This window comes from Somniosus microcephalus, chromosome 4 (genome assembly GCF_052327205.1).
Source record: "Somniosus microcephalus isolate GS21.2 chromosome 4, FLI_Smic_1.0, whole genome shotgun sequence".
NCBI classification, from domain to species: domain Eukaryota; kingdom Metazoa; phylum Chordata; class Chondrichthyes; order Squaliformes; family Somniosidae; genus Somniosus; species Somniosus microcephalus.
Window position 1 is genome coordinate 84,449,349 of NC_140990.1, and position 71,816 is coordinate 84,521,164.

At 48.7% G+C, this 71,816-nt stretch overlaps 1 protein-coding gene and 3 pseudogenes across 1 annotated transcript; 1 reads left to right on the forward strand and 3 right to left on the reverse strand.

The window, feature by feature from the left end:
- Positions 1 to 1,732: 1,732 nt before the first annotated feature.
- LOC147119398 (uncharacterized) lies at positions 1,733 to 3,771 on the reverse strand (annotated as a pseudogene).
- A 21,509-nt stretch (positions 3,772 to 25,280) lies between these two features.
- On the forward strand, positions 25,281 to 26,834 carry LOC147119399 (uncharacterized; annotated as a pseudogene).
- A 15,375-nt stretch (positions 26,835 to 42,209) lies between these two features.
- LOC147119400 (uncharacterized) lies at positions 42,210 to 43,163 on the reverse strand (annotated as a pseudogene).
- Positions 43,164 to 50,409: 7,246 nt separating this feature from the next.
- LOC147119401 (uncharacterized) lies at positions 50,410 to 55,215 on the reverse strand (the record flags this gene model as incomplete). The annotated part of the gene is made up of 1 exon (XM_085984090.1): positions 50,410 to 55,215. A coding segment is annotated over one exon (957 nt), but the record flags the coding sequence as incomplete, so codon positions are not given.
- Positions 55,216 to 71,816: the final 16,601 nt, after the last annotated feature.

A 71,816-nucleotide genomic window follows, 5' to 3' on the forward strand; every position in this document is an offset into this window, starting at 1 on the left:
TGTTAAACTCTCTGTTTGCTGTGACCAGTTTTCCTTCGGTTAAAAATGGCCTCCTGTAGCCCAGTGACACAAACAGCCCATTAAACTCCACCAATGGCCTTCGTTCTGGTGAGGTCTCCCTTTGTGAAACATCGGCTGTTGTTAAAGCTTTTCATTCTGACACGCTCACACTGAGAAATGAGCTGCAGAACTGCCGACACCGTCAGCTTTAAGGAGACGTTTCCCTTTGGAGATCGGATTGTCCATTGAGTCTGATTAAACTGATGTTAAAGTAACAAGGCTGCTTTGCCTCGTGACAATAACAGATTATCAGAATATTTCCCATAGGTTAAAATCCAATATTGCAGGGGCTCACTGCCCTGGAGCGTTTAAGTGGACCCTGTGATATAATAGAATTTTCTGTCCTGTCAGACGTGGACATCTTGTAGATCCATCTTTTAACAAGTTGTGGGATCTCAGTTCTCAGATGGATTCCACTCAGTTTGTAACAAGTCCTCAATCAGCTTGTCTTATTGTCGAAATATCAAGGACCCGACACACTGCGTGTGTGAGAAACAAACCTCATTTATTTGACATTGATACATATTAAACTCCAGCCCAGTTATAGGGGTTACTAACATCAGCTGAAACAAACCACAACTGTCAGAATGAACATGGTTCAGTCCTGGATGTGATTAACAGCAGAATCCAATCCGTGCAGTCACTTGTGAACTCAGTGGTGTCTCAGCAGGTTGGACGACTGAGTGAATCCCTTCACACACACGGAGCAGGTGAACGGCCTCTCCCCAGTGTCAGTGTGTTGGTGTGTTAGCAGGTTGGATGATAGACTGAATCCCTTCCCACACATGGAGCAGGTGAACGGTCTCTCCCCAGTGTGAACTCGCTGGTGTCTCAGCAGGTTGGATGATAGACTGAATCCCTTCCCACACACGGAGCAGGTGAACGGCCTCTCCCGAGTGTGAATTCACTGGTGTCTCAGCAGGTTGGATGATAGACTGAATCCCTTCCCACACATGGAGCAGGTGAACGGCCTCTCCCCAGTGTGAGTGTGTTAGTCTGTCTGCAGATACTTTGCACTTTCAAGAAGTCAAACAGGCGTTTCACCGCAGACAGGTCGCCATGGCCACACTGATAGGACATTCCGCTGAATCGACTGGTTGGAAACTGTAATCAGATCAGGAGAAACAACAGAGTTTGCCGTTATTAACCACAATATAAGCTTAAACCAGAGTGAGTAATACATTAGATTATAATGTGTGATGAAAGGTTCTGACGGAAGGTCTGTGACCTGAACCGTTAACTCTGTTTCTCTCTCCACAGACGCTGCCTGACCTGCTGAGGATTTCCAGCATTTTCTCTCTTTATTTCAGATTTCCAGCATCCACAGTATTTTGCTTTTGTAATTGGATGGATCTATCGGAGAGCCGCACAGGCACAATGGGCCGAATGGCCTCCTTCTGTGCTGTATCATTCTAGGATTCTGTGAAGTGTCAGTTAATGTAATTTAAGAAGCATCAAAGGGTTTGTGTCAGAATTTAACTGAGTATCGAGCCAACATGTCCAGGTTATGTAAACTGGGCCTGTTCACACTGGAAAGAGAAGGTTGAGAGGTGATAGGATTGCTGTTTTTAGGATTCTAAAGGGATTGGATAATGTAGAGCACGACAAGTTATTTCACCCTGTCCAGAACAGTAGAACCAGAGGACACGGCCTGCGCTTGAAGGGGGTAAATTCATATCCAATCTGTGGAAACAATATTTCAGTGAGCGAGTGGTCAATCTATGGGACAGGCTCCCTAGGGAGATGGTGGAAGCAGTTAGTGTTGATTCATTCAAATATAAATTGGACCGATTTCATTCACAGAATAAGATTTGGGGACACAGTGTGTGAGTAATTTGAGACATGACATGTGGTCAGTGTAGAATGATCGGGAGGAAGAGGTGACTTTGGTCCGATGGCTCCTAAAGCTCTCCACCACTGGGGTTTTCCTCACCTCATACCTGGGTCTGTTGTAGACTCATTGATAGAGATTGATTGCTGTGATTAGTCAACAACTCCATTATCGTTGTATCATGGGACTCCCAGAATGGTAGAAGGCCAATTAGACTGAAATAACCCAGAGTAAGAAAGGAGAAACGGACCAAAAATGGAGCAGTCAGTAACAGGACATCAATTAGTCTCCTCTTATCATGGAGACATCACAGACTCGACACAGAGTGTGTTTGAAACAAAGCTGATTTATTTGACATTTATCCAGAATATTAAACTCCAGCCCAGTTATAGGGTTATGAACATCAGCAGAAACAAACCTCAACTGTCAGAATCAACATGGTTCAGTCCTGGATGTGATTAACAGCAGCAATAACAGCAGAATCCAATCTTTGCAGTCGGTCGTGAACTCGCTGGTGTCTCAGTAAGGAGGATGACTGGGTGAATCCCTTCCCACACACGGAGCAGGTATACGGCCTCTCCCCGGTGTGAACTCGCTGGTGTGTCAGCAGGTTGGATGAATCAGTGAATCCCTTCCCACACATGGAGCAGGTGAATGGCCACTCCCCAGTGTGAACAGGTTGGTGTGCCAGCAGGTTGTAGGAATCCGTGAATCCCTTCCCACACGTAGAGCAGGTGAATGGCCTCTCTCCAGTGTGAACTCGCTGGTGTGTCAGCAGGTAGGATGAATCAGTAAATCTTTTCCCACATACGGAGCAGGTGAACGGCCTCTCCCCAGTGTGAGTGCGTTGATGTTTCAGCAGACCACTTGTGCTTTTAAAGCTCTTCTCACAGTCAGAACATTCAAAAGGTCTCTCTCATCAGTGTGAACATGTCGGTGTTCGGTGAAGTGGGATGACTGAGTGAATCCCTTCCCACACACAGAGCAGGTGAACGATCTCTCCCCGGTGTGAACTCACTGGTGTGTCAGAAGGTCGGATAAATCAGTGAATCCCTTCCCGCACTCAGTGCACATGAACGGCCTCTCCCCAGTGTGAACACGCTGGTGTCTCAACAGGTGGGATGATCGGGTGAATCCCTTCCCACACATGGAGCAGATGAACGGCCTCACCCCAGTGTGGGTGCGTTGGTGTTTCAGCAGGTGCTGTTTGCTTTTAAAGCTCTTCTCACAGTCAGAACATTGAAATGGTCTCTTATCAGAGTGAACAAGTTGGTGTGTCAGAAGGTGGGACAAACAAGTGAATCCCTTTCCACACACGGAGCAGGTGAATGGCCTCTCCCTAGTGTGAGTGCGTAGGTGTGTCAATAAATCCTTTTTACTTTTAAAGCACTTCTCACAGTCAGAACAATTAAAAGGTTTGTTATCAGAGTGAACAAGTTGATGTATCAGAAGGTGGGATGACTGAGTGAATCCATTCCCACACATGGAGCAGGTAAACGGCCTCTCCCCAGTGTGAACTTGTTGGTGTGTCAACAGATCCTTTGTGCTTTTAAAGCTCTTCTCACAGTCAGAACATTTAAAAGGTCTCTTATCAGTGTGAACTCGCTGGTGTGTCAGGAGGGTTGATAAAGCAGTAAATCCCTTCCCACATTCAATGCAGGTGAACGGTCACTCTCCAGTATGAACTCTCTGGTGTGTATAGAGGCTGGATGACTGAGTGAAACCCTTCCCACACACGGTGCATGTAAACGGCCTCTCCCCAGTGTGAGTGCGTCGATGAGTTTCCAGCTCAGATGGGTAATTGAATCCCTTCCCACAGTCCCCACATTTCCACGGTTTCTCCATGGTGCGGGTGTCCTTGTGTCTCTCTAGGTTGGATGATCAGTTGAAGCCTCGTCCACAGACACAACACGTGTACAGTTTCTCCCCGCTGTGAATGGGGTGATATTTGTAGTGTATGTACCTTTAAGAGGAACTATGTTTTTGAAGCCCCTGTATACTGTAGTACCAGTAGTGACCACTCGGGTATATAAGCCTGTGTAGCGTCTTGTGTTGTTAGTTCACCTCCAGACTTTGTTCAGTAAACACTTGTTAAATCAACTCCTGCATTCCATGTCTCCCTTAACACACGGATCTAACAGTGGCGACGAGTTAGAAACGAACTTACCTGCAATTCGGCAGCACCTCAAGGGGATCGATTCCTCAGATGAAGGTCGAAGCCAGAAGAAAAAATAAATGAATAAATAAATAAATAAATAACTCGAAGAAACTCGAAAACGAGGGCCAGGCTTGGTCTCCAGTCTGTGGTTTCCCCAGCTAAACGGGCTGGTGGCAGGTAGTGCACTGATCCTTCCTGGGCTGCGGTGGGCTAGAGCTCGATCGGGTGGCTCTGCAACGGGGCCGGGCAGCGAGTCGGGAAGCAGAAGCAAAGAGAGAGAGAGGGTGGAGCACTCAGGGTGCGGCCGGTGCTGCAAAGCAGGTCGGCGTTCGGACCGAGCAGAGGGAGAGGAAAGTCCCAGCGTGTCCGCTCCATGATGGGAACGGTTCTCCAAGTAACGGAGAAACTATTGAAGCGATATATTAAAAAAAAATAGAAATACCGCGAAAAGCTGCAGGTTGCAACGGGAACCGCGGAGAACAGCGTTGGCAGCAGCGGCAGCGGCGGGAAACGCCATCTTAACTCGGCGGGGAAGAAAGAAAAGCGCGGGAAGCGCCATTTTAGATTTTCAAGAGGCCGAAGACTGGCAATATTACTGCTTTCGATAGTGATATAGAAGATTGGATCACATATGTGGAAAGAGTGGAAGTATATTGCAAGGCGAATGAAGTAGCGGATGATAAAAAGGCATCGGTACTTCTAAATCTGATGGGCGCAAGGACATACGGGCTGTTACGAAACTTGATCACTCCAGCCAAACCGATGGTCAAGAATTTTAAGGAGATTGTTGATACCTTACAGGAGCACTTAAACCCAACACCGCTGCTGATAGCGGAACGATTCAAATTCTTCAGGAGGAATCAGCACAAGAATGAAAGTAACGCTGATTACCTCACCGAATTACGAAAGCTGTCAAAGCACTGCCAATTCGGGGCAGGACTGGCAGATTCTCTATGAGACAAATTCATCTGCGGTCTCCTAAGCGAAGGAACACAGAAAAGACTGCTTTCTGAGAAAGATTTGATACTGGACAAGGCTTTAAGTGTGGCTGTATCATACGAAGCAGCAGCAAGAGGAGCTGCAGAGATACAGCAAAAGCCACAGGACTTCGGCACCCATGAAATGACATGGGGTTTCGAGAGATGTTATCGCTGTGGCAGATCCACCCATGACCAGAAGGACTGCTGGTTCAAGGACAAAGCATGCAGGCAATGCGGAAAGATGGGACACATTACACGTGTATGCAGATCTGGAAAGAAATCCACTGACAGTAAAAAGGTCAATAAGGAAAAGTACAGAAAGGTACAAATGATGACGGACAGTAGCTCTGAAGACCAGAAGAGCGATAGCGACTCCGGAAATAAGAGACTAAGCTGTCTCAAATTACATAATGTAATTGCCAAAGAAGATTACCAGACCATTTGGGTTACCCTCACGATAGCGGGGTCCCCAGTCAAAATGGAGCTAGATACAGGATCAGCTCTGACCGTCATGAGTCGATGGGATTACGAGCAGCTATTTCCGCATATACCTTTGAAAGACACATCCATTGTCTTGAAGACATATACGGGGCAGAAAGTATACCCCAGAGGGAAAATAAGGGTGCCTGTTGTATACAACGGCAAGGAAATACAGAAATTGTATTTATACGTTCTGTAAGATGGTGGTCCGCCATTGTTGGGACGTGAATGGATCAGAAAGATACGTTTAGACTGGCACTCCATTCAGGCACTGACAGTGACCAGTAAGAAAAAAAACGATGATGACGTCATACCTGGACGATTAAAAGAAATCTTGGATAACGCCAAAGAAGTGTTTCAACAGGAACTAGGAACCTTGAAAGGCGCCACCGCCTCAATAAAAGTGGAAGATGCGGCAATTCCCAAGTTTTTTAAGGCAAGGCCGGTGCCATTAGACTGGCGTGCGATGCATCCCCTTACGGCGTGGGAGCGGTATTAACGCATAGATTCCCTGATGGCTCGGAGCGGCCGATAGCTTTTGCGTCACGCCCATTGAACTCAGCTGAGCGTAACTATGCCCAGATCGACAGGGAGGCACTCAGCCTGGTGTGGGGGGTGAAGAAATTCAACCATTACCTACACGGACAAAAGTTTACCTTGTTGACTGACCATCAACCCCTCGTCTCCATATTCAACCCTAAAAAGGGCGTTCCCATTATGACAGTGCAAAGGCTACAGAGGTGGTCCCTTTTCCTAGGGGCACACCAATATGACATCGAGTACAAAGGAACAAAACAGCATGGGAATGCTGACGGGTTATCGCGCCTACCGTTGCCAATGGTGGAAGAGGCTCCTACAGTGGACCCAGTGGAGATATTCCACTCGATCATAGTGGAATGTCTACCGGTGACAAATTCTACCATTGAAAAGGAAACGCGAAATGACCCGACTCTCTCACGAGTCTACGATTTAACGGTGAAGGGATGGCCAGCACATGGTGAACCACTGTTGCCAGCATTCTCGCAAAGAAGAGAACAGCTGTCAGTGTGCCGAGGAACCTTGATGTGTGGATCCAGAGTGGTGATTCCACCCAAACTCAAGGATAGAGTGCTAAAGGAGCTTCACGAGGGGCATCTGGGTGGAGTGAAAAGGAAGAACTTAGCCAGAGCGTTTGTGTGGTGGCCAGGTATCGATGGAGACATCGAAGAAATGACCAAGAGCTGTCTAGGATGCCAGAAGGTCCAAAACGCCCCACCACAAGCCCCTCTACATCCATGGGAGTGGCCCTCATCTCCATGGCAAAGGGTACATATCGACTTTGCTGGTCCATTTATGGACTCAATGTTCTTAATTGCGGTGGATGCACACTCCAAGTGGCCGGAGGTAATAAAGATGTCCTCCACCACCATGGAAAAAACCATCACAGTATTAAGTACCATATTCGCCAGGAATGGGCTGCCTGAATAGATCTGTTCTGATAATGGACCGCAATTTGTATCCGAAGAATTCAGGAAGTTCTTAAAAAACAATGGGGTTAAGCACTACATGTCTGCCCCATACCATCCCGCCATCAATGGATTGGCTGAAAGGTTTGTCCAGACCTTCAAGAAGGCCATAAAGGCCATGGGTAATGAAGACATCAATCTACAACATAAGGTAGATAACTTCTTGTTTGCGTACAGGAATGCAACACATGTGGTTACAAACCAAACCCCCGCCATGATGTTTTTCAATAGAAGACTAAGATGCCGGCTGGATTTGGTCAAGCCAAACGTCAGAAGGGACGTAGAGAACCAGCAATTTCAAAGCATGAATGAAAGGCCAACTAGAACCTTCCAGATAGGTCAACCAGTTTTGGCCCGGGACTACCGTACCGAGAAATGGCAGCATGGAACTATTTGCACATGACTAGGACTGCTGATGTATACCGTGGACATTGGAGAAAGCATAATAAGGCACCATGCTGACCAGATCATAGAGTCATCCGAAAAAGGACAACCTACACCACAACTCTATATGCATAGTGATGAAGCAGAGATACCCATAGTATCTACCTCCGATCCGGTGATACTGGAACCAGATGAACCCGACACTAGCATTGAAGCCGAATCGACCTTGCCAAAAGAACCTACTACACCACCGAAACCTACTACACCACCAAGGCATTATCCGGACCGAGTCAGGAAGCCCCCAGAGAGACTGAATTTGTAATTGATTAACTTCAGCAAATGTGTATATTATTGTTCTTGTAAAAATGTTATTTAATGATTACTTAAAATGTTATGTACTATTTATCTAAAAGGGGAGGAATAGTAGTGTATGTACCTTTAAGAGGAACTATGTTTTTGAAGCCCCTGTATACTGTAGTACCAGTAGTGACCACTCGGGTATATAAGCCTGTGTAGCGTCTTGTGTTGTTAGTTCACCTCCAGACTTTGTTCAGTAAACACTTGTTAAATCAACTCCTGCATTCCGTGTCTCCCTTAACACACGGATCTAACAATATTTTTCAGGCTGTGTAACTGGTTAAAGCTCTTTCCACAGTCAGTGCACTGGAACACTCTCACTCGGGTGTGAGAGTCTTGGTGCCTTTCCAGTCACGCTGATGTTTGAAATCTTTTCCCACAGACAGAACAGACAAACATTTCTCCTTCCACATTCAAAGGCCGATGATATTCAGGACCTGATGAATGGAGTGACACTGTCAGATCTTGATGTGATGTTTGGTTTGAGTTTGCGGTGTGTAAATGCTGCCCTTCTCACAGCCTGTAAAAGGAGTTTACAAAAGCCATCACTGTGAGTCCAGGATAGAAATTGCCGAGATTCTCTCCTCCTGGTTCCTGGTCAAGGGGGCCGCACATGCACCCTGCTGCCCCCTGAGCCTCTCAAGATGGCGGCCGTTACCCCGGGCCTGTCACCGGGAGAAAGCCCCGCAGCTGCTGCCCCGCTCGGGGCAAACGCCCGGCCCGGAGGCTCTTGTTCGGGGCCTGAGGCCCACCCCGAGTGTTTATAAAGCCTCCCCGCCGGTTCTATTGCTCCACTGTGCTCCGCCGCCTCCTCCCCGCTCCGGAATCTTCTCTCCACCTTCCGTTGCCATTACCCGACTGTCGGCACAGCGCACATGCGGGACCCGCCCTGCACCGAGCCCTCCCTGGGCCTGCGCACACCGGGCCCGGCAGCATTGATAGGGCCTATTCTCGTGCGGAGTGTTCTGGGTAACAACAGCTGCCATTTTAGTCAAAGAATGTGGAGGAAAAGTGAGTGGAATAGCTGAGGTCAGAGATACCTTTGGAGGAGGGACTAGAGGAGGATGAGCGGTGTGGCACAGAGCTGGAGAATCTACTAAACGGAGTGGCTTGCTAAACAGAGTGGTAAGGGGAATTTGGTGAGAATGGGAATTGGATGCTGAGAGGGAAGGAGGTGCTCTGTAATTAAAACCAAGGAGCAACAGTAAATAATAAATAATCACACCGGAGGACACAGAAAAAAGTGATGTTATAATCAACACACAGCAGAGCAAATTAACATAAGTATATCAGTAAGAATATCGATATCCCTTTGTGTCTTTAGTCTCTTTAGTAGTTAGTGTTAAGCTTGACTTAGTAAGGATTTATTAGTGCAAGTAAATGTAAGTCAAAGGAAAACGAGGTAATTGATTGAATTCTAACTGCTTTTAAAGATGCTCATAACTGATAAATAGCGAAGTAATTAATCACAGTTCAAGAAATAAACTACAGATAACAAAAAATAAATTCATTCATTAATAAAGACCAGGCAGTGTGTGGGGATTGTAGTATGTGGGAGTTTGTGAACAACGAGACTGTCCCAGACTGCCACATCTGCAGCAAATGTCTTTGCCTCATGACATTCCAGCTCAGAGTCAGTGAGCTGGAGTCCGAGCTAGAGACACTCCGACATATAAGGGAGGAGCAGGAATTACTGGAAAATTTACTTGAGTACAGTCATACACCAGAAGAAAGCACAGGTGCAGGAAGGGGAGAGTGTGACTGTCAGTCAGCCGGGTAAGGGGAATGTAGGAGAAGTAGTGAAGGAAGTCCAGCAGACACTGCTCCTGTCCAACAGATACAAAGTACTCAATACCTGTGAGGATAAGGATAAAGACTGGGAAGGACAGCTAGAATGTTGCCCAAGGCACCGTGGAACAGGAGGCTGTCCAAGGGGTGGAGGAGCAGAGTGGAAACATTGTAGTATAGGGGATTCTATAATTAGAAAGATAGATCGTAGTCTTTACAGTCAGGATTGCGAGTCAGCAGAGAGTGCTGTGAGTTTGGGTAAGTGTGAGAGTTCTTTAATTGTTATTTCTCTTTAAACCATTCTTGATAAGATTACTTAAGCAGTTTAAGTAAAGGGGAAAAGTTAAATATTTGGGATTCTGTTGGTTTAAGAAGAGTAAAACAAGGTTACACTGCAGTAGGAGTAAATTGGCACAGCAGGCAGTGGAAACCAGTTTTCTAACCAATCAGCAGGGGTGACTCATTTGGCTGTAAACAAACAAACAGTATCAAAAGGCCAGTGCTAGTGCGAGCAAGCACTGAGTGCACGTCAGCAGAGAGTGCTGTGAGTTTGGGTAAGTGTGAGTTAGGGTAAGTCAGGTGTTAGGTGCTCTTTTCAAACTTTAACTCTGTGGGTTGTAGTTAATAAGGCCTTTCTGGTGCAGAGTGACTGTTGGTAAACCATTTAACTGGTGTAATTAGAGGGATTGATTTAATTTAAATTCAATTAATTAAAGGGGATACTAGCATCTAAAATCGGGCAGAGGGTGTCCATAACTAACAATAAAAAATGGAATTAATTACATAGAATGGAGCAGGTGATGTGTTACTGTTGCGAGATGTGGGAGCCGTGGACCCCATTGAGGCTCACGGTGATTACGTCTGTGACAAGTGTCTGCTGCTACAGGAAATCCAGCTCCGTGTTGATGAGCTGGAGTCTGAGCTTCAGACACTGCGACACATCAGGGAGCGGGAGAAGTACCTGGTCTCTGTTTCAGGAGGTGGTCACACCTATGAAGTTAATTAATTCAGATGTAGCCCATGGTCAGGGACAGGACGGTGTGACTACGAGTGAGGCAGGTACGGGGATACAGGAGGTAGTGTTGGAGGAGCCGCAGCCCTTGCTCTTGTCCAACAGGTTCGAGGTTCTTACTCCCTGTGGGGACAGGAGCAGGGACTGCAGGGAGGATGAGCAACCTGGCCACAGCACCATGGAACGGGGGGCCATTCAAGAGGGGGGAGTAAATAGAAATGTTGTAGTGGTAGGGGATAGTATTATTAGGGGGATAGATAGAGTTCTCTGCAGCCGAGAGCGAGAGTCCCGAAGGCTGTGTTGCCTACCCGGTGCCAGGGTTAAGGACATCTCCTCTGGGCTGGAAAGAAACTTGCAGTGGGAGGGGGTGGATCCAGTTGTCGTGCTCCATGTTGGTCCAAACGACGTAGATAGGACTAGGAAGCCAGTTCTGTTAAAGGAGTATGAGCAGCTAGGGGTCAAATTAAAAAACAGAACCTCAAGGGTAATAATCTCTGGATTATTATCTGAGCCACGAGCGAATTTGGCTAGGACAAATAAAATTAGAGAGTTAAATGCATGGCTCAAAGACTGGTGTGGGAGAAATGGGTTTTACTTCCTGGGACACTGGCACCAGTACTGGGGCAGGAGGGAGCTGTTCCGTTGGGACGGGCTTCACTTGGCCAGTGCTGGGACGAGAGTCCTGGCGGATCATATAACTAGGGCTGTAGAGAGGGCTTTAAAATAACTAGTGGGGGGGAGGTTCCTAGAGAGCAAATAATAAAAATGACAACAGAGAAGGTCATAGACTTAGGTAGCAGTGGGGAAATTAAAAACCAGAGCGTGTCAGGAAGGGGCAGAAGGTATGGAGTAAAAGGTAAAGTAATAAAAAGGGCAAAAGCAGGAACTAAGTGTCACAAAACATCTTTGAAAGTTCTCTATCTGAATGCACGTAGCATTCGTAACAAAATAGACAAGTTAATGGCACAAATAACTACATATGGGTATGATCTTGTGGCCATTACAGAAACATGGCTGCAGGGTGACAATGCCTGGGAATTAAACATACCAGGTTATTTAACGATCAGGAAGGACAGGCAGGAAGGAAGGGGAGGTGGGGTGGCTATGTTAATAAAGGAAGGAATCACTGTAATACAGAGGAATGATATTGGGTCAAAAGATCAAGATAATGAAACAGTTTGGGTGGAGATAAGGAATAATAAGGGGAAAAAACACTAGTGGGCATAGTCTATAGGCCTCCTAACAGTTGCAACTCTGTTGGATGGAGTATCAATCAGGAAATAGTTGAGGCTTGTAATAAGGGAACATCTATAATTATGGGGGACTTTAACTATCATATTAATTGGACAAATCAAATTGGGCAGGGCTGCCTTGAGGATGAGTTCATTGAGTGTATTAGGGATGGGTTTCTTGAGCAGTATGTAACTGAACTGACCAGGGGGCAAGCAACCTTAGATGTGGTCCTGTGTAATGAGACAGGATTAATTAAAAATGTCCTAGTAAAGGATCCCCTTGGAATGAGTGACCATAACATGGTTGAATTCCATATTCAGTTGGAGGGTGAGAAGGTTGGATCTCAAACAAGCGTGCTAAGCTTGAATAAAGGAGTCTATGAAGGTATGAGAGTGGAATTGAGTAGAGTGGATTGGGAAAATAGATTAAAGGGTAAGATGATACATGATCAGTGGTGTACATTTAAGGAGATATTTTACAACTTCCAAAAAAAATATATTCCACTGAGAAGAAAAGGGTGTAAAAGAAAAGACAGCCATCTGTGGCTAAGTAAAGAAATTAAGGATAGTATTCAACTAAAAACAAGGGCATATAAGGTAGCCAAATCTAGTGGGAGGATAGAGGATTGGGAAAACTTTAAAAGACAGCAAAAAATAACAAAAAGGTTGATTAAGAAAGGGAAGATAGATTATGAAAGTAAATTAGCAAAAAATATAAAAACAGATAGTAAGAGTTTTTATAGTTATATAAAAAGAAAAAGGGTGGCTAAAGTAAATGTTGGTCCCTTAGAGGATGAGACCGGGAAATTAATGGTGGGAAATATGGAGATGGCAAAAACACTGAATGAATATTTTGTATCAGTCTTTAAAGTAGAGGACACTAAGAATATCCCAACACTGGACAAACAGGGGGCTATGGGGGGGGAGGAGCTAAACATGATCAAAATCACTAAGGAAGTGGTACTCGGTAAAATAATGGGACTCAAGGCGGATAAATCACCTGGACCTGATGGCTTACATCCTAGGGTCTTGAGGGAAGTGGCGGAAGGGATTGTGGATGCATTAGTAATAATTTTCCAAATCTCCCTGGGCTCAGCAAAGGTCCCGGCAGACTGGAAAACTGCTAATGTAACACCCTTATTTAAAAAGGGCAGTAGACAGAAGGCTGGAAACTATAGACCGGTTAGCCTAACATCTGTGGTAGGTAAAATTTTGGAGTCCATTATTAAGGAGACAGTAACAGGACATTTGGATAATCATAATTTAATAGGACAAAGTCAGCATGGTTTTATGAAGGGGCAGTCATGTTTGACAAATTTGCTGGAGTTCTTTGAGGAAGTAACATATAGCGTGGATAAAGGGGAACCAGTGGACGTAGTGTATTTAGACTTCCAAAAGGCATTTGACAAGGTGCCACACAAAAGATTATTGCTTAAGATAAAAAAATCACGGGATTGGGGGTAATATTCTGGCATGGATAGAGGATTGGCTATCTAACAGAAGGCAGAGAGTTGGGATAAATGGTTCATTCTCAGAATGGCAATCAGTAACTAGTGGTGTTCCGCAGGGGTCGGTGCTGGGTCCCCAACTCTTTACAATCTATATTAACGATTTGGAGGAGGGGACCGAGTGTAACATATCAAAGTTTGCAGATGATACTAAGATGGGAGGGAAAGTAGTGAGTGAGGAGGACATAAAAAACCTGCAAGGGGACATCGACAGGCTAAGTAAGTGGGCAGAGATTTGGCAGATGGAAGACAATACTGGAAAGTGTGAGGTTATGCACTTTGGCAGGAAAAATCGTAGAGCAAGTTATTATCTTAATGGCAAGAAACTGGAAAGTACTGAAGTACAAAGGGATCTGGGGGTCCTGGTGCACGAAACTCAAAATGTTAGTATGCAGGTGCAGCAAGTGATTAAGAAGGCCAATGGAATGTTGGCTTTCATTGCTAGGGGGATAGAATATAAAAATAGGGAGGTATTGCTTCAGTTGTACAAGGTATTGGTGAGACCACACCTGGAATACTGCATACAGTTTTGGTGTCCATACTGAAGAAAAGACATACTTGCTCTCGAGTCAGTACAAAGAAGGTTCACTCGGTTAATCCCGGGGATGAGGGGATGGACATATGAGGAGAGGTTGAGTAGATTGGGACTCTACTCATTGGAGTTCAGAAGAATGAGAGGCGATCTTATTGAAACATATAAGATTGTGAAGGGGTTGGATCGGGTGGATGCAGGGAGGATGTTCCCGATGATGGGTGAAACTAGAACTAGGGGGCATAGTCTTAGAATAAGGGGCTGCTCTTTCAAAACTGAGATGAGGAGGAACTACTTCACTCAGAGGGTGGTAGGTCCATGGAATATGCTGCCCCAAAAAGCTGTAGAAGCTACATCATTACATAAATTTAAAACAGAAATAGACAGTTTCCTAGAAGTAAAGGGAATTAAGGGTTACAGGGAGCGGGCAGGAATTTGGACATGAGTCTAGGTTCGGATCAGACATGGCCCTGGGGGTAGCGGAGTGGGCCCAGGGGCCGTATAGCCTGATCCTGCTCCTATTTCGTGTGTCTAATTCTGTTAGATTCAGGAGATGGTTCTGTGATAGTAGATTGGCGGTTAGGATCAGATCAGCCATGATCTTATTGAATGGCGGAGCAGGCTCGAGGGGCCGATTGGCCTACTCCTGCTCCTATTTCTTATGTTCTTATGTTCTTATGATTGAGAGTCCCGGAGGGTGTGTTGCTTTTCTGTTGTCAGGGTAAGGGATATCTCAAAATGGCTGGAAAATAATCTGGACATCAAATCCAGGGACCACTTACATTGTGACACCAAATCCAGGGACCCACGTTGAAAGAATTCACGCACAGGCATCTCCCACCCTTTAAAATGAAGTTCGGGACCTGGAACATCAGGACCCTCATGGACCCCAACAGTGACAAACCGGAACATTGCCCGGGAGCTCAGACGTTTCGACATTGACATCGCTGCCCTAAGCGAGACCTGGCGGGCAGGGGAAGGCCAGCTCAAGGAGCAAGGTAGTGGCTACACCTGCTTCTGGAAAGGCAAACCTGAAGAAGAACGCCGCCTCCATGGGGTAGGCTTCGCCATAAAAATGAACTAGTTGGGCGTGTCAGAGACTCCCCTTGTGGTATAAACGTGCGCCTCATGACTCTTCAGCTCACCCTAGCCCGGAAACAGTGCGCTACAGTCATCAGTGCGTATGCCCCAACATTGGAAGCCCCAGACGAGACCAAAGAGGAATTCTACTCCAGCCTCGAACAATCTCTGACCCAAGTCCCAACGGGCGAGAAGCTGATCCTCCTTGGCGACTTTTAACGCCAGAGTTGGAAAGGACACAAACCTCTGGGGAGGTGTGATCAGCAGAGAGTGGGTAGGGAAAGCCAACTCCAACGGTACCCTCCTCCTGTCGAAATGCTTAGAACATGGCCTTGTCATAACCAACACCATGTTCCGTCAGAGAGACAAGTACAAGGCTTCATGGCAGCACCCTCGCTCCAAACACTGGCATCTGCTGGACGATGTCATCATCCGAGCGAGGGACCGGAAGTATGTCCTCATGACCCCCGCCATGACAGGAGCTGATGACTGCTGGACAGACCACCGCCTAATCTCGGAGCAGCGGGCAGCAGCGAGGAGGAGCCCGGCTTAAAAACCGGCGGCAGCTACGAGGCCCGACCACTCGTAGCAGCGGGGAGCAGCGAGGAGGAGCCCGGCTTAAAAACCGGCGGCAGCTACGAGGCCCGACCACTCGGAGCAGCGGGGAGCAGCGAGGAGGAGCCCGGCTTAAAAACCGGCGGCAGCTATGAGGCCCGACCACTCGGAGCAGCGGGGGGCAGCGAGGAGGAGCCCGGCTTAAAAACCGGCGGCAGCTACGAGGCCCGATCACTCGGAGCAGCGGGGAGCAGCGAGGAGGAGCCCGGCTTAAAAACCGGTGGCAGCTACGAGGCCCGACCACTCGGAGCAGCGGGGACCAGCGAGGCATACCAACTCAGCAGCGGGGAGAGAGGTAAAAAGTAATCAGAGTGTGACGTCACCAGGGAGCAGGTAAGTGATTGGTTGGTGAGTATTTCTCTTTTATAAAACTTTAACTCTGTAGTTTATAGTTACTAGGGTTTTTTCTGGTGTAGCAGGGACTGTTGGTAGACTATACAAGCGCCTTAGAGATATCTTTAATTGGTGATAGTAAATTAATTTAAATTAATTAAAGGTTAAGTCATGCCAGGAGAGCCCAGCCCCGTGATATGCTCCTCTTGCTCTATGTGGGAATTCAGGGACACTGCCGGTGCCCCTGATGACCACGTGTGCTGGAAATGCATCCATCTGCAGCTACTAGCAGACCGCATTGAGGCGCTGGAGCTGCGGGTGGATGGGTTGTTGAGCATTCACGATGCTGAGAGGGTCGTGGATAACACGTTTAGTGAGTTGGTCACACCGCAGGTAAGGGCTGCACAGGAAGAAAGGAAATGGGTGACCACCAGGCGGAGCAATAGAAGCAGGCAGGTAGTGCAGGAGACCCCTGTGACCATTCCCCTCTCAAACAGGTATACCGATTTGGATACTGTTGAGGGGGATGACTCACCAGGGGAAGGCAGCAGCAGCCAACTTCCTGGCACTGGGGGTGCTCCTGCTGCCCAGGAAGGGAGGAAAAAGAGTGGGAGAGCAATAGTGGTAGGGGATTCTATAGTAAGGGGAACAGATAGGCGTTTCTGTGGCCATAGACGTGAATCCAGGATGGTTTGTTGCCTCCCTGGTGCCAGGGTCAAGGATGTCACTGAGCGGCTGCAGGGCATTCTGGAGGGGGAGGGCGAACAGCCAGAGGTCGTGGTCCACATTGGTACCAACGACATAGGTAAAAAGAGGGATGAGGTCCTGCAGCAAGAATTTAGGGAGCTAGGTGGAAGATTAAAGAGCAGGAGCTCAAATGTTGTAATCTCTGGATTACTCCCAGTGCCACATGCTAGTGAGTATAGGAATAGGAAGATAGAACAGATGAATGCGTGGCTAAAGGGATGGTGCAGGAGGGAGGGCTTTAGTTTCCTGGATCACTGGGTCTGCTTCTGGGAAAGGTGGGACTTGTACAAGTCGGACGGTTTACACCTGAACCAGAGGGGAACCAATATCCTTGCGGGGAGGTTTGCTAGCACTGCTGGGGGGGGTTTAAACTAACTTGGCAGGGGGATGGGATACAGAGTGGAGCTATAGTAGGGGGTGATTTACAGCCAAATACGGAGGAAAAAACAAGTCAGCTGGGAAGGCAGAGCAAATATATGAAGGCAAAAGGGAATATGGCAGGGCTGGAAGGCATTTATTTTAATGCAAGGAGTCTTGCAAACCAGGTGGATGAACTGAAGTTGTTGTTGAACACATGGGAGTACGATATTGTTGCTATCACGGAGACATGGTTGAGGGAGGGTCAGGACTGGCAGCTCAATATTCCAGGGTATAGAATCTTCAGGCGAGACAGAGGGGGGTGTAAAAGGGGAGGGGGTGTTGCAATATTAATTAAGGAGTCAATTACTGCTGTAAGGAGGGACGATATATTAGCGGGTTCCTCTAATGAGGCCATATGGGTAGAACTTAAAAACAAAAAGGGGGCAAGCACTTTGCTGCGAGTGTACTATAGGCCCCCAAACAGTCAGGGGGAGATAGAGGAACAGATATGTAAGCAAATCTCAGAGAAGTGCGAAAATAATAGGGTAATAATAGTGGGGGATTTCAACTTCCCCAATATTAATTGGGATAGTCAGAGTGTGAAAGGCTTAGAGGGTGCAGAATTCTTAAAGTGCATCCAGGAGAGCTTTGTGAGCCAACATGTAGAAAGTCCTACAAGAGAGGGGGCGGTACTGGACCTAATTCTAGGGAATGTAGCCGGGCAAGTGGTGGAACTGTCAGTAGGAGAGCATTTTGGCGACAGTGACCATAATTCGGTGAGATTTAAGGTGGTCATGGAAAAAGACAAAGACGGCCCGGAAATAAGGGTTCTAAATTGGGGGAAGGCCGATTTTAATATGATAAGGCAGGATCTGGCCAAAGTGGACTGGGAGCAGCTACTTATAGGAAAATCCACATCAAAACAGTGGGAGACTTTCAGAAGGGAAATAGAGAGAGTACAACGCCAACATGTTCCTGTAAAGGTCAAGGGTGGGACCAACAAGCAAAGGGAACCTTGGATGACAAGGGATATACAAAAATGCATTAGGAAAAAAAGGGGGGCTTTTGGCAGTTACAAAAGACTAAAGACGGAGGAAGCCCGAGAGGAGTATAAAAAGTGCAGGGGCATACTTAAAAAAGAAATTAGGAGGGCGAGGAGGGGCCATGAAATAACACTGGCGAGCAAAATAAAGGAAAATCCTAAGATGTTTTATAAGTATATTAAGGGCAAGAGGATAACCAGGGAAAGGGTGGGGCCCATTAGGGATCGAAGTGGCAATCTGTGTGTAGAGCCAAATGATGTAGGCGGGGTTTTAAATGAATTTTTTGCATCTGTGTTAACTATGGAGAAAGACGATGTAGACATAGAAATTGGGCAAGGGGACTGTGACATACTTGAACATATTAGCATCGAGAGGGAGGAGGTACTAGCGGTTTTAGCAGGCCAAAAAGTGGATAAATCCCCAGGCCCGGGCGAGATGTATCCCAGGCTGTTGTGTGAAGCAAAGGAGGAGATTGCAGGGGCTCTGACACAAATTTTCAGAACCTCTCTGGCCACAGGGGATGTACCAGAGGACTGGAGAACAGCTAACGTAGCACCATTATTCAAGAAGGGTAGCAGGGATAAACCAGGGAATTACAGGCCAGTGAGCCTAACATCTGTGGTAGGGAAATTATTGGAAAAAATTCTGAGGGACAAATTTAGTCACCACTTGGAGAGGCAAGGATTAATCGGGGATAGTCAGCATGGCTTTGTCAAGGGTAAATCATGTCTGACCAATCTGATTGAATTTTTCGAGGGGGTGACTAGGTGTGTGGATGAGGGAAATGCTGTGGATGTGGTTTACATGGACTTCAGTAAAGCTTTTGACAAAGTCCCGCATAGGAGACTGGTCAAGAAGGTAAGAGCCCATGGGATCCAGGGTGCCTTGGCGTGTTGGATCCTAAACTGGCTGAGTGGCAGGAGGCAGAGGGTGATGGTCGAAGGTTGCTTTTGTGACTGGAAGCCTGTGTCCAGTGGGGTACCTCAGGGATCGGTGCTGGGTCCCTTGCTGTTTGTGATCTACATAAATGATTTGGATGAGAATGTAAAAGGTATGATCAGTAAGTTCGCAGATGACACGAAAATTGGTGGGGTGGTAAATTGCGAGGAGGAAAGCCTCAGGCTACAGGACGATCTAAATGGGTTGGTCAGATGGGCGGAAAAGTGGCAAATGGAATTTAACCCTGAAAAGTGCGAGGTGATGCATTTTGGACGGACAAATAAGGCAAGGGAATACACAATGAGTGGTAGGACCCTAGGAAGTACAGAGGGTCAGAGGGACCTTGGTGTACAGGTACATAGATCCCTGAAGGCAGCGGAACAGGTAGATAAGGTGGTTAAAAAGGCATATGGGATACTTGCCTTCATTAGCCGAGGCATAGAATATAAGAGCAGGGAGGTTATGATGGAGCTGTACAAAACGCTGGTGAGGCCACGGCTGGAGTACTGTGTGCAGTTCTGGTTGCCTCACTATAGGAAGGATGTGATTGCTTTGGAGAGGGTGCAGAGAAGATTCACCAGGATGTTACCTGGGATGGAGCGCCTCAGGTATGAAGAAAGGCTAAACAGGCTGGGGTTGTTTTCCTTGGAGCAAAGAAGGCTGAGGGGGGACCTGATTGAGGTGTACAAAATGATGAGGGGCATAGATAGGGTAGATAAAGAGGAACTTTTCCCCTTAGTAGGGGGGTCAATAACAAGGGGGCATAGATTCAGGGTAAGGGGCAGGAGATTTAGAGGGGATTTGAGGAGGAACTTTTTCACCCAGAGGGTGGTTGGAATCTGGAACTCACTGCCTGAAAGGGTGGTAGAGGCAGGAACCCTCACAACATTCAAGAAGCATTTGGATGAGCACTTGAAATGCCATTGCATACAAGGCTATGTACCAAATGCTGGAAAATGGGATTGGACTGGACAGGGATTGATGGACGGCGCAGACACGATGGGCCAAAGGGCCTCTTTCTGTGCTGTATAACTCTATGACTCTAATCCGCTCTGTCATCTCCATCAATGTAGCCCCAAAACAGCGGCGGCAACAGAAACAATGCCGCAGGAAAATTAACGCTGGAGCACTCAAAGACCCCGCTAAGAAAGCCCTATTCAGCCTGCGCCTCACAAACAACCTGACGACTCCCAGTGATGCAGAGACACAGAGTGCCCACAGCGCCTGGTCTGCACTCAAGGCCTCCATAATCAGCACCTGTGACGAGACGCTCGGTCACTCGACCAGGAAACACGAAGACTGGTTCGAAGAGAACAACCAGGAGATCCAGGAGCTAATAAGCCGCAAGCGCAAGGCATTCCTGATCGGAAACAGCAACACAACTCAAGAGCAAGAAAGCAGCTCTACAGACGCCTGAAGGCTGAGGTCCAACAAAAAACTTGCGACCTAAAGAACAGATGGTGGGTGGAGAAAGCGCAGGAGATCCAGTAGCTAGCCGACAAACATGACATGCGTGGATTCTTTAGCACAGTCAAGACCATCTACAGCCCAAGCACCCAAGGCCCTGCCCCTCTGCGGGCCAAGAACGGAGAGGTATTCATCAAGGACAGAGAGGCACTCATCAAGGACAGAGAGGCAGTCAGTGACCGCTGGAAGGAGCACTTCGAAGATCTCCTTAACCGCGACTCTGTCTTCGACGCGAGTGTCCTCAACTCCATCCCGCAGCATGCTGCCCGCCACCATCTCAGCACAACCCCAGCCCGGCATGAGGTTGAAAAGGCCATCCGACAACTGAAGAACAACAAGGCCTCGGGAGCAGATGGAATCCCCGCCAAGGCACTAAAGCATGGCGGAGAAGCACAACTGGCACAAATTCATGAACTAATTTCTCTTATCTGGAAGGAGGAGAGCATGCCAGGGGATCTCAGAGACGCCGTAATTGTGACCATCTTCAAGAAAGGTGACAAGTCTGATTGCGGTAACTACAGAGGAGTTTCCCTGCTGTCTGTCACAGGGAAAGTCATCGCAAGAATCCTCCTCAATCGCCTGCTCCCAGTGGCCAAAGAGCTCCTCCTAGAGTCGCAATGTGGATTCCGCCCACTAAGGGGCACAATGGACATGATCTTCACCGCACGTCAATTACAAGAGAAATGCAAGGAACAGCACCAACCGCTGTACATGGCCTTCTTTGATCTCAAAGATAGTAGTGTAGGGGATTCTATAATTAGAAAGATAGATAGTAGTCTTTACAGTCAGGATTGAGAGTCCTGGAGGGTGTGTTGCTTTTCTGTTGTCAGGATAAGGGACATCTCAAAATGGCTGGAAATGAATCTGGACACCAAATCCAGGAACCACTTACACTGTGACACCAAATCCAGGGACCACTTACATTGTGACACCAAACCCAGGGGCCACTTTCACTGAGACTATAAATGGAAATCAGAGAGCCTCAGTATGGGGAATGGTCATGGTGGTGAAAACTGCTCCAGTGAGGGTGAAAGGCGGGTAATAGTTGAAGATATGACGGTGGAATCAAATGGTGACAGGTTATTTTCAGAAGCCGTTTTCAGGCAGGCTGATGACTGGGATGTAACCAGCCCAACACCTGGATCTGCCTGTTCTTGTCTCCAAATCCCAAAGTGTATGTATTTTTCTGTGAGAACTGTAGAGATGTGAAAGAAGGGAAAAATCACACTCCAGCCATAAAGAAGGTTGCTTGAATGAACAATTCATGAGGCTGTTCCGTGACTCGTCTGCTTGAGGTTAATAAACATGAAATGAAAAAAGATGCGTCCAGTGACACCTGTGTTGTTAATAGTGGCTTCTAACCCTAATCACTAATGCCTAAATCTAACCTCCAATTGACTACCCCCAACCACTAGCCCCAATCCTAACCAATAACCACTACCCCCAACCATTGACCCCAATCCTAACCAATAACCACTAACCCCAACCACTAGCCCCAATCCTAACCAATAACCACTACCCCCAACCACTAGCCCCAATCCTATCCAATAACCACTACCCCCAACCATTGACCCCAATCCTAACCAATAACCAAGAGCCACAAACACTAACCCCTAAGCCTACACCCTAACCCCTGCCCCTAACAAAGGATCATTGACAGGGATCAATGGAGCAGCCAAAGACCTGATAATGGAAGTATTTGAAATAATTATCTCGATGAAAGAAATAGTGCAAGGTATGTTAGTAACAAGAGATTAAATCAATGAGACCATCAAGCTCAGAAATTACTATTACAAAGATCAGAACCTTTCAAAGGTTATCACGTGCAGTATGTGTGGAGGAGTTTTACTAACTCGAATCCACAAAGGGTTAAATTATACAGATAATAACAGATTTCAAAACTTATGCAGGTTGTTCTATAAAGCTATGGTTCAAAGGAATTGCAGCTGTGCTAACAAATAAACTGTAACTTAACTTAAAACATTAAAGGAAACTTAATAATTAAATTAACATTTCATTACCTGTGGTGATAAGCACTCCAGTCCCTGCGGAGTGCAGATGAGTTTACTCTTTTGTCAGGACCATAAACAAATAAACTGTAACTTCAAAAACCATTAAATGAAAATTAACAAATTAAATTAAAATTTAGTTGTCCACCCTATGCCTGACACAAAAAGCCTTGTGTCCAATAAGGGGAATAAAGGCCCACAGCCTCCCCTGGCCCCGGGCCCTGAACACCCCACCACCCGGCGCGATTCTCCACCCAATCGGAGCGGAGAAAACTCACTTTGCGTCACCGATCGCGACTCTGGAACCGACACCAAGGCCTTTCCCGGAATGCCCCGCGCCGACTCCGTCCGACAGGTTCCGACTGCGCAGGCGCAGCTCCGAGTGGGGGAGGGGGTTGGTGTCCTCTGGGCATGCGCAGTTGTTACCCTTGGTGACCAGGAGGGGTCGCTGTGCCGGACTCGGCTCAAACCGCCGTCCCGTGTGCGCGGACTCTCGCTGTCCCCAGTAGGAGCAGGAGTGGCCATTCGGCCCCTCAAGCCTGCTCCGCCATTCAATGAGATCATGGCTGATCATCACCTCAACTCCATTCACCAGCCCTATCGCCGTATCCCTTGAAGCCCTTACTGGTCAGGAATCTATCGACTTCTGTTTTGAATATACCCAATGACTGAGCCTCCACAGCCCTCTGGGGTAGAGAATTCCAAAGATTCGCTGCCCTCTGTGTGAAGAAATTTCTTCTCATCTCAGTCCTGAATGGCCAACCCTTTATCCTGAGGCTGTGGCCCCTGGTTCTAGACTCCCCAGCCAAGGGAAACATTCTCCCAGCATCCACCCTATCAAGCACTGTTATCATTTTGTATGCTTCAATGAGATCCCCTCATTCTTCTGAATTCAAGAGAATACAGGCCTAGTTTACTCAATCTCTTCTCATACGACATAGAAACACAGAAGATAGGAGCAGGAGTAGGCCATTCAGCCCCTCGAGCCTGCTCCGCCATTCAATGAGATCATGGCTGATCATCCAAACTCAGTACCCTGTCCCTGCTTTCTCCCCATATCCCTTGATCCCTTTAGCCTTAAGAAATAAATCTAACTCCTTCTTGAATATATTTAATGAATTGGCCTCCACCGCCCTCTGTGGTAGAGAATTCCACAGGTTCACCACTCTCTGGCTCAATAAATTCTTCCTTATCTCTGTCCTAAATGGCTTACCCCTTATCCTTAGACTGTGACCCCTGGTTCTGGACTCCCCGACCATCGGGAACATCCTTCCTGCATCTAGTCTGTCCAGGCCTGACAGAATTTTATAAGTTTCAATGAGATCCCCTCTCATTCTTCTAAACTCCAGTGAGTATAAGTCCAATCGACCCAATCTCTCCTCATACGTCATTCCTGCCATCCCAGGTACCAGTCTGGTGAATCTTCGCTGCACTCCCTCCATGGCAAGAACATCGTTCCTCAGATAAGGCGACCAAAACTGCACACAACACTCAAGGTGTGGTCTCACCAAGCCCTGTTCGACGGCAGCAAGACATCCTTGTTCCTGTACTCGAACCCTCTTGCTACGAAGGCCAACATACCATTTGCCTTCTTAACCGCCTGCTGCACCTGCATGTTTACCTTCAGCGACTGGTCCGCAAGGACACCCAGGTCCCCTTCTCCCAATCTATTGCCGTTCAGATAATAATCTGTCTTCCTGTTTTTGCCACCAAAGTGAATAACCTCGCATTTATCCACATTATACTGCATCTGCCCAATCACCCAACCTGTCCAATTCATACTGGAGTTTCTCGGCATCCTCCTCACAGCACACATGCCCACCCAGCTTTGTGTCGTCTGCATACTTGGAGATATTACATCTAGTTCCCTCGTCTAGATCATTAATATATATTGTGAATAGCTGGGGTCCTAGCACCAATCCCTGCGGTACCCCATTAGTCACTGCCTGCCACTTGGAAAAAGACCCATTTATTCCAACTCTTTGCTTCCTGTCTGCCAACCAGTTCTCTATCCAAGTCAATACCTTGCCCCCAATCCCATGTGCTTTAACTTTACATGCTAATCTCTTATGCGGGACCTTATCGAAAGCCTTCCGAAAGTCCAAATACATCGCATGCACTGGTTCTCCCTTATCTATTCGACCAGTTACATCCTCAAAAAATTCCAGTAGATTAGTCAAGCACGATTTACCTTTTGTAAATCCCTGTTGACTTTGTCCGATCCTGTCACTGTTTTCCAAGTATTCTGCTATTACATCTTTTATAATGGGCTCTAACATTTTCCCCACTACCGATGTCAGGCTTAACGGCCTATAATTCCCCGTTTTCTCTCTACCACTTGACAGTCCCGCCATCCCAGGAATCGATCTCGTGAACCTTTGTTGCACTCCCTCTATGGCAAGTATATCCTTCCTTAGGTAAGGAGACCAAAATTGTACACAGTACTCCAGGTCTTCCAATCGCGGGGTTTTGTGCGCTGAGCATGCGCGTTGCGGACTGATCGGGACGGGCAATTGTGGAGCAGGAGGGAGAGCGTGGGGGCCATGAGCACGTGTGCGGGACTCAGTGTCAACAGAGCGCTTTCTGGAGTGCCAGGGCTTGTGGGTATTGCAGCCGCCATTACTGCTGATCCTTTCAACCAACCTGTGCAGCAGCTGGGGCCTGAAAATCAGCTTCACTGCCCCTAGGTTCGGAAAGGGGAAAATTAAACAATAGTTTGCCTCTGATTCCTTTTCTGAACTCAATTTACAGGGTTATAGAAGTGGAGCAGTTACAGGTGGGAAGCTCAGACCAAACATCACGACAAGATCTGACAGAGTCGCTCGATTCATCAGGACCTGAATATCATCGGCCTTTGCACATGGAAGGAGAAAGCAGCGATCGCAGCGATGACAAACCGCATACGTGTTCGGTATGTGGACACAGATTCAGCTGATCGCCTGACCTGGCAAGACACAATCACCATCACACCAGGGAGAAACCGGGTAAAGGTGGGGACTGCGGGAAGGGCTTCAGTTCCCTGCCTGCATTGGAAGTTCAATGGCACAATCACACCAGGGACAGTCCGTTAACCTGCTCCGTGTGTGGAAAGAGATTTGTTTGTTCATCCCACCTGCAAACACAACAGAGAGTTCACACTGGGGAGAGACTGTTTAACTGTTCTGACTGTGGGAAGAGCTTTAAAAGCCCTGGGGAACTGAAGGGACACCAGCTTGTTCACACAGATCAGAGACCATTTCAATGTTCTGACTGTGGGCAGAGCTTTAAAAAACCCCAGGATCTGAAGGGACACCAGCTTGTTCACACTGATGAGAGACCATTTCAGTGTCCTAACTGTGGGAAAAGCTTTAAAAGCCCCCAGTATCTGAAGCAACACCAGCTTGTTCACACTGGTGAGAGGCCGTTTAACTGTCCTGACTGTGGTAAGAGCTTTAAAAGCTCCGGGGAGCTGAAGGGACACCAGCGAGTTCACACTGGGGAGAGACCCTTTAACTGTTCTGATTGTGGGAAGAGCTTTAAAAGCTCCGGGGAGCTGAAGAGACACCAACACCTACACACTGGGGAGAGGCCGTTCACCTGCTCCATGTGTGGGAAGGGATTCACTCAGTCATCCCACCTGCTGGCACATCAGCGAGTTCACACTGGAGAGACACCATTCACCTGCTCCGTGTGTGGGAAGGGATTCGCTCAGCCCTCCAACCTACTGGTACACCAGCGAGTTCACACTGACGAGAGACCCTTTAAATGTTCTGACTGTGGGAAGAGCTTTAAAAGCTCCGGGGAGCTGAAGGGGCACCAGTGAGTTCACACTGGGGAGAGACCCTTTAAATCTTTTGAGTGTGGGAAGAGTTTTAAAAGCCCCCGGGAGCTCAAGCAACACCAGCGCCTCCACACTGGGGAGAGGATATTCATCTGTTCTGAATGTGGGAAGGGTTTCACTGAATCATCCCACCTGCTGGTACACCAGCGAGTTCACACTGACGAGAGACCCTTTAAATGTTCTGACTGTGGGAAGAGCTTTAAAAGCTCCAGGGAGCTGAAGGGACACCAACACCTACACACTGGGGAGAGGCCGTTCACCTGCTTCATGTGTGGGAAGTGATTCACTCATTCATCCAACCTGCTGGCACATCAGCGAGTTCACACTGGAGAGAAACCGTTCACCTGCTCCGTGTGTGGGAAGGGATTCACTCATTCATACCACCTGCTGCCACATCAGCGAGCTCACACTGGAGCGAGACCATTCACCTGCTCTGTGTGTGGGAAGGGATTCACTCATTCATCCACCCTCCTGTCACACCAACTTGTTCACACTGATGAGAGACCCTTCAAATGTTCTGACTGTGGGAAGAGCTTTAAAAGCTCTAAGAGCCTTAAGGGACACCAGCGTCTTCACACTGATCATCGAATCTAACAGCACAGAAGGAGGTGATTCGGCCCATCGTGTCTGTGCCGGCTCTTTGAAAGAGCTGTCCAATTTAGTCCCAAACCCCAGCTTTATCCCCAGAACTCTGCAAACTAGTCCTCTTCAAGGACATGTCTAATTACCATTTGAAAGTTCCTGTGGAATCTGATTCCAGCATCCTTTCAGATGGTGCGTTCCAGATCTTAACAACCCTCTGTGTGAAAACAATTCTCCTCATTTCCCTCTAGTTCTTTTAGCAACTATTTTAAATCTGTGTCCTTTGGTTACCGACCCACTTGCCAGAGTGAACAGTTTCTCCCTACTTGCTCGATCAAAACCCCTCATCATTTTGAACACCTCTATTAGGTCTCCTCTTAACCTTCTCTGCTCTAAGGGGAACAATCCCAACTTCTCCAATCTTTCCACATAACTGAAGTTCCTCATCCCTGGTACCATCCTGGTCAACCTCCTCTGTACCCTCTCCAAGGCCTTGACATCCTTCCTAAAGTGTGGTGCCCAGAACTGTACACAAGACTCCAGTTGAGGCCAAAACCCTGCAGCTGTACAAAACCCTGGTTAGACCACACCTGGAGCACTGTGAGCAGTTCTGTGCACCACACCTTAGGAAGGATATATTGGCCTTGGAGGGAGTGCAGCGTAGGTTTACCAGAATGATACCCGGACTTCAAGGGTTAAGTTACGGGGAGAGATTACACAAATAAAGGTTGTATTCCCTGGAATTTAGAAGGTTAAGGTGTGATCTGATCATTTTCAGGATATTAAGGGGAACAGATAGGGTAGATAGAGAGAAACTATTTCCGCTGGTTGGGGATTCTAGGACTGGGGGCATAGTCTAAAAATTAGAGCCAGACCTTTCAGGAGTGAAATTAGGAAACACTTCTACACACAAAGGGTGGTAGAAGTTTGGAACTCTCTTCCGCAAACGGCAATTGATGCGAGATCAATTGTTAATTTTAAATCTGAGATTGATAGGTTTTTGTTACCCAAAGGTATTAAGGGATATGGGCCAAAGGTGGGTGTATGGAGTTAGGTCACAGATCAGCCATGATCTCATTGAATGGGGGAACACGCTCGAGGGGCTGAATGGCCTCCTCCTGTCCTATGTTCCTAACTAGTGATTTGTAAAGGTTTAGTGTAACTTCCTTGTTTTTGTATGCAATGGCCCTATTTACAAAGCCAAGTATCCCATACGCTTTCTGAACCGCCTCAACAACTTGCCGTGGCACTTTCAAAGATTTGTGAATATGGACCCCCAGGTCCCTCTGCTCTTGCACCCCCTCAAAGTAGTCCCATTTAGATTATACGGCCTCTCCCTGTTGTTTCTCCCAAAGTGCATCACTTCACACTTATCCTCAGTTAATTTCATCTGCCTTGTGTCTGCTCATTTCACAGTCTGTCTCTGTCCTCCTGAAGTCTGCTACTACTGTGCTCACTATTTACTACGTTGCCAAGTTTTGTATCATCCGTAAACTTTGAAATTGTACACCTATACCCAAGCCCAGGTCAATTATATATAACAAGAAAAGCAATGGTCCTAATCCCAACCCCTGGGGGAACCCACTGCATACTTCCCTCCAGTCAGAAAAACATCCCTCAGCACTGCTCACTGCCTCCTCTCCCTTAGCCAATTATATACCCAAATTACCATCAGCCCTTTAATTCCCTGTGCTTCTATTTTCTGAGTAAGTCTCTTATGTGGTACTTTATCAAATGCCTTTTGAAAGTCCATATATACAGCATCTACTGCACTACCTTCATCAACCCTCTGTTACTTCATCAAAGAACTCAATCAGGTTAGTCAGACACGATTTACCTTTAACAAATCCATACTGGCTGTCCCTTATTAACCCATGCTTCTCCAAGTGAGAATTAATTTTGTCCTTGACAATGGTCTCTAGTCGTTCACCCACCACTGACATTAGACTGATTGGCCTGTAGCTACCAGGTTTACCCTCTCCCCTTTTTTAAACAGGGGTGTAACATTTGCAATCCTCCAGTCTTCTGGCACCACTCCCATATACAGTATCTGAGGGAGATTGAAAGATTGTGGTCAGAGCTTCTGCTATCTCCACCCTAGCTTCCCTCAGCAATCTAGGACACATTACATCTGGACCGGGTGACTTGTTAACTTTGAGTGATGACAACCTATTTAGCACCTCCTTTCTATCTATTTTTATCCAATTTCTCTACTCCCCCTCCTCTACTGCGACATTAACTTCATCCTCTTCTTTTGTGAAGACAGATGCTAAGTACTCATTCAGTACCTCAGCCACGCTCTCTGCCTCCGTATGATGAGCTTCTATTTGGTCCCTAATCGGCCCCACCATTCCTTTAACTCTCCTTTTACTTTTCATACGTTTATAAAAGATTTTTGGGTTCCCTTTTACATTACCCACTAATCTTTTCTTGTACTCTCGCCCCTGTGTCAGCTGTGGCTCAGTGGGTAGAACATGCACCACTGACTCAGAAGGTTGTGGGTTCTAATCCCATTCCAGGGACTTAAGCACATAAATCTAGGCTGCCACTGCAGTGCAGTGCTGAGGGAGTGCGGCACTGTTGGAGGTGCCGTCTTTCTGATAAGATTTTAAACTGAGGCCCCGTCTGCTCTCTCAGGTGGATGTAAAAGATCCCATGGCACTAGTTTGAAAAAGAGTAGGGGAGTTATCCCCGGTGTCCTGGCCAATATTTATCCCTCAACCAACATAACAAAAACAGGTTATCTGGTTATTATCACATTGCTGTTTGTGGGAGCTTGCTGTGCACAATGTGTGCGTTTCCCACATTACAACAGTGACTCCACTTCAAAAGTACTTCATTGGCTGTAAAGAGCTTTGAGATGTCCGGTGGTCGTGAAAGGCGCTATATAAATGCAAGTCTTTCTTTCATATATCCTTTTTCAATTTCTCCCGCACTCTCTGTATTCTCCTGGTTTTTGACTGTATTCTGTATCTGACTTTTGTTGTGAACCTCCTTTTTCTGTTTTATTCTAACCTCTATATCCTTTGTCATCCAGGGAGCTCGAGCTTTGGACGCCCCATCTTTCCTCCTTATGGGAATATGTTTGGTTTGTACCCGGTGTCAAATCTTGTTTTATAATGCTCCCGTGAGGCGCGTTGGACATTTTACTACCTTAAAGATGTTATATAAATACAAGTTGTTGTTATTGTCTGAAACTAACAAATTCCACAGAGGAAAAATAACAGTATTTTTACTCCCAAATATTAAATATTTTGTTCCACGGGGTTTATTTGCTTTTATTGATGAATTTAAAAAGTCTCTATTAAAACCTGAGCCAGTGTGTTGTGAGACAAAGAGCCTTGTGTCCAATAAGGGGAATAAAGGCCCACAGCCTCCCCTGGCCCCGGGCCCTGAACAAGGGACTGGAGAAACTCGCTGCCCTGCGGATCAGACAATCAGCCGGTGCTAGTCCCGCCCCTCAGGCTCCCCGATTGGTTGGAGGACCCGCCGCCGGCTCGCTCCTCCAGCTGCGCCCTGCTCGCTCCCTATTGGTCGGAAGCTCCCGTCAATCAGGCCGCGAGCCCGGGTCACGTGTCCCTCGCTGGGCGGAGCTGCAGGTCAGCGGGGTTGGGAGATTAATAAACTGCGGGTCCGCGCCGCAGGGTTTATAAAGTTGGAGAGAGTGATTTATAATGGTACCGCCATTCAATGAGATCATGGCTGATCATCCAAACTCAGTACCCTGTCCCTGCTTTCTCCCCATATCCCTTGATCCCTTTAGCCTTAAGAAATATATCCAACACCTTCTTGAATATATTTAATGAATTGGCCTCTACTGCCTTCTGTGGTAGAGAATTCCACAGGTTCACCACTCTCTGGGTGAAGAAGTTCCTCCTCATTTCTGTCCTAAATGGCTTACCCCTTATCTTTAGACTGTGACCCTTGGTTCTGGACTCCCCGACCATTGGGAACATCCTTCCAGCATCTAGTCTGTCCAGTCCTGTTAGAATTTTATAAGTTTCAATGAGATCCCCTCTCATTCTTCTAAACTCCAGCGAGTATAAGCCCAATCGACGCAATCTCTCCTCATACGCCATTCCTGCCATCCCAGGTATCACCCTGGTGAATCTTCACTGCACTCCTTCCATGGCAAGAACATCCTTCCTCAGATAAGGTGACCAAAACTGCACACAATACTCAAGATGTGGTCTCACCAAGGCCCTGTACAACTGCAGCAAGACATCCTTGTTCCTGTATTCAAACCCTCTCGCTACGAAGGCCAACATACCATTTGCTTTCTTAACCGTCTGCTGCACCTGCATGCTTACCTTCAGCGACTGGTGCACAAGGACACCCAGTTCTCGTTGTACTTCCCCTTCTCCCAATCTATTGCCATTCAGATAATAATCTGCCTTCCTGTTTTTGACACCAAAGTGGATAACCTCGCATTTATCCACGTTATATTGCATCTGCCATGCTTCTGCCCAATCACCCAACCTGTCCAAATCATACTGGAGTTTCTCGGCATCCTCTTCACAGCACACACGCCCACCCAGTTTTGTGTCGTCTGCAAACTTGGAGATATTACATGTAGTTCCCTCATCCAGATCATTAAAATATATTGTGAATAGCTGGGGTCCAAGGACCGATCCCTGCGGTACCCCACTAGTCACTGCCTGCCACTTGGAAAAAGAGCCGTTTATTTCAACTCTATGCTTTCTGTCTGCCAACCAGTTCTCTATCCAAGTCAATATCTTGCCCCCAATCCCATGTGCCTTAACTTTACACACTAATCTCTTATGCGGGACCTTATCGAAAGCCTTTTGAAAGACTTAATCGTCAAATAACTATTTATTTCAAAATATAAAGCAGTGATTTGAAATGGAAAGACTTGCATTTATAGAGAGGCTACTGTAATCTCAGGATGTCACAAAGCGCTCCACAGCCAATGAATACTTGTGTTGTGTTACAGGGGGTCCAGGGAAATTTTATAACACAGGAGGGGCCTCAGAGAACCCCTGATCTACACTGTCCCATCTAACACTCCCAAGGCAGGTACAGCACAGGTTAGATACAGAGTAAAGCTCCCTCTACACTGTCCCATCAAACACTCCCAGGGCAGGTACAGCACAGGTTAGATACAGAGTAAAGCTCCCTCTACACTGTCCCATCAAACACTCCCAGGGCAGGTAAAGCACGGGTTAGATACAGAGTAAAGCTCCCTCTACACTGTCCCATCAAACACTCCCAGGGCAGGTACAGCACAGGTTAGATACAGAGTAAAGCTCCCTCTACACTGTCCCATCAAACACTCCCAGGGCAGGTACAGGGGCATGTTATCAATACCTCCCCTGGATACCAAGGCTAGGGGAGGCACCCTGGATGGTATGGGGAGCTGGGACTTGTCCATGAGAGGAACTGAAGGTATGAGAACTGAAACAATCTAGAGTAATGATCGGGTGTTAGTCGTGGCTCAGTGGGAGCACTCTCTCTCTCTCTCTCTCTCTCTCTCTCTCTGTGTCTCAGTGGGAGCACTCTCTCTCTCTCTCTCTCTCTCTCTGTGTGTCTCAGTGGGAGCCCTCTCTCTCTCTCTCTCTCTGTGTCTCAGTGGGAGCCCTCTCTCTCTCTCTCTTTTGTCTCTGAGTCAGGAGGTTGTGGTATCAAGTCCACCTCCAGAGATTTGAGAACACAATCTGGGCCGACACTCCAGTGAATACTGAGGGAGCGCTGCACTGAGAGAGGTGCCGTCTTCGGATGAGATGTTCAAGCGAGGCCCCATCTGCCCTCTCAAGTGAATGCAAAAGATCCCATGATGTGGTTTATAGTTTCTAAGGTGCGATATTCATCATCTAGAATCGGGGCAGAGGGTATTTAAGAATAATAATAAATTTAATTAATTACATAGAATGGGAGATCAGGCGATGTGTTGCTGCTGCAATATGTGGGAGCTGGTGAACACCATTGATGCTCACAGTGATCACATTTGCAGTAAGTGTTGGCTGCTCGAGGAATTCCGGCTCCGTGTTGAAGAGCTGGAGTCCGAGCTTCAAACACTGAGACACATCAGGGAGGGGGAGAGTTACCTGGACTCTGTGGGCTGGATTTTGCTAGGGCCGGGGAGGCGGGATTGGAGGCGTGTGGGGGATAAAAATCGCAAAACTGGCGTGCGGGCCCAAACCCACCTCCATCCCGCCTCCACGCAATTTTCCTAAAATCGTGTCTGCTGGCCCCGACTCCGTCCCGCCTCCAGAAGGCGGGATAGGCCCTTAAGGCCCTTAAGAAGCCCTCAATTGGCTCTATAATCCCATTTTCCTAACCACTTGCAAGTTTACTCGTTTTCCCACGTGAAACACGCCTGGTGGGAAACACACATCTGAAACCTGGCGGGAGCACAACTGGCTTGCGGAGTAGCAGCTGCAGCTCAACCATTAAATGGCAGATTTGAACAGGCTTTAATTGCAGGTGGCATAACTTTGCTCTCTCAGGTCTGGGGGATCTTTCAGAAGGCATACCCACAGCTCTGGAAGTTTGCAGCCTGACAACCATCTCCAGTGTGACCTCCTGGGAAACCCCTCTCGCCACCTTCACTGAGCGCTTGGAGAGGAGCCCCCACCTCCTTGTTCTCCGCCACCATCATCCCTCTCATGGGTCAGGTCCCCCTCAGCGCTTGCAAGTGGCGAAAGAGCACCTTGCTGCACATCAGGGGAGCCATGGGGACCCGTGTCAGGACTGGCAGTCCTTCTCAGAGGGACTGCCATGAAGGTCTGGTTTCTCTGTTCAATAGCTGCCCATCGCTCCTCCAGAGATGTCAGTCTAGTCTGAACACTCACCATGTTTTCAACACTCGCGCGACTTATCTCCTCCATGGCCGTAGCCAGCCTTTCCACGGAGGTTGCCATCCTTTCCGTGGTAATGCGTTGATGCACCAATGACTCCACAAAGGCTCTGCTCATGTTAGCGACGGACTCCTCCATTCGCTCCACACTCGCAGCAACCCTGGAGACAAAACCTGCCAGAGGCTCCTGCATATCTTCCTGGAGTGCCATCACCGCTGATACTGTGGATGGACCCAGAGGCAGAGGGTCGACATGCAGCTGAGCCGAGCTGGGAGAGTGCTGCGCCCTCCGACTAGGACTCTCCACTGCTGTCCCTGTCTCCACCATCTGCTGAGGCTCACCTGTGAGCTGTGATACACCAGGTGACAACACTACTCTATGTCCCGAAGGTCCCACCGAGGTGTGAGTGTCTGCGCTGGTGCTGGGTGCGTTGCCTTCTGCTGACGCTGCGCCCTCAGAGGTTGCAGCTTCCTCTGAGGAGTCTGGATGCTGAGGCTGAACCTCCTCCTGCGTCCTGGAAACGGGAGCTTGCGATGGTCCTGTGGGGGAGTAAAGGAAAGTGTCAGAGATGAGAGGCCAGGGTTACCTGCACAGTGCTTATTGCAGATGATCAGAGGTCCATCTGCTCGAGCTTTCAAGTCATTATCAGCGAGTCATGCAATGCAATTGAGAGAGTTGGAAAACTCTTCTGTCACCAGCTTGCTCTGCTGCACCGGTCTCTCCGTCCCCCACTTGTGTGTCGTCCTGGATGCCGACGATCTCCAGGATCGCCTCCTCCCATGGGGTCAGCTGGGCTAAGGAGGCTGCCCCTCCCCCTGTCCTGGCTCGCTCTCTTCGATTGTGAGCTCTCTTTTTCCTGCAATGGGGGAGACAAGTGGAGTTTGAGCGAGAATGAAGGAGTGAGTGTAGAGAATCGATGGCATAGATGCTTAGAAGGAGAGAAAGATGGAGTGAGATGGCAAGACCAAGGGCCCTCCCTATGTGATGTAAGTTGTTTTCATAGCATGACAGTGATAGGGAGTGTGAGGGCTGCATAGTCCATTAGTTAGGTGAATGTGACCATAGAGAGAGAGGGAGTGGGAAAGGGTGCATGGATGTCAGTGTCAAGTGGGATGTGGAGGAAGAGATTGGTAAAGCTGAGAGCTGGTGAGGAAAGGCAATGGGGATCAGATTAAGAGTGATGGGAACATCATACTCACTTTTCCAGTGCGCAGAAGGTCATGGAAGCGTTTCCGACACTGGATCCATGTTCTGCTGGTATTCGAGCTGGCGTTCACCTGCTCTGCCACCCTCAGCCACACAGCCTTGGTTTGCTGGGGTGGCTTCTTCCTCCCCGAGGAGGGGAAGAGCACCTCCCTGCTCTCTGTCGCTCCCTCCACCAATGCCTGGAGGGCTGCCTCATCAAATCTGGGGGATGCCTTACTCCGATGTGTCGCCATGATTGATGATGGTAGCAGCAGCTGCCAGGGCCAGAAGCTTGGCAGTCTGCTGAAGTGAGCAAGGCTTGTGGAAGCCCTTAAATGAAGCAGCAGTGATGATGTCATCGGAGGCGAGCTTCCCACCTGAAAAGCTCTCCGGCTAGGGGTTCCCACATGTGGGGAATCAATTGGGCTATAAAATCAAAATTGCATCAATTTCCCACATCGTTCAGGATTCGTGTGGGAAACACGAAATGTGGGGAACACGACCCCAACCCGCCCCCGTAGCAAAATCCAGCCCTGTGTATCAGGAGGTAGTCACACCAATTAGATTAATTAATTCAGATGTAGTCCATGGCCAGGGTCAGGATGGTGTGACTAGAAGTGAGGCAGGTACGGGGATCCAGGAGGTAGTGTTGGAGGAGCCACAGCCCTTGCTCTTGTCCAACAGGTTTGAGGCTCTTACTTCCTGTGAGGATGGGAATGGGGACTGCGGGGAGGATGAGCAACCCGGCCACAGCACCATGGGGCGGGGGGCCATTCAAGTGGGGGGAGATAAAAGAAATGTTGTAGTGGTAGGGGATAGTATTGTTAGGGGGATAGATAGAGTTCTTTGCAGCTGAGAGCGAGAGTCCCGAAGGCTGTGTTGCCTGCCCGGTGCCAGGGTTAAGGACATCTCCTCTGGGCTGGAGAGAAACTTGGAGTGGGAGGGGGAGGATCCAGTTGTCGTGGTCCATGTTGGTACCAACGACATAGATAGGACAAGGAAGGAGGTTCTGCTGAGGGAGTTTGAGCAGCTAGGGGCCAAATTAAAAAGCAGAACCACAAGGGTAATAATCTCTGGATTACTACCTGAGCCACATGCAAATTTGGCTAGGGTAAATAAAATTAGAGAGTTAAATGTGTGGCTGAAAGTGTGGTGTGGGAGAAATGGGTTTTGCTTCCTGGGACACTGGCATCAGTACTGGGACAGGAGAGAGCTGTTCCGTTGGGATGGACTTCACTTGGCCAGTGCTGGGACTAGAGTCCTGGCAAATCGAATAACTAGGGCTGTAGAGAGGGCTTTAAACTAATTAGTGGGGGGGAGGTTTTAAGATAGCGAAAAATAAAAATGACAGCGGAGAAGGCAATAGAGCAAGGTAGCAGTGGGGAAATTAAAAACCAGAGCATGTTGATGCGCTATCAATTACTCATAAAAGACTGAGAGTTAAGAGAGTAACTAAAGGCTTTTATTAACAAAAGAATGAAGGTCTGCCTCGAGTGGTCGACCGGTCCAGAATACAAAGGGGCTGGGGAGCAGTCACCTTTATACTAGGACTTGTGGGAGGAGTCAGCCGAGGCATGTCCAGGCATGTACACAGTGGAATACAAACAGTGGTTTACCACACATGTCAGGAAGGGACAGAATGTATAATGATAAAGGTAAAGTAGTAAAAGGGGTAAAAGCAGGAATAAATTGTCAGAAAACATATTTGAAAGTTCTTTATCTGAATGCACGCAGCATTCGTAACAAAATTGACGAGTTGACGATAGAAATAACTACACATGGGTATGATCTGGTGGCCATTACGGAAACACGGCTGCAAGATAATCATGACTGGGAACTAAACATACAAGGGTATTTGACAATTAGGAAGGACAGACAGGAAGGAAAGGGAGGTGGGGTTGCTATGTTAATCAAGGATGGAATCACTGCAATAGTCAGAAATGATATTGGGTCAAAGGATCAGGATAGTGAAATAGTTTGGGTGGAGATAAGGAATAAGAAGGGGAAAAAGTCACTAGTGGGCGTAGTCTATAGGCCTCCTAACAGTTGCAACTCTGTTGGTCGGAGTATAAATCAGGAAATAGTTGGGGCTTGTAATAAGGGAACAGCTATAATCATGGGGGATTTTAACTTTCATATTGACTGGACTAATCAAATTGGGCATGGCAGCCTTGAGGAAGAGTTCATAGAGTGTATTAGGGACGGGTTCCTTGGGCAGTATGTAACTGAACCAACCAGGGAACAGGCAATCTTAGATCTGGTCCTGTGTAATGAAACAGGATTAATAAAAAATGTCCTAGTAAAGGATCCCCTTGGAATGAGTGAATTCCAAATTCAGTTTGAGGGTGAGAGAGTTGGATCTCAAACCAGCATACTGAGCTTAAATAAAGGAGACTATGAAGGTATGAGAGTTGAATTGACTAAAGTGGACTGGGAAAACAGATTAAAGTGTAAAACGGTACAAGAGCAGTGGTCTACATTCAAGGAGATATTTCACATCTTTCAAGATAAATATATTCCACTGAGGAAAAAGGGGAGTAAAAGAAAAGACAGCCATCCGTGGCTTAGTAAAGCAATAAAGGATAGAATCCGACTGAAAACAAGGGCACATAAAGTAGCCAAATCTAGTGGGAGGATAGAAGATTGGGAAGCATTGAAAAGCCAGCAAACAATAACTAAAAGATTAATTAAGAAAGGGAAGATAGATTATGAAAGTAAACTAGCAAAAAATATAAAAACAGATAGCAAGAGTTTCTACAGCTATATAAAAAGAAAAAGGGTGGCTAAAGTGAACGTTGGTCCCTTAGAGGATGGGACTGGGAAACTAATGGTGGGGAACATGGAGATGGCAAAGACGCTGAACAAATATTTTGTATCAGTCTTTACAGTAGAGGACACTAAAAATATCCCAACACTGGATAAACAGGGGGCAATGTGGGGGGGGGGGGGGTGGGGGGAGGAGCTAAAGATGATTAAAATCACTAAGGAGATGGTACTCAGTAAAATAATGGGACTTAAGGCGGATAAATCCCCCAGACCTGATGGCCTACATCCTAGGGTCTTGAGAGAAGTGGTGGTAGGGATTGTGGATGCATTGGTGATTATTTTCCAGAACTCCCTGGACTCAGGAAAGGTCCCGGCAGATTGGAAAACTGCTAATTTAAGAAGGGAAGTAGACAAAAAGCTGGAAACTATAGACCAGTTAGCCTAACATCTGTGGTTGGCAAAATGTTGGAGTCCATTATTAAGGAAACAGTAACAGAGCATTTGGATAAACATAATTTAATAGGACAGAGTCAGCATGGTTTTATGAAGGGGAAGTCATGTTTGACAAATTTGCTCGAATTCTTTGAGGATGTAACATACAGGGTGGATAAAGGGGAACCAGTGGATGTAGTGTATTTGGACTTCCAAAAGGCATTTGACAAGGTTCCACACAAAAGATTACTGATCAAGATAAGAAATCACGGGATTGGGGGTAATATACTGGCATGGGTGGAAGATTGGCTATCTAACAGAAAACAAAGTGTTGGGATAAATGGTTCATTCTCGGGCTGGCAATCAGTAACTAGTGGTGTTCCGCAGGGGTCAGTGCTGGGACCCCAACTCTTTACAATCTATATTAACGATTTGGAGGAAGGGACCAAGTGCAACATATCCAAGTTTGCCGACAATACAAAGAAGGGAGGGAAAGCAATGAGTGAGGATGACATAAAAAACCTGCAAAAGGACATAGACAGGCTAAGTGAGTGGGCAGAGATTTGGCAGATGCAATATAATGTTGGAAAGTGTGAGGTTATGCACTTTGGCAGAAAAAATCAAAGAGCAAGTTATTGTCCAAATGGAGAGAAACTGCAAAGTGCTACAATACAAAGGGATCTGGGGGTCCTGGTGCATGAAACACAAAAAGTTAGTATGCAGGTGCAGCAGGTGATCAGGAAGGCCAATGGAATCTTGGCTTTTATTGCAAGGGGGATGGAGTATAAAAACAGGGAAGTCTTGCTGCAGTTATACAGGGTATTGGTGAGGCCACACCTGGAATACTGCGTGCAGTTTTGGTTTCCATATTTAAGAAAAGATATACTTGCTCTCGAGGCGGTTCAGAGAAGGTTCACTCGGTTGATTCCGGAGATGAGGTGGTTGATGTATGAGGAAAGGTTGAGTAGGTTGGGACTCTACTCATTGGAGTTCAGAAGAATGAGAGGCGATCTTATCGAAACATATAAGATTGTGAGTGGGCTTGATCGGGTGGATGCGGGGAGGATGTTTCCACTGATGGGTGAGACTAGAACTAGGGGGCATAATCTAAGAATAAGGGGCTGCCCTTTCAAAACTGAGATGTGTAATGTATATACCTTTAAGGGGGGAACTACTTTTTACAGCTCATGTATACTGTAGTACCGGCAGTGACCACACCTGTATATCGCACTGAGTAGTAATCTGTACAGGCAGTTCCAGTGTGAGCCACGTTTAGTAAACACCTGTTGTACCGTTTCTCCTGCAGTCTGTGTCTTATTATACACGGACACAACATTGGCGACAAGGCAAGTTCGAACCTACCTGCAACTCTGCATCACCTCCCGGGGAATCGTTCCTGGAGATCAGTGGATTGGAGATCAGTGGATTGGAGGTCAAGGCCAGAGACTCGGGCGTCGACCACGGGCAACCGCCCAGTCATCCAGCAGAGACTCGAGAATTGCAATGAATGAGGATGACATAAAAAACCAGCAAAAGGACATAGACAGGCTAAGTGAGTGGGCAGAGATTTGGCAGATGCAATATAATGTTGGGACTCTACTCATTGGAGTTCAAAAGAATGAGAGGCGATCTTATCGAAACATATAAGATTGTGAGGGGGCTTGATCGGGTGGATGCGGGATGTTTCCACTGATGGGTGAGACTAGAACTAGGGGGCATAATCTAAGGATAAGGGGCTGCCCTTTCAAAACTGAGATGAGGAGAAACTTCTTCACTCAGAGGGTAGTAAATCTATGGAATTTGCTACCCCAGAGAGCTGTGGAAGCTGCAACATTAAATAAATTTAAAATGGAGATAGACAGTTTCCTAGCAGATAAGGGAATTAGGGGATACGGGGAGAGGGCAGGGAAGTGGACGTGAGTCTAGATTCGGATCAGCCATGATCCTATTGAATGGCGGAGCAGGCCCGAGGGACCGTATGGCCTACTCCTGCTCCTACTTCTTATGTTCTTATGTTATGTTCTTATGTTCTTATTTCGAAGAGCTGGGGGATTCTCCCTGAAGCCCTGGCCAACGTTTCTCCCTGAACCAATATCACTAAAACTGATCATCTGGTCATTATCACATTGCTGTTTGTGGGATCTTGCTGTGCACAAATTGGCTGCTGCATTTCCTACATTACAACAGTGACTGCTCTTCAAAAGTACTTCATTGGCTGTAAAATGCTTTGGGATGTCCTGTATTGTAGAGATCACTGCTTTGCTGTCAGATCACAGGCCAAATGTCAGAATTAAAGCAATTGTGGTGATAAGAGTAGCTGGAACATTATTAAGGGTCAGAACCAAACTATTGTCAGGAGAAATTTGCTTGGGTTGTGTTTGGAAAAGCAGGAGGTGATTTTAACCTCACGCACCCGACGGGAAACTAATGCGATCAGATCGGCCGCTTGTTTTACACCCCGCCCGATTTCACTTTCGACTGAAATCATTGGAGAGCAAAATCGGGGAAGGTGTAAAACGGGCAGGAAATTCAATCCCGTCAGGTGGGGGAGGTTCAAAGTACCCCCAGCATATCTGAACTAGAAGGACAACATCTAAAAATGGCCAAAAGGACAATAAAATAATGATGGAAACAGCCTGAGCAGTTCCGCAGCAACAGTAATCCTCAAATGGGAAGCTTTCTGCTTTTTAACCTCGTACACTATTTATCTACAAAGTACATCTCTAATTATCATCAACAGCAAGCGGCAATATCACTTATTGGAATATGATTGTTTGACTCAGTAAGAGTTTAGCCAAAGAACTACCTGCAGTTATTTTACAAATATAGTATTTTCTTACTTTAAGCAAATCCTTTGAATTTTCTTTTGCCGTTTACTTTTTGTGGTGTGTTTTTTTCTCTTTAGGTCCCTGCACACAACCAAAGCATTCTCAGCTGAGGGAACAGGTGGGCAGCTTGCTCTGACCCTGCCGTTCTACTGTGACCCGTGGGGTCTCACCCTCCAAATGGACTTCCTTGTGGGGACACGCTCACTTTCTGTTGACCCCCCTCTTTCTTCCCGACAGTCCAGTGGAGATTAAGGATTTGCAGTGTGAGGGAGAATGGGCAAAATCCCACATCCCACCATTCTATGGTGCCATTTGTTGAGCTGGCATGCTGTGCCCGTCTCCGTTAATGACTTTTGACGTTCTTCAGTTTTTTGAAGCAGAAACAGTGTCCACAAAGAGCTACTTGTGCTTCAAAAGACTCGAGCCGCTCGGCCAAACAGCCACGTGGACTTTACATATAATCCATTGATCGATCGCTCACTCATTTCATTCATTTAGTAACGGCAGATTTTACTATCTTACACCACATTCTGTGTATTTAAGATAGTATCTGAGGACTATCTGAATTGATGTTGATAAATTATTGGGAGGGTAGTAGTGGTGCGATGCTCAACACTAAGAGTCGGACTGTTTCCGATTCACCAATTGAACACTTTGCTCTCACCAATGTGCGCGGTCCCTTTAAATGTGCTGCACGGTTTCTCTCCCAGCGGCAGGAGCTGGTGAGCGGCCTGCGCGGGGCCTTGCCATTGCTGCGCCACTGTGCAGCCGCGCACCTTAGGGACAACATTGGTGTGCGGCCCCCAACAGCTCACCACAACTTGTTAAGTGGCCCTCCAGCCCACATCACTGCCCACCCCTGCCCGAAACCATCTTTAACGGCATTCTGCCTCCTGACGGAGCTGGGAAAGATTTTGCCATTATTAACACAATTGAGCACCATCTTCTTTTCCAAAGATCTCTGAGCTTCTCTAATGGCTGCTTTTGTCTCCCTCAACTGTGGGTGATATTTCTCTCTATTCTTCTGTAAACTGAATTCATCTTGATCTGAGCTGAGTTCAATGTAAGATAGTTCAGGGAGTCAGGCATCATTCACCCCTAGACCTACGCTGGCCAGTGAAACCCCAGTCATTTCCTTAGTAAGGATTCCTCTGGTTCCTCGCCATATATTTGTCAGGATACCAAAAGCCAGCTTTTTTACCGTCCACTCCTGGAGGCCCCACTCCCTGAGCCTACAACCTTCAGCAGGGTCAGTGGTGGAGTTCCACAGCAGGAGTGAACCCAACTGTCAGAATGAACATGGTTCAGTCCTGGATGTGATTAACAACAGCAATAACAGCAGAATCCAACCCCTGCAGTCACTTGTGAATTCGCTGGTGTGTCAGCAGGTTGTATGACCGAGTGAATCCCTTCCCACACTCGGAACAGGTGAATGGCCTCTCCCCAGTGTGAGTGCGCTGGTGTCGCAGCAGGATGGAGCTCTGAATGAATCCCTTCCCACACACTGAGCAGGTGAATGGCCTCTCCCTACTATGAACTCGCTGGTGTGCCAGCAGGCTGCAGTTCTGAGTGAATCCATTACCACACACTGAGCAGGTGAACAGCCTCTCCCCGGTGTGAACTCGCTGGTGTGTCAGCAGGCTGGAGTTCTGAGTGAATCCCTTCCCACACACTGAGCAGGTGAAAGGCCTCTCCCCGGTGTGAACTCGCTGTTGTGTTAGTAGGTGGGATGAATTTCTGAATCCCTTCCCATACACGGAGCAGGTGAACTGCCTCTCCCCAGTGTGAACTCGCTGGTGTGTCAGAAGGGTGGTTGAATTTGTGAATCCTTTTCCACACTCAGAGCAGGTGAACGGCCTTTCCCCAGAATGAATTCTCTGGTGTGTCAGCAGATCCCTTTTGCTTTTAAAGCTTTTCTCACAGTCAGATCATTTAAAAGGTCTCATGTTTGTGTGAACAAGTTGATGTCTCAGTAGCTGGGACGACTGAGTGAGTCCCTTCCCACACACGGAGCAGGTGAACGGCCTCTCCCCAGTGTGAACTCGCTGGTATGTCAGCAGGTTACTTGACTGAGTGAATCCAATCCCACACACTGAGCAGGTGAGCGGTCTCTCCCCGGTGTGACTGCGTCGATGAGTTTCCAGCTCAGACGGGTAATTGAATCCTTTCCCACAGTCCCCACATCTCCAAGGTTTCTCCCCGGTGTGACTGCGCTTGTGTTTCGCCAGGCCAGAGGATCGACTGAATCCTCGTCCACACATAGAACACGTGTACGGTTTCTCCCCGCTGTGAACGGTGCTTTTTGCTTCCATGTTATGTTTGATGATATTCAGGTCCTGATGAATAGAGTGACTCTGTCAGATCTTGATGTGATGTTCGAGTTAAAATTTCCCGTCTACAAATCCTGCCCTTTGAATACCCTGTAAAATGAATATAAAACAAGAAAATGGGAGCATGAGAGAGAACCCACAAAAACACAAAGACAGGTTGTGAAATTGAGCTCAATGAATCGGGGATTTTGTGGGGCCGGTACCAGAAAAAAAGTAACGATGAAAGCTGCCGGATTGTCATTAAATTTCCAACTAATTCACGAATGTCCCTCAGGGATATGTGAATCGGGCGGGAAGGTCAAGTTGAGGTCGAAGATCAGCCATGATCTTATTGAGAGCAGCAGCGGCGGCAGGCAGGTGGACCTGCGGGGAACGAGGCGACCAAGGCAGCGGCAGTGATAAGCGGCTCCGAGACCAGGTAGGTGTACCAGTCTCCAGTCTCTGGGCTCAGAGGGCGAGAGAGAAGCAAAAAGTAATCAAAGTGTGACGTCACCAGAAAGCAGGTTAGTGATTGGTTGGTGAGTATTTCTCTCTTTTTAAACTTTAACTCTGTGGTTTATAGTTACTAAGGTCTCTCTGGTGTAGCGGGGACTGTTGGTAAGCCATTTAACTGTAATGTAATTGGTGGGATTGATTTGATTTAATTTAATTTCAATTAATTAAAGGGTAAGTCATGGCAGGACAGCCCAGCCACGTGGTATGCTCCTCCTGCGCTATGTGGGAACTCAGGGACACTTCCTGTGTCCCTGACAACTATGTGTGCAGGAAGTGTATCCAGCTGCAGCTACTGGCAGACCGCATTGTGGTGCTGGAGCTGTGATTGGATGCATACTGGAGCGTTCACGATGCTGAGGACGTCGTGAATAGCATGTTTAGTGAGTTGGATACACCGCAGGTAGAGGTTGGACAGGCAAAAAGGGAATGGGTGACCAACAGACAGAGTACTAGGTGCAGGCAGGTAGTGCAGGGGTCCCATGTGGACATCCCCCTCTCAAACAGATACACCACTTTCAGTACTGCTGGGGGGGGATGGCTTATCAGAGGAAGGCAGCAGCAGCCAACTTCCTGGCACCAGGAGTGGTTCTGCTGCACAGGATGGGAGGAAAAAGAGGGGTAGAGCTATAGTAATAGGGGATTCTATTGTAAGGGGAATAGATAGGTGTTTCTGCGGCTGCAAACGAGATTCCAGGATGGTGTGTAGCCTTCCTGGTGCAAGGGTCAAGGATGTCTCAGAGCGGCTGCAGAACATTTTGGAAGGGGAGGGTGAACAGCCAGTTGTCGTGGTGCATATAGGTACCAATGATATAGGTAAAAACCGGGATGAGGTCCTAAAAGCTGAATATAGGGAGTTAGGAGGTAAATTAAAAAATAGGACCTCAAAGGTAGTAAGCTCAGGATTGCTACCAGTGCCATGTGCTAGTCAGAGTAGAAATAGAAGGATATTTCAGATGAATACGTGGCTAGAGGAATGGTGCCGGGGGAGGGATTCAAGTTCCTGGGACATTGGAACCGGTTCTGGGGGAGGTGGGACTAGTTCAAACCTGATGGTTTGCACCTGGGCAGGGCTGGAACCGATATCCTAGGGGATGTGTTTGCTGGTGCTCTGGGGGAGAGTTTAAACTTAGGTGGCAGGGGGTTGGGAACCTGAGCAGGGGGACAGAGGAAAGGAAAACAAGGATAAAAGCAACAGAAAGGAAGGAGAAAAACAAAAGTGGCAGTCAGAGAAATCAACGGTTTAAATCAAACATGGCCACAGTAAATAATAAATCTAATAGGTCTAAGAGCATTAAAAAAATAATCCTGAAGGCTTTGTGTCTTAATTCGAGGAGCATTCGTAATAAGTTGGATGAATTGGCTGCGCAAATAGAGGTAAACGAATATGATTTGGTTGGGAATACGGAAACGTGGCTCAAGGATGGCCAAGGCTGAGAACTCAACATCCAGGGGTATTCGATATTCAGGAAAGATAGGCAAAAAGGAAAGGGAGGTGGGGTAGCATTACTGGTTAAAGAAGGGATTAACACAATTGTAAGGAAGGATATTAGCTCTGATGATGTGGAATCTGTATGGGTAGAATTGAGAAATACCAAGGGGCAGAAAACATTAGTGGGAGTGGTATATAGACCTCCAAACAGCAAGGCGGAGGTTGGGGATGGCATTAAAAGAGAAATTAAAGAAGCATGCAATAAGGGCACAGCAGTCATCATGGGTGACTTTAATCTACATATAGATTGGGCTAACCAAATTAGTAACAATACTGTAGAGGAGGAAATCCTGGAGTGTTTACGGGATGGTTTTCTGGACCAATATGTCGAGGAACGAACCAGGGATCAGGCCATCTTAGACTGGGTATTATGTAATGAGAAAGGATTAATTAGCAATCTTGTTGTACGAGGCCCCTTGAGTTGGAGTGATCATAATATGATCGAATTCTTCAGTAAGATGGAGAATGAAGGAGTTGACTCAGAGACTAGGGTCCTAAATTTAAATAAAGGAAACTACGATGGTCTGAGGTGCGAGTTGGGTAGGATTGATTGGGGAATGTCAGTCAAAGGGTTGACGGTGGATAGGCAATGGCAAACATTCAAAGACCGCATGGATGAACTTACAGAATTTGTTCATCCCAGTTTGGCACAAAAATAAAACAAAAAAGGTGACTCAACTGTGGCTAACAAGGGAATTTAGGGATAGCATAAGATCCAAGGAGAGGACATATAAATTGGCCAGAAAAAGCAATAATCCTGAGGATTGGGAGCAATTTAGGATTCAACAAAGGAGGACAAAGGAATTAATTAAGAAGGGGAATTTAGAATATGAGAGTAAGCTTTCAGGGAACATAAAAACTGACTGTAAAAGCTTTTACAGATATGTGAAGAGAAAAAGATTGAAGTCAAGCGTAGGTCCCTTGCAGTCAGAATCAGGGGAATTTATAATGGGGAACAAAGAAATGGCAGACCAAATAAATACATATTTTGGTTCTGTCTTCACAAAGGAGGACACAAATAACCTCCCAGAGATGCCGAGGAACATAGGGTCTGATGAAAGGGAGGAACTGAAAGAAATCAGTATTTGTAGGGAAATGGTGTTAGGGAAATTGATGGGATTGAAGGCCGATAAATCCCCAGGGCCTGATAATCTACATCCTAGGCTACTTAAGGAAGTGGCCCTAGAAATAATAGATGCATTGCTGATCATCTTCCAACATTCAATGGAATCTGGAACAGTACCCATGAATTGGAGGGTAGCTAATGTTACTCCACTATTCAAAAAAGGTGGTAGAGAGAAAATGGGGACTTACAGACCGGTAAGCCTGACATCGGTAGTGGGGAAAATGCTAGAGTCCATTATAAAAGATGTAATAGCAGAGCACTAGGAAAACAGTGACAGGGTCGGACAAAGTCAACATGAATTCACAAAAGGTAAATCATGCTTGACTAATCTACTGGAATTTTTTGAGGATGTAACTGGTAAAATAGAAAAGGGAGAACCAGTGGATGTGGTGCATCTGGACTTTCAGAAGGCCTTCGATAAGGTCCAGCATAAGGGATTAGCGTGTAAAGTTAAGGCACATGGGATTGGGGGCAAGGTATTGACTTGGATAGAGAACTGGTTGGCAGACAGAAAGCAAAGAGTTGGAATAAACGGATCCTTTTCCGAGTGGCAGGCAGTGACTAGTGGGGTACCGCAGGGATCGGTCCTTGGACCTCAGCTATTCACAATATATATTAATGATCTAGACAAGGGAACTAGATGTAATATCTCCAAATTTGCAGATGACACAAAGCTGGGTGGGCGTGTGTGCTGTGAGGAGGATGTCGAGAAACTCCAGGATGATTTGGACATGTTGGGTGATTGGGCAGAAACATGGCAGAAGCAATATAACATGGATAAATGTGAGGTTGTCCACTTTGGTGGCAAAAACAGGAAGGCAGATTATCTAAATGGCAGTAGATTGGGAGAAGGGGAAGTGCAATGAGACCTGGGTGTCCTTGTGCACCAGTCGCTGAAGGTAAGCATGCAGGTGCAGCAGGCAGTTAAGAAGGCAAATGGTATGTTGGCCTTCGTAGCGAGAGGGTTTGAGTACAGGAACAAGGATGTCTAGCTGCAGTTGTATAGGGCCTTGGTGAGACCACATCTCGAGTATTGTGTGCAGTTTTGGTCGCCTTATCTGAGGGAGGAAGTTCTTGCCATGGAAGGAGTTCAGCGAAGATTCACCAGGCTGATAGCTGGGATGGGAGGAATGACGTATGAGGAGAGATTGGGTCGATTGGGCTTGTACTCACTGGAGTTTAGAAGAATGAGAAGTGATCTCATTGAAACTTATAAAATTCTGACAGGACTGGACAAACTAGATGCAGGAAGGATGTTCCCGATGGTCGGGGAGTCCAGAACCAGGGGACACAGTATAAGGATAAAGGGTAGGCCATTTAGGACAGAAATGAGGAGGTATTTCTTCACCCAGAGAGTGGTGAACCTGTGGAACGCTCTACCACAGAAGGCGGTGGAGGCTAGTTCATTAAATATATTCAAGAAGGAGTTGGATATATTTCTTAAGGCTAAAGGGATCAAGGGGTATGAGGAGAAAGCAGGGACCAGGTACTGAATTTGGATGATCAGCCATGATCGCATTGAATGGTGTAGCAGGCTCAAAGGGCCGAATGGCCTATTCCTGCTCCTATCTTCTATGTATGTATCTATGTCTATGTATGAATGGCAGAGCAGGCTCGAGGAATAAACAGCTCTTTTTCTGAGTGGCAGACAGTGACTAGTGAGGTACCGCAGGGATCGGTCCTTGGACCCCAGCTATTCACAATATATATTAATGATCAGGACGAGGGAACTAGATGTAATATCTCCAAGTTGCAGATGATACAAAGCTGGGTGGGCGTGTGTGCTGTGAGGAGGATGCCGAGAAACTCCAGTATGATTTGGACAGGTTGGGTGATTGGGCAGAAGCATGGCAGCTGCAATATAACACGGATAAATGCGAGGTTATCCACTTTGGTGTCAAAAACAAGAAGGCTGATTATTATCTGAATGACAATAGATTGGTCGAAGGGGAAGTGCAACAAGACCTGAGTGTCCTTGTGCATCAGTCGCTGAAGGTAAGCATGCAGGTGCAGCAGGCGGTTAAGAAGGCAAATGGTATGTTGGCCTTCGTAGCGAGAGGGTTTGAGTACAGGAACAAGGATGTCTTGCTGCAGTTGTACAGGGCCTTGGTGAGACCACATCTTGAGTATTGTGTGCAGTTTTGGTCGCCTTATCTGAGGAAGGATGTTCTTGCCATGGAAGGAGTGCAGCGAAGATTCACCAGGCTGATACCTGGAAAGGCAGGAATGACGTATGAGGAGAAATTGGGTCGATTGGGTTTGTACTCGCTGGAGTTTAGAAGGATGAGAGGGGATCTCATTGAAACTTACAAAATTCTAACAGACTAGATGCAGGAAGGATGTTACCGATGGTCGGGGAGTCCAGAACCAGGGGTCACAGTCTAAGGATAAGGGGTAAGCCATTTAGGACAAAGATGAGGAGGAATTTCTTCACCCAGAGAGTGGTGAACCTGTGGAATTCTCTACCACAGAAGGCAGTAGAGGCCAATTCATTAAATATATTTAAGAAGGAGTTAATATATTTCTTAAGGCTAAAGGGATCAAGGGATATGGGGAGAAGGCAGGGACATGGTACTGAATTTTGATGATCAGCCATGATCTCATTGAATGGAGGAGCAGGCTCGAGGGGCCGAATGGCCCACTCCTGCTCCTAATTCTTGTGTTCTTATGGAAGGGAACCTGCCACCCTACCTGTCCCACGACTCCTACCGCCTAGAAGGAAAAGAGCAGCAGATGCATGGGAACACCATCATCTGCAAGTCACACACCATCCTGACTTAGACATATATCGTCATTCCTTCATTGTCACTGGGTAAAAATCCTGGAACTCCGTCCCTAACAGCACTGTGGGAGTACCTTCACCACACAGACTGCAGTGTTTAAAGAAGGCGACTCACCACCACCTTCTCAAGGGCAACTAGGGATGGGCAATAAATGCTGGGCCATCCAGCGACGCCCACATGTCTAGAATGAATAAAAAAATCTGTATGTAAAATAGATTAAAAGCCTTTACAGAAATACTTGTTCCTAAAACAATACTCTTTTACATTGTAGGGACAGTGTTTGTTTAACAACCTAATCTCCCCCAGAATCCACCTCCCTTGACAGTCCCACATTGGAAATTGTTGGGTCCTCCTGGGCTCAGAAGTACTGGGGGTTAAACCCAGCAGCTTCTCCTCCATCTCCACTCCAGCTCAAACTGAAGCAACAAAAAGACCTACACAGGCGGCCAGGGACCGACTTCCGCATCCAGCGCCCGCCCTGATACAAGCCGGCTCTGGATTGGCGGCTCTGCTGTGTCTATCCAGTTGTGGTTTCTCTGTCCGGGCTTCCTGGTGCCGCGCTCATCAGTCACCTGACAACCCATTGTTAGCGGAAGCGTGTCACCCTTGGTCCCAGGGACCGCCTCAGGAGAGAAGATGGCCGCGCATGCGCCGTGCTGCAGGTGGAACCGGTCCGTCTTTCCTCCGCCAAGATGGCGGCGCGTAACCCGGGCCTGTCACCGAGAAAAAGCCTCACCATTGCCGTCCGGCGGAACACAGACCGGGCCGTTGGACCACATTCGGGCCTGAGGCCGTTCTCTACCTTTATAAACCCTGCAGCGCGGCCTACCCGCAGTTTATTAATCTCCTGACCCCGTTCCCGCCGACCTGCAGCGCCGCCCGGCGACCGCGCGAGGCTTTCTTTGTAAAGTCGGTGAGGGACACGTGACCCGGGCCCGCGGCCTGATCGACGGGAACTTCCAACCAATAGGGAGCGAGCGGGGCGGGGCTGGAGGAGCGAGCCGGCGGCGGGTCCTCCAACCAATCGGGGAGCCCAAGGGGCGGGACTAGCGCCGGCTGATTGTCTGATCTGCAGGGCAGCAAGTTTCTCCAGTCCCTTGTTCAGGGCCTGGGGCGAGGGGAGGCTGTGGGCCTTTATTCCCCTTATTGGACACAAGGCTCTTTGTCTCACAACACACTGGCTCAGGTTTTAATAGAGACTTTTTAAATTCATCAATAAAAGCAGATAAACCCCGTGCTTCTGTGGAACAAACTTTTTAATATTTGGGAGTAAAAGTACAAGTTTCTTTCCCTCTGGGGAATTTATTATTAGTTTCAGGAAACAACAACAACCACTTGTATTTATAAACCGCCTTTAATGTAGTAAAACGTCCCGAGGCTCTTCACAGGATCGTTATAAAACAAAATTTGACACCGAGCCACATAAGGAGATATTCGGGCAGATGACTGTCTTGTTTTGCACACTTTGTACAAAAATAATAAATTGCAGGACAACGGAGTATTACAGTTTAAACTATTTTAATGAAGCATCAGGTCTGTAAGCTTTCTCACAGCAACACCATGTGGACAAGATGGAGTCAGGACCCTGGGTCTTCTAAACAATAGCAGACCTTACAGATGCCTGCAGGCCAATGACAACTCAGCATGTGATCACATGTGAATATAATAGGTATTCCTTACAGATGCCTGCGGGCCAATGATAAATCAATATGCAAATGTTACAATGACCAAAAGCTTGGTCAAAGAGGTAGGTTTTAAGGAGCATCTTAAAGGAGAGAGAGGTAGAGAGATGGAGAGGTTTAGGGAAGGAATTCCAGAGCTTAGGGCCCAGGCAGCTGAAGGCACGGCCACCAATGATGGAGCGATTAAAATCGGGGATGCTCAAGAGGCTGGAATTAGAGGAGCACAGATATCTCGGGGGGGTGGGGGGGGGTTGTGGAGCTAGAAGAGATTACAGAGATAGGGAGGGCGGGGCCATGGAGGGATTTGAAAACAAGGCTGAGAATTTTAAGGATGAGACACTTGAGGAAAAGCATGGAGTGGGGAGGGCCAAGCCCTTATGGGACAGGGTCGCTAATTCTGTTCTGCGACAGTTACTGGGACAGACTGTATCTCCCCCTCTCCTCCACACAGGGATTTGTGGTAGTTAAAGGGACAGCGATTCTTCTTGTTCTGTGAGATTGTAATTAAAGGATCACTACTCTGAGATGGCTGCGAACTTTTAGTGTCACCAGCCTTTCTAAAACATCTTCCTTTCTTTGAGGATCTGTGTGAACTCACTGGTGACTCAGCAGGTTGGATGAACTCTGAAACCTCTTTGCACAGTCAGAACATTTAAAGGGTCTCTCATCGGTTCTGGGGCAGGAGGGATCTGGTTAACAGTGATCACAATATCATTAGGTTTAAAGTAGTTATGGAAAGGGACAAAATAAAATCAACGGTGAAAATACTCAGCTGGAAGAGAGCCAATTTCAGTGATGTGAGAAGGGATCGAGCACAGGTGGACTAGAAACAAAGATTGTCCAGGAAAACAGTGAATGACCAATGGCAGGCCTTCAAGGCTGAGATAGTTCGGGTACAAACCAAGCATATTCCCATAAGGAGGAAAGATGGAGCGTCCAAAGCTCGAGCTCCCGATGACAAAGGATATCGAGGTTAGAATAAAACAGAAAAAGGAGGTTTACGACAAATGTCAGGTACAGAATACAGTCAAAAACCAGGCAGAATACAGAGAGTGCGGGGGAAATTGAAACAATATAAGGGCAAAGAGACAATATGAGAAAAGATTAGTGGGTAACATAAAAGAGAACCCAAAAATCTTCTATAAACATATGAAAAGTAAAAGGATAGTTAAAGGAATGGTGGGGCTGATTAGGGACCAAATAGGAGCTCATCATACGGAGGCAGAGGGCATGGCTGAGGTACTGAATGAGTACTTAGCATCTGTATTCACAAAGGAAGAGGATGAAGTTAATGTCGCAGTAGAGGAGGGGGGAGTAGAGAAATTGGATAAAAATGGATAGAAAGGAGGTGCTAAATAGGTTGTCATCACTCAAAGTTAACAAGTCACCCGGTCCAGATGGGATGCATCCTAGATTGCTGAGGGAAGTTAGGGTGGAGATAGCAGAAGCTCTGACCACAATCTTTCAATCTGCCTCAGATATATGGGAGTGGTGCCAGAAGACTGGAGGATTGCAAATGTTACACCCCTGTTTAAAAAGGGGAGAGGGATAAACCCGGTAACTACAGGCCAAACTGTCTAATGTCAGTGGTGGGTGAACGACTAGAGACCATTGTCAAAGACAAAATTAATTCTCACTTGGAGAAGCATGGGTTAATAAGGGGCAGCCAGTATGGATTTGTTAAAGGTAAATCGCGTCTGACAAACCTGATTGAGTTCTTTGATGAAGTAACAAAGGGTTGATGAAGGTAGTGCAGCAGATGTTGTATACATGGACTTTCAAAAGGCATTTGATAAAGTACCACACAAGAGACTTACTCGGAAAATAGAAGCACACGGAATTTAAGGGCTGATGGTAATTTGGGTATATAATTGGCTAAGGGAGAGGAGGCAGTGAGCAGTGCTGAGGGATGTTTTTCTGACTGGAGGGAAGTATGCAGTGGGTTCCCCCAGGGGTCGGGATTAGGACCACTGCTTTTCTTGTTATATATAACTGACTTGGACTTGGGTATAGGTGTAAAATTTCAAAGTGTATGGATGATACAAAACTTGGCAACGTAGTAAATAGTGAGCATAGTAGTAGCAGACTTCAGGAGGACAGAGACAGACTGTGAAATGAGCAGACACAAGGCAGATGAAATTAAATGAGGATAAGTGTGAAGTGATGCACTTTGGGAGAAACAACAGGGAGAGGCCGTATAATCTAAATGGGACTATTTTGAGGGGGTGCAAGAGCAGAGGGACCTGGGGGTCCATATTCACAAATCTTTGAAAGTGCCACGGCAAGTTGGTGAGGCGGTTCAGAAAGCGTATGGGATACTTGGCTTTGTAAATAGGGCCATTGAATACAAAAACAAGGAAGTTACACTAAACCTTTACAAATCACTAGTTAGGAACATAGGACAGGAGGAGGCCATTCAGCCCCTCGAGCCTGTTCCGCCATTCAATGAGATCATGGCTGATCTGCGACCTAACTCCATACACCCGCCTTTGGCCCATATCGCTTAATACCTTTGGGTAACAAAAACCTATCAATCTCAGATTTAAAATTAACAATTGATCTCGCATCAGTGCCATTTGCGGAAGAGAGTTCCAAACTTTGTGTGTAGAAGTCTTTCCTAATTTCACTCCTGAAAGGTCTGGCTCTAATTTTTAGACTATGCCCCCAGTCCTAGAATCCCCAACCAGCGGAAATAGTTTCTCTCTATCTACCCTATCTGTTCCCCTTAATATCCTGAAAACTCCGATCAGATCACACCTTAACCTTCTAAATTCCAGGGAATACAACCCTAATTTGTGTAATCTCTCCTCGTAACTTAACCCTTGAAGTCCAGGTATCATTCTGGTAAACCTACGCTGCACTCCCTCCAAGGCCAATATATCCTTCCTAAGGTGTGGTGCCCAGAACTGCTCACAGTACTCCAGGTGTGGTCTAACCAGGGCTTTATACAGCTGCAGGGTTTTGGCCTCAGCTGGAGTCTTGTGTACAGTTCTGGGCACCACACTTTAGGAAAGATGTCAAGGCCTTGGGGAGGGTACAGAGGAGGTTGACCAGGATGGTACCAGGGATGAGGGACTTCAGTTATGTGGAGAGATTGGAGAAGCTGGGATTGTTCCCCTTAGAGCAGAGAAGGTTAAGAGGAGACCTAATAGAGGTGTTCAAAATGATGAGGGGTTTTGATCGAGCAAGTAGGGAGAAACTGTTCACTCTGGCAAGTGGGTCGGTAACCAAAGGTCACAGATTTAAAATAGTTGCTAAAAGAACTAGAGGGAAATGAAGAGAATTGTTTTCACACAGAGGGTTGTTAAGATCTGGAACGCACCATCTGAAAGGATGTTGGAATCAGGTTCCACAGGAACTTTCAAACGGTAATTGGACATGTACTTGAAGAGGACTAGTTTGCAGAGTTCTGGGGATAAAGCTGGGGTTTGGGACTAAATTGGACAGCTCTTTCAAAGAGCCGGCACAGACACGATGGGCCGAACCACCTCCTTCTGTGCTGTTAGATTCTATGATCAGTGTGAAGACGCTGGTGTCCCTTAAGATTCTTAGAGCTTTTAAAGCTCTTCCCACAGTCAGAACATTTGAAGGGTCTCTCATCAGTGTGAACAAGCTGGTGTGACAGGAGGGTGGATGAATGAGTGAATCCCTTCCCACACACGGAGCAGGTGAACGGTCTCTCCCCAGTGTGGAGGAGCCAATGTGTCTTCAGCTCCCCAGAGCTTTTAAAACTCTTCCCACAGTCAGAACATTTAAAGGGTCTCTCATCAGTGTGAACTCGCTGGTGATGCTTCATTTCCCCGGAGCTTTTAAAGCTCTTCCCACAGTTAGGACACTGAAATGGTCTCTCATCAGTGTGAACAAGCTGGTGTCGCTTTAGATCCCTGGAGCTTTTAAAGATCTTTTCACAGTCATAAGAGTTAAACGGTCTCTCAACAGTGTGAACAAGCTGGTGTATCAGCAGGTTGGATGACTGAGTGAATTCCTTCCCACACATGGAGCAGGTGAATGGACTCTCTCCAGTGTGAACTCGCTGATGTGCCAGCATGTTGGAGAGCTGAGCGAATCCCTTCCCACACACTGAGCAGGTGAACAGCCTCTCCCCAGTGTGTAGGTGTTGGTGTCTCTTCAGCTCCCAGGAGCTTTTAAATCTCTTCCCACAGTCAGAACATTTAAAAGGTCTCTCGTCAGTGTGAACAAGCTGGTGTGACAGGAGGGTGGATGACACAGTGAATCCCTTCCCACATTCAGAGCAAATGAACGGCCTCTCCCCAGTGTGAACTCGCTGGCGTTGCTTGAGCTCCCGGGGGCTTTTAAAACTCTTCCCACAGTCAGAACAGTTAAACGGTCTCTCCCCAATGTGAACTCGCTGGTGATGCTTCAGTTCCCCAGGGCTTTTAAAGCTCTTCCCACAGTCAGAACACTGAAATGGTCTCTCCCCAATGTGAAGAAGCTGGTGTCACACCAGATCCCTGGCGCTTTTAAAGCTCTTCCCACAGTTAGGACACTGAAATGGTCTCTCCCCAGTGTGAACAAGCTGGTGTCACACCAGATCCCTGGCGCTTTTAAAGCTCTTCCCACAGTTAGGACACTGAAATGGTCTCTCCTCAGTGTGAAGAAGCTGGTGTCGCTTCAGCTCCCCGGGGCTTTTAAAACTCTTCCCACAGTCAGAATACTGAAATGATCTCTCCCCCAGTGTGAACTCGCTGGTGTGTTTGCAGGTGGGATGAACGAACAAATCCCTTTCCACACACGGAGCAGGTGAATGGACTGTCCCTGGTGTGACTGCGTCGTTGAACTTCCAATGCAGACGGGAAACTGAATCACTTCCCGCCGTCCCCACCTTTACCCGGTTTCTCCCCGGTGTGACGGTGCATGTGTCTCGCCAGATCAGGCAGTCGGCTGAATCCGCGTCCACACACCGAACACGTGTGCAGTTTGTCATCGCTGCAATCGCTGCTTTCTCCTTCCATGTGCAAAGGCCGATGATATTCAGGTCCTGATGAATCGAGCGACTCTGTCAGATCTTGACGTGATGTTTGGTCTGAGCTTCCCGCCTGTAACTGCTCCACTTCTATAACCCTGTAAATTGAGATCAGAAAAGGATCAGAGGCAAACTGTTGTTTAATTTTCCTCTTTCCGACCCTAGGGGCAGTGAAGCTGATTTTCAGGCTCCAGCTGCTGCACAGGTTGGTTGAAAGGATCAGCAGTAATGGCGGCTGTAATACCCACAAGCCCCGGCGCTGCAGAAAGCGCCCTCAGTCAGTGTTGACTCTCAGTCCCACGCATGTGCTCATGGCCCCCGCGCTCTCCCTCCTGCTCCACAATCGCCTGTCCCAATCGGTCCGCAACACACATGCTCAGTGCACAAAACCCCGCGGTTGGAACATCGGGCGCACATGCGGAGCCGCAACATCTGGTACGCGTGCGCGGCTCAGGTGGGGGTGATTCGGAGTTTCACCTCAGCCGCCAGGGAGGTGCGCATGCGCAGGATGACCCAACATTCTTCCTGTCAGCAATCACTTCCTCGTTTCTTTAATAAAAACAGAAACTGCTGGAGACACTCAGCAGGTCAGGCAGCATCTGTGGAGAGAGAAACACAGTTAACGTTTCAGGTCAAAGACCTTTCGTTAGAACTGCTTGTTCTTTAGTGTCAGACAGTGACTCAGTGGGTAGCACTCTCGCCTCTGAGTCAGAAAGTTGTGGGTTCAAGTCCCAGCCCAGAGACTTAAGCACAAAAATCTAGGCTGACACTCCAGTGCAGTGCTGAGGGAGTGTGGCACTGAAAGAGGTGCCGTCTTTCGGATGAGACATTAAACTGAGGCCCTGTCTGCTCTCTCAGGTGGATGTATAAAATCCCATGACGCTATTTTGAGAAAGATAGGCTTGCATTTATACAGTGCTTTCATGACCAGCAGACGTCTTGAAGTGCTTTACAACCAACGAGGTACTTTTGGAGTGCAGCCACTGTTATAATGTGGGAAAGAGCAGGGGAGTTATCCCCGGTGTTCTAGCCAATGTGTATCCCTCAATTAACATAACAAAAAGATAGATTATCTGGTCATTGTCACATTGCTGTTTGTGGGAGCTTGCTGTGCGATTATTGACTTCTGCGTTTCCTACATTACAACAGTGACTACATTTCAAAAGTACTTCATTGACTGTAAAGCGGTTTGGGACGTCCGGTGGTGGTGAAAGGCGCTATATAAATGCAAATCTTTCTTTCTTCACTGGCCTCACCAGCGCCCTCTTCTGGCTGACGGTTGATTGACAGCCGAGAGTCCGCGCATGCGCAGACGGGTCGGCGGTTTGGGCCGAGTCCGGCACAGCGACCCCTCCCCGTCACCAAGGGTAATAACCGCGCATGCCCAGAGGACACCAAACCCCCTCCCCCATTCGGAGCTGCGCCTGCGCACCTGGATCCTGCCGGACGCAGTCGGCGCGGGGCATTCCGGGACAGGCCTTGGTGTTGGTTAGAGTCGCGATCGGTGAAGCAAAGTGAGTTTTCTCTGCTCTGATTGGGTGGTGAATCGCGTGGGGTTGGGGGAGGGGTGGATCGGGAGAGAATAAAGTGAAATAGAAAAACCTGAGAGTCCGCGAGGCCCCCGACCGAGAGCAGTCAGCTGGACGGTCACGTGAACTCCTCGGGGACACGTGACCCGGGCCCGCGGCCTGATTGACGGAAGCTTCTGACCAATAGGGAGAGAGCGGGGCGGGGCTGGAGGAGCGAGCCGGTGGCGGGTCCTCCAACCAATCGGGGAGCCCGAGGGGCGGGACTAGCGCCGGCTGAAGGGCAGCGAGTTTCTCCACTCCCTTGTTCAGGGCCCGGGGAGGCTGTGGGCCTTTATTCCCCTTATTGGACACAAGGCTCTTTGTCTCACAACACACTGGCTCAGGTTTTAATAGAGACTTTTTAAATTCATCAATAAAAGCAGATAAACCCCGTGCTTCTGTGGCACAAACTTTCTAATCTATATATATAAATCGGTACTTCTGTCATTCTGTCTATCTGTCTATCTGTCTATCTGTCTGTCATCGCGTGTGCGTTGCGGGTATGCACTCGAAAGTTACAGGGCGTACCTACGCGCGCGTTACCTCCAAAGAAAGCTTACGCTTCCGAGACGGTTTTAAGCGTATTTACGTTTCGGCCGGGCTAAAATCCCGCCCGCGGTATCCCAAAAACCTTCAACGTTCCGCTCATTAGCATCTCATTATCCGCTCATTAGCGACAGAGTGACCTCGAGCTCGACCAATCGTACGCCGGGTTGCTGGCGTGTGCCGCCGGGCCAATCGGTGCGCGTGTGGCCGGGCTTTATCGTTCTGAACCGAGGTGAGTCGCCGCCATCTTGATTCCAAACTTTTCCTTTCTTTTTCCCGCTTTCTGCGTCTTAAAAAAAAACATTGCTTTTAAAACACATATTGTTTTTAAAAAAAATGATTTAGAAAGTAATTAACTTATCTAATCTCATTAATTTTCCTACCTTTCCCGTTTTTCCAGGTAGGCCTAGAAGCCTCGGCGTCTCCTCCGCACCCACGCCCGAGCTAGGCACCTCCCGGCCCCACTCGAAGGCTGGAGGGCCGAGCCTCAGCCCAGCGCCGCTAGGGTGCGCGCGCAGCAGGAGCTGAGACGTCTCTGGCTCGGCCGGGGGGCGGGGCTTGCTGAGCGTCCAGCGTTACCCTGGCAACCGGGCCCGCCGGACGTCTCGCACAGCCGCAATCGGCGGTCTTCACCTGGGGGGGGGGGGGGGGGCCCAACCCTCGGGGGGGCCGCGACCCTCGGGGGGGGGGGCCGCGACCCTCGGGGGGGGCGCCCCCCGCCCTCCCTTTTCCCCCCTCCCCGCCCTCCCGGCTTGGTCAGCGTCACGGTTGCCCTGGCAACCGGGCCCACCGGCCGAGAGAGACGACGCGTCTCAGCTCCTGCTGCGCGCGCAATCGGCGGTCTTCACCTCGGGGGGAGGGCCGCGACCCTCGGGGGGGCCGCGACCCTCGGGGGGGGCCGCGACCCTAGGAGGGGCGCCCCCCGCCCTCCCTCCCCCCCCCTGCCCTTCCCCCTCCTCCCTCCCTTCCTCCCCCCCTCCCCCTCTTCCCTCCCCCTCTTCCCTCCCCCCCCAGTCGCGCTCTCTCTTCCCCCCAGTCGCGCTCTCTCTTCCCCCCAGTCGCGCTCTCTCTTCCCCCCAGTCGCGCTCTCTCTCTCTTCCAACAACAACATTCCCTCGAAAAAGCCTCGGCACCGCCGGGCACTTCAGCTAGTATTTTATAGAATCATAGAATGGTTACAGCACAGAAGGAGGCCATTCGGCCCTCGAGCCCGTGCTGGCTCTCTGCAAGATCACTTCAGCTAGTCCCACTCCCCGCCCTTTCCCCGTAGCCCTGTACATTTCTTTACTTAAGGTACTTATCCAATTCCCTTTTGAAGAGCACTTGGAAAACAGTGACAGGATCGGACAAAGTCAACATGGATTTACAAAAGGTAAATCGTGCTTGACTAATCTACTGGAATTTTGAGGATTTAACTGGTAAAATAGATAAGGAAGAACCAATAGATGTGGTGTATTTGGACTTTCAAAAGGCTTTCGATAAGGTCCCGCATAAGAGATTAGCGTGTAAAGTTAAGGGACATGGGATTGGGGGCAAGGCACTGACTTGGATAGAGAACTGGTTGGCAGACAGAAAGCAAAGAGTTGGAATAAACGGGTCTTTTTCCGAGTGGTAGGCAGTGACTAGTGGGGTACTGCAGGGATCAGTCCTTGGACCCCAGCTATTCACAATATATATTAATGATCTAGACAAGGGAACTAGATGTAATATCTCCAAGTTTGCAGAAGACACAAAGCTGGGTGGGCGTGTGTGCTGTGAGGAGGATGCCGAGAAACTCCAGGATGATTTGGACAGGTTGGGTGATTGGGCAGAAGCAATATAACGTGGATAAATGCGAGGTTATCCACTTTGGTGTCAAAAACAGGAAGGCAGATTATTATCTGAATGGCAATAGATTGGGAGAAGGGGAAGTGCAACGAGAACTGGGTGTCCTTGTGCACCAGTCGCTGAAGGTAAGCATACAGGTGCAGCAGGCGGTTAAGAATCAAAATCAAAACTCGTAAAAATCAACATTTCATTGTGCAGTACACATGTCTGCTGCATATATGACAAATAAAATATTGAAAATTGAATTGAATTGAATTAGAAGGCAAATGGTATGTTGGCCTTCGTAGCGAGAGGGTTTGAGTACAGGAACAAGGAGGTCATGCTGCAGTTGTACAGGGCCTTGGTGAGACCACATCTTGAGTATTGTGTGCAGTTTTGGTCGCCTTATCGGAGGAAAGATGTTCTTGCCATGGAGGGAGTTCAGCGAAGATTCACCAGACTGATACCTGGGATGGCAGGAATGACGTATGAGGAAAGATTGTGTCGATTGGGCTTATATTCGCTGGAGTTTAGAAGAATGAGAGGGGATCTCATTGAAACTTATAAAATTCTGACAGGACTGGACAGACTAGATGCAGGAAGGATGTTCCCGATGGTCGGGGAGTCCAGAACCAGGGGTCACAGTCTAAAGATAAGGGGTAAGCCATTTAGGACAGAGATGAGGAGGAATTTCTTCACCCAGAGAGTGGTGAACCTGTGGCATTCTCTACCACAGAAGGCAGTTGAGGCCAATTCATTAAATATTTTAAGAAGGAGTTGGATATATTTCTTAAGGTAAAGGGATCAAAGGATATGGGGAGAAAGCAGGGACAGGGTACTGAGTTTGGATGATCAGCCATGATCTCGATGAATGGCGGAGATGGCTCGAGGGGCCGAATGGCCTACTCCTGCTCCTATCTTCTATGTTTCTATGTTTATAAAGGTTCATCATAACGTCCTTGCTTTTGGACTCTATGCCTCTATTTATAAAGCCCAGGATCCCGTATGCTTTTTTAACCGCTTTCTCAACCTGCCCTGCCACCTTCAACGATTTGTGCACACATACCCCCAGCTCTCTCTGTTCATGCACCCACTTTAGAATTGTACCCTTTAGTTTATATTGCCTCTCCTCGTTCTTCCTACCAAAATGTATCACTTCGCACTTTTCTGCGTTAAATTTCATCTGCCACGTGTCCGCCCATTCCACCAGCCTGTCTATGTCCTCTTCAAATCCAAACCCATCGCACCATCTCCAACATTTGTTTCCTCCACTCCCAGTTTCCCCCACTCCGTCTACTCTGGTTGGGTTCAGTTCTGTGTGCAGAGTGAGAATAAAATCAATGAGGTGCTGACTCCGGCTGGGGGCAATTCTACACACACTGGTTCCCCTCACCTCCCCTGAACGTGCTGACTCTGGCTGGGTTCAGTTCTTCATTCACTGGTTCCTCCCTCTCCTCCCCTGAAGGTGCTGACTCTGGCTGGGTTCAGTTCTACACTCACTGGTTCCCCTCCCTCTTCTCCCCTGAAGGTGCGGACTCTGGCTGGGTTCAGTTCTACACTCACTGGTTCCCCTCCCTCTCCTCCCCTGAAGGTGCTGACTCTGGCTGGGTTCAGTTCTACACTCACTGGTTCCCCTCCCTCTCCTCCCCTGAAGGTGCTGACTCTGGCTGGGTTCAGTTCTGCACTCACTGGTTCCCCTCCCTCTCCTCCCCTGAAGGTGCTGACTCTGGCTGGGTTCAGTTCTACACTCACTGGTTCCCCTCCCTCTCCTCCCCTGAAGGTGCTGACTCTGGCTGGGTTCAGTTCTACATTCACTGGTTCCCCTCCCTCTGCTCCCCTGAACGTGCTGACTCAGGCTGGGTTCAGTTCTACACTCACTGGTTCCGCTCTCCTCCCGTGAACGTACTGACTCTGGCTGGGTTGAGTTCTACATTCACTGGTTCCCCACCCTCTCCTCCCCGGAAGGTGCTAACTCTGGATGGGTTCAGTTCTACACTCACTGGGTCTCCTCCCTCTCCTACCCTGAAGGTGCTGTCTCTGGCTGGGTTCAGTTCTACACTCACTGGTTCCCCTCCCTCTCCTCCCCTGAAGGTGCTGACTCTGGCTGGGTTCAGTTCTACATTCACTGGGTCTCCTCCCTCTCCTCCCCTGAAGATGCTGTCTCTGGCTGGGTTTAGTTCTACACTCACTGGTTCCCCTCCCTCTCCTCCCATGAAGGTGCTGACTCTGGCTGGGTTCAGTTCTACACTCACTGATTCCCCACCCTCTCCTCCCCTGAAGGTGCTGACTGTGGCTGGGTTCAGTTCAACACTCACTGGTTCCCCGCTATCTCCGCCACTGAAGGTGCTGACTCTGGCTGGGTTCAGTTCTACACTCACTGGTTCCCCTCTCTCTCCTCCCTTGAACGTACTGACTCTGGCTGGGTTCAGTTCTACATTCACTGGATCCCCACCCTCTCCTCCCCGGAAGGTGCTGACTCTGGCTGGGTTCAGTTCGACAGTCACTGGTTCCCCTCCCTCTCCTCCCCTGAATGTGCTGACTCTGGCTGGGTTTAGTTCTACACTCACAGGTTCCTCTCCCTCTCCTCCCCTGAAGGTGCTGACTCTGGCTGGGTTCAGTTCTACACTCACTGGTTCCCCTCCCTCTCCTCCCCTGAAGGTGCTGACTCTGGCTGGGTTCAGTTCTAAATTCACTGGTTCCCCTCTCTCGCCTCCCCTGAAGGTGCTGACTCTGGCTGGGTTTAGTTCTGCAGTCACGGGTTCCCCTCCCTCTCCTCCCCTGAACGTGCTGACTCTGGCTGGGTTCAGTTCTACACTCACTGGGTCTCCTCCCTCTCCTCCGCTAAAGGTGCTCTCTCTGGCTGGGTTCAGTTCGAAAATCACTGGTTCCCCTCCCTCTCCTCCGCTGAAGGTGCTGACTCTGGCTGGGTTCAGTTCTACACTCACGGTTTCCCCTCCCTCTCCTCCCCTGAAGGTGCTGACTCTGGCTGGGATCAGTTCTACATTCACTGGTTCCTCTCCCTCTCCTCCCCTGAAGGTGCTGACTCTGGCTGGGTTCAGTTCTACATTCACTGGGTCTCCTCCCTCTCCTCCCCTGAAGGTGCTGTCTCTGGCTGGGTTCAGTTCTACACTCACTGGTTCCTCTCTCTCTCCTCCCCTGAAGGTGCTGACTCTGGCTGGGTTCAGTTCTACATTCACTGGTTCCCCTCCCTCTCCTCCTGTGAATGTGCTGACTCTGGCTGGGTTTAGTTCTATACTCACAGGTTCCCCTCCCTCTCCTCCCCTGAAGGTGCTGACTCTGGCTGGGTTCAGTTCTACACTCACTGGGTCTCCTCCCTCTCCTCCCCTGAAGGTGCTGCCTCTGGCTGGGTTCAGTTCTACACTGACTGGTTCCCCTCCCTCTCCTCCCCTGAACGTGCTGACTCTGGCTGGGTTCAGTTCTACACTCACTGGGTCTCCTCCCTCTCCTCCCCTAAAGGTGCTGACACTGGCTGGGTTCAGTTCGAAAATCACTGGTTCCCCTCCCTCTCCTCCGCTGAAGGTGCTGACTCTGGCTGGGTTCAGTTCTACACTCACGGTTTCCCCTCCCTCTCCTCCCCTGAAGGTGCTGACTCTGGCTGGGATCAGTTCTACATTCACTGGTTCCTCTCCCTCTCCTCCCCTGAAGGTGCTGACTCTGGCTGGGTTCAGTTCTACATTCACTGGGTCTCCTCCCTCTCCTCCCCTGAAGGTGCTGTCTCTGGCTGGGTTCAGTTCTACACTCACTGGTTCCCCTCTCTCTCCTCCCCTGAAGGTGCTGACTGTGGCTGGGTTCAGTTCTACACTCACTGGTTCCTCTCTCTCTCCTCCCCTGAAGGTGCTGACTCTGGCTGGGTTCAGTTCTACACTCACTGGTTCCCCTCCCTCTCCTCCTGTGAATGTGCTGACTCTGGCTGGGTTTAGTTCTACACTCACAGGTTCCCCTCCCTCTCCTCCCCTGAAGGTGCTGACTCTGGCTGGGTTTAGTTCTACACTCACTGGTTCCCCTCCCTGTCCTCCCCTAAAGCTGCTGACTCTGGCTGGGTTCAGTTCTACATTCACTGGTTCCCCTCTCTCTCCTCCCCTGAAGGCGCTGACTCTGGCTGGGTTCAGTGCTACACACACTGGTTCCCCTCTTTCTTCTCCCCTGAAGGTGCTGACTCTGGCTGGGTTTAGTTCTACACTCACTGGTTCCCCTCCCTCTCCTCCCCTGAAGCTGCTGACTCTGGCTGGGTTCAGTTCTACACTCAATGGTTCCCTCCCTCTCCTCCCCTGAAGGTGCTGACTCTGGCTGGACACAGTTCTACACTCAATGCTTCCCCTCCCTCTCCGACCCTGAAGGTGCTGACTCTGGCTGGGCTCTGTTCTACGCTCACTGGTTCCCCTCCCTCTCCATCCCTGAAGGTGCTGACTCTGGCTGGGTTCAGTTCTACACTCACTGGGTCTCCTCCCTCTCCTCCCCTGAAGGTGCTGACTCTGGCTGGGTTCAGCTCTACACTCACTGGTTCTCCTCCCCTGAAGGTGCTGACTCTGGCTGGGTTCAGTTCTACACTCACTGGTTCTCCTCCCTCTCCTCCCCTGAAGGTGCTGACTCTGGCTGGGTTCAGTTCTACACTCACTGGTTCCACTCTCTCTCCTCCCCTGAAGGTGCTGACTCTGGCTGGGCTATGATCTACACTCACTGGTTCCCCTCCCTCTCCTCCCCTGAAGGTGCTGACTCTGGCTGGGTTCAGTACTGCACTCATTGGTTCCCCTCCCTCTCCTCCCCTGAAGGTGGTGACTCTGGCTGGGTTGAGTTCAACACTGACTGGTTCCCCGCTATCTCCGCCACTGAAGGTGCTGACTCTGGCTGGGTTCAGTTCTACACTCACTGGTTCCCCTCCCTCTTCTCCCCTGAAGGTGCTGACTCTGGCTGGGTTCAGTTCTACATTCACTGGTTCCCCTCCCTCTCCTCCCCTGAAGGTGCTGACTCTGGCTGGGTTCAGTTCTACACTCACTGGTTCCCCTCTCCTCCCTTGAACGTACTGACTCTGGCTGGGTTCAGTTCTACATTCACTGGTTCCCCACCCTCTCCTCCCTGGAAGGTGCTAACTCTGGATGGGTTTAGTTCTACACTCACTGGGTCTCCTCCCTCTCCTCCCCTGAAGGTGCTGACTCTGGCTGGGTTCAGTTCTACACTCACTGCTTCCCCTCTCTCTCCCCCCCTGAAGGCACTGACTCTGGCTGGGTTCAGTTCGACACTCACTGGTTCCCCTCCCTCTCCTCCCCTGAACGTGCTGACTCTGGCTGGGTTCAGTTCTACATTCACTGGTTCCCCTCCCTCTCCTCCCCTGAATGTGCTGACTCTGGCTGGGTTTAGTTCTACACTCACAGGTTCCCCTCCCTCTCCTCCCCTGAAGGTGCTGACTCTTGCTGGGTTTAGTTCTGCACTCAATTCAATTCAATTCAATTCAAATCGCTTTATTGGCATGATAAGTTACATCTTATGTTGCCAAAGCATCAAAATACATTTATGGTTTAGCACATAAACGCAGTTCTATTCATAGTGTATAAACAGGTATATCCCTGAGTGTATAAATATACATTCGCATTGTTTATATATATTCTTTTCTTAGTTTACTGGTTGTCCCTCTGTTCATGGCAAGCTGTAACATAGTGTGCCGCCAGTGTTACACAGCTTCTCTCCTCTCCCAGTAGGAATGGGAGTTTTTGGTTGTCATTCAGATTTCTGAAATCAGGGCATATTTGTGATAATTTTTGGTAGAAATTCTCCCTGATGCCCTGATATTTTCCGCAGGCTGTGAGGAAGTGCATCTCTGTCTCCACTACTCCCTGACTGCAGTGAGAGCATATCCTGTCTTCTCTTGGCAGCCTGGTCTGCCTGTGTCTGCCTTTTTCGATCGCTAGGCTATGTTCGCTAAGTCTGTACCTTGTCAATGTTCTTCTCAGTTTGTTATCCTTTACCATGGTCAGGTAATCAGCTATGTTGTATTGTCTGTTTAGGGCCAAGTAGCAATTGAGTTTGCTTTGGGTTTTTGTTGTTTCTGCCCAATATGTCAGATATTTTTCCTTTTGCTTAGCGACGATTGTGTTGGGTCGAATTCTTTGTGTTACCCTGTCACTGTCCTGGGGCCGGTTATTGTTAGTATTGTTAGTAGTTACTTCACTGAGTCCCAGGACTAGTTGACTGAGGGTATTCTTCTTTATGGTCAGCTCTTGGCATTTCAGGGCGTCGTAGTGATAGCATTGGGGATTGCTCATTTTTGTAGGTGATTCCAAAATTTGGTGGCTCTTTTTTGGATAGTGATTATTAATGGATATTGGCCTAGTTCCGCCCTGCATGCATTGTTTACTGTTTTCCTTTGAGTCCGGAGGATACTTTTACAGAATTCTGCATGTAGGATCTCAATTGGGTGTTTGTCCCATTTTGCAAATTCTTGTTGAGTTAGCGGTCCCCATACCTCACTGCCATAGAGTGCAATTGGTTCAATTACTGATTTGAAAATTTTGAGCCAAATGCTAATTGGGATTTCTATTTGGATTGATTTGTTGATGGCATAGAAAGCCCTTCTTGCTTTCTCTTTCAGTTCATTCACAGCCAGTTTGAAGTTTCCCGTAGAACTGATTTTTAAGCCCAAGTATGTGTAGTTAGTGGTTTGTTCAATTTTGGTTGTTCCTACTGTGAAATTTATTTTGGGTCCCTGATGTTTGGATCTTTGCTGGAACACAAGGACTTTGTTTTTTGGGGGATTTATTGTCAGGGCCCAAGTCTGGCAGTACGACTCCAGCAGGTCCAGGTTCTGCTGTAGCCCCTCTTTAGTTGGTGACAGCAGAACCAGGTCGTCTGCATAGAGGAGGAATTTAACCTTGGATTCATATAGGGTGAGGCCGGGTGCTGTAGATTGTTCAAGTAGTTTTGCCAATCCATTTATGTAAATATTAAAGAGTGTCGGTGAGATTGGCGAGCCCTGCGTCAACCCCGCCCCTGTGGGAAGTATTTTGTTTGTTTGTCTCCAATTTTAACTGCACATTTGTTGTTTGTATACATTGATTTAATTACCTCATATGTTTTCCCTCCTACCCCGCTTTCGATAAGTTTCAGGAATAAACCGTCATGCCAGATGGAGTCGAAAGCCTTCTGGAAATCTACAAAGCATGCGTAGATTTTGCTTTTGTTATGGTGAACGTGTTTGTCAATTAGGGTCTGTAGGGTGAAGATATGATCGGATGTTCTATAGTTTGGCAGGAATCCAATTTGGCTTTTACTCACTGGTTCCCCTCCCTGTCCTCCCCTGAAGCTGCTGACTCTAGCTGGGTTCAGTTCTACACTCACTGGTTCCTCTCCCTCTCCTCCCCTGAAGGTGCTGACTCTGGCTGGGTTCAGTTCTACACTCACTGGTTCCCCTCCCTGTCCTCCCCTGAAGCTGCTGACTCTGGCTGGGTTCAGTTCTACACTCACTGGGTCCCCTCCCTCTCCTCCCCTGAAGGTGCTGACTCTGGCTGGGTTCAGTTCTACACTGACTGGTTCCTCTCCCTCTCCTCCCCTGAAGGTGCTGACTCTGGCTGGGTTCAGTTCTACACTCAATGGTTCCCCTCCCTCTCCTCCACTGAAGGTGCTGACTCTGGCTGGGTTCAGTTCCACACTCACTGGTTCCTCTCTCTCCTCCCCTCAACGTGCTGACTCTGGCTGGCTTCAGTTCTACACTTACTGGTTTTCCTCCCTCTCCTCTCCTGAAAGGTGCTGACTCTGGCTGGGTTCAGTTCGACAACCACTGGTTCCGCTCACTCTCCTCCGCTGAAGGTGCTGACTCTGGCTGGATTCAGTTCTACACTCACTGGTTCCACTCCCTCCCCTCCCCTGAATGTCCTGACTCTGGCAGGGTTCAGTTCTACACTCACGGTTTCCCCTTCCTCTCCTCCCCTGAAGGTGCTGGCTCTTGCCGGGTTCAGTTCTACACTCACTGGTTCCCCTCCCGCTCCTCCCCTGAAGCTGCTGACTCTGGCTGGGTTCAGTTCTACACTCACTGGTTCCCTTCTCTCTCCTCCCCTGAAGGTGCTGGCTCTTGCCGGGTTCAGTTCTACACTCACTGGTTCCCCTCCCGCTCCTCCCCTGAAGCTGCTGACTCTGGCTGGGTTCAGTTCTACACTCACTGGTTCCCCTCCCTCTCCTCCCCTGAAGGTGCTGACTCTGGCTGGGTTCAGTTCCACACTCACTGGTTCCCCTCTCTCTCCTCCCATTAAGGTGCTGACTCTGGCTGGGTTCAGTTCAACACTGACTGGTTCCCCGCTATCTCCGCCACTGAAGGTGCCTGACTCTGGCTGGGTTCAGTTCTACATTCACTGGTTCCCCTCCCTCTCCTCCCTGAACTTACTGACTCTGGCTGGGTTCAGTTCTACATTCACTGGTTCCCCTCCATCTCCTCCCCTGAAGGTGCTGACTCTGGCTGGTTTCAGTTCTACACTCACGGGTTCCCTCCCTCTCCTCCCCTGAAGGTGCTGACTCTGGCTGGGCTCAGTTCTGCACTCACTGGATCCCCTCCCTCTCCTCCCCTGAAGGTGTTGACTCTGGCTGGGTTCAGTTCTACACTCACTGGTTCCCCTCCCTCCCCTGAAGGTGCTGACTGTGGCTGGGTTCAGTTCTACATTCACTGGTTCCCCTCCCTCTCCTCCCCAGAAGGTGCTAACTCTGGCAGGGTTCAGTTCTACACTCAGCGGTTCCCCTCCGTCTCCTCCCCTGAAGGTGCTGACTCTGGCTGGGTTCAGTTCTACACTCACTGGTTCCCCTCCCTCTCCTCCCCTGAAGGTGGTGACTCTGGCTGCGTTCAGTTCTACACTCAGTGGTTCCCCTCCCCTGAAGGTGCTGACACTGGCTGGGTTCAGTTCCACTCATTGGTTCCCCTCCCTCTCCTCCCCTGAACGTGCTGACTCTGGCCGGGTTCAGTTCTACACTCACTGGTTCTCCTCCCTCTCCTCCCCTGAAGGTGCTGACTCTGGCTGGGTTCAGTTCCACACTCACTGGTTCCACTCTCTCTCCTCCCCTGAAGGTGCTGACTCTGGCTGGGCTATGATCTGCACTCACTGGTTCCCCTCCCTCTCCTCCCCTGAAGGTGCTGACTCTGGCTGGGTTCAGTACTGCACTCATTGGTTCCCCTCCCTCTCCTCCCCTGAAGGTGGTGACTCTGGCTGGGTTGAGTTCAACACTGACTGGTTCCCCGCTATCACCGCCACTGAAGGTGCTGACTCTGGCTGGGTTCAGTTCTACATTCACTGGTTCCCCTCCCTCTCCTCCCCTGAAGGTGCTGACTCTGGCTGGGTTCAGTTCTACACTCACTGGTTCCCCTCTCCTCCCTTGAACGTACTGACTCTGGCTGGGTTCAGTTCTACATTCACTGGTTCCCCACCCTCTCCTCCCTGGAAGGTGCTAACTCTGGATGGGTTTAGTTCTACACTCACTGGGTCTCCTCCCTCTCCTCCCCTGAAGGTGCTGATTCTGGCTGGGTTCAGTTCTACACTCACTGCTTCCCCTCTCTCTCCCCCCCTGAAGGCACTGACTCTGGCTGGGTTCAGTTCCACACTCACTGGTTCCTCTCTCTCCTCCCCTCAACGTGCTGACTCTGGCTGGCTTCAGTTCTACACTTACTGGTTCCCCTCCCTCTCCTCTCCTGAAAGGTGCTGACTCTGGCTGGGTTCAGTTCGACAACCACTGGTTCCGCTCACTCTCCTCCGCTGAAGGTGCTGACTCTGGCTGGATTCAGTTCTACACTCACAGGTTCCACTCCCTCCCCTCCCCTGAATGTCCTGACTCTGGCTGGATTCAGTTCTACAGTCACTGGTTCCCCTCCCGCTCCTCCCCTGAAGGTGCTGACTCTGGCTGGGTTCAGTTCTACACTCACTGGTTCCCCACCCTCTCCTCCCCGGAAGGTGCTGACTCTGGCTGGGTTCAGTTCGACAGTCACTGGTTCCCCTCCCTCTCCTCCCCTGAATGTGCTGACTCTGGCTGGGTTCAGTTCGACAGTCACTGGTTCCCCTCCCTCTCCTCCCCTGAAGGTGCTGACTCTGGCTGGGTTCAGTTCTACACTCACTGGTTCCCCTCCCTCTCCTCCCCTGAAGGTGCTGACTCTGGCTGGGTTCAGTTCTGCACTCACTGGTTCCCCTCTCTCTCTCCTCCCCTGAAGGTGCTGACTCTGGCTGGGTTCAGTTCTACACTCACTGGTTCCCCTCCCTCTCCTCCCCTGAAGGTGCTGACTCTGGCTGGGTTTAGCTCTACACTCACTGGTTCCCCTCCCTCTCCTCCCCTGAAGCTGCTGACTCTGGCTGGGTTCAGTTCTACACTCACTGGTTCCCCTCCCTCTCCTCCCCTGAAGGTGCTGACTCTGGCTGGGTTTAGCTCTACACTCACTGGTTCCCCTCCCTCTCCTCCCCTGAAGGTGCTGACTATGGCTGGGTTCAGTTCCACACTCACTGGTTCCCCGCTATCTCCGCCACTGAAGGTGCCTGACTCTGGCTGGGTTGAGTTCGATATTCACTGGCTCCCCTCCCTCTCCTCCCTGAACGTACTGACTCTGGCTGGGTTCAGTTCTACATTCACTGGTTCCCCTCCATCTCCTCCCCTGAAGGTGCTGACTCTGGCTGGTTTCAGTTCTAAACTCACGGGTTCCCTCCCTCTCCTCCCCTGAAGGTGCTGACTCTGGCTGGTTTCAGTTCTACACTCACTGGTTCCCCTCCCTCTCCTCCCCTGAAGGTGGTGACTCTGGCTGGGTTGAGTTCAACACTGACTGGTTCCCCGCTATCTCCGCCACTGAAGGTGCTGACTCTGGCTGGGTTCCGTTCTACACTCACGGTTTCCCCTCCCTCTCCTCCCCTGAAGGTGCTGACTCTGGCTGGGCTCAGTTCTACACTCACTAGTTCCCCTCCCTCTCCTCCCCTGAAGGTGTTGACTCTGGCTGGGTTCAGTTCTACACTCACTGGTTCCCCTCCCTCTCCTCCCCAGAAGGTGCTAACTCTGGCAGGGTTCAGTTCTACACTCACAGGTTCCCCTCCGTCTCCTCCCCTGAAGGTGCTGACTCGGGCTGCAGTCCGTTTGAAACTCACTGGTTCCACTCCCCTGAAGGTGCTGACTCTGGCTGGGTTCAGATCTACAGTCACTGGTTCCCTCCCTCTCCTCCCCTGAAGGTGGTGACTCTGGCTGCGTTCAGTTCTACACTCACTGGTTCCCCTCCCCTGAAGGTGCTGACTCTGGCTGGGTTCAGTTCCACTCACTGGTTCCCCTCCCTCTCCTCCCCTGAACGTGCTGACTCTGGCCGGGTTCAGTTCTACACTCACTGGTTCGCATCCCTCTTCTCCCCTGAAGGTGCTGACTCTGGCTGGGTTTAGTTCTACACTCACGGGTTCCCCTCCATCTCCTCCCCTGAAGGTGCTGACTCTGGCTGGGTTCAGTTCTGCACTCATTGGTTCCCCTCCCTCTCCTCCCCTGAAGGTGCTGACTGTGGCTGGGTTCAGTTCTACACTCACTGGTTCCCCTCCCTCTCCTCCCCTGAAGGTGCTGACTCTGGCTGGGTTCAGTTCCACACTCACTGGTTCCCCTCCCTCCTCCCCTGAAGGTGCTGACTCTGGCTGGGTTCAGTTCTACACTCACTGGTTCCCCTCTCACCTCCCCTGAAGGTGCTGACTCTGGCTGGTTTCAGTACTACACTCACTGGTTCCTCTCCCTCTCCTCCCCTTAAGCTGCTGACTCTGGCTGGGTTCAGTTCCACACTCACTGGTTCCCCTCTCTCTCCTCCCCTGAAGGTGCTGACTCTGGCTGGGTTCAGTTCTACACTCACTGGTTCCCCTCTCTCTCCTCCCTTGAACGTACTGACTCTGGCTGAGTACAGTTCTACATTCACTGGTTCCCCTCCCTCTCCTCCCCAGAAGGTGCTAACTCTGGCAGGGTTCAGTTCTACACTCACAGGTTCCCCTCCCTCTCCTCCCCTGAAGGTGCTGACTCTGGCTGCGGTCCGTTCTACACTCACTGGTTCCCCTCCCTCCTCCCCTGAAGGTGCTGACTCTGGCTGCGGTCCGTTCTACACTCACTGGTTCCCCTCCCCTTAAGGTACTGACTCTGGCTGGGTTCAGTTCTACACTCACTGGTTCCCCTCCC